The sequence below is a fragment of the Paramormyrops kingsleyae genome, chromosome 25, assembly GCF_048594095.1.
Source record: "Paramormyrops kingsleyae isolate MSU_618 chromosome 25, PKINGS_0.4, whole genome shotgun sequence".
In the NCBI taxonomy this organism is placed as follows: domain Eukaryota; kingdom Metazoa; phylum Chordata; class Actinopteri; order Osteoglossiformes; family Mormyridae; genus Paramormyrops; species Paramormyrops kingsleyae.
Genome location: NC_132821.1, coordinates 12,637,015 through 12,709,103, shown reverse-complemented (window position 1 = coordinate 12,709,103; position 72,089 = coordinate 12,637,015). Strand labels below are relative to the sequence as shown.

At 40.1% G+C, this 72,089-nt stretch overlaps 2 protein-coding genes across 2 annotated transcripts; one reads left to right on the top strand and one right to left on the bottom strand.

Moving 5' to 3' along the window:
* Nucleotides 1-12,470: 12,470 nt before the first annotated feature.
* On the top strand, nucleotides 12,471-66,266 carry LOC111857615 (BTB/POZ domain-containing protein KCTD8). Its single transcript, XM_023838678.2, has 2 exons — nucleotides 12,471-13,627; nucleotides 65,627-66,266. Exons 1-2 carry the CDS (start codon nucleotides 12,832-12,834, stop codon nucleotides 66,115-66,117), a joined length of 1,287 nt encoding a protein of 428 aa, XP_023694446.1. The 5' UTR covers nucleotides 12,471-12,831; the 3' UTR covers nucleotides 66,118-66,266.
* On the bottom strand, nucleotides 22,172-24,530 carry LOC140582948 (uncharacterized). The gene is made up of 3 exons (XM_072707473.1): nucleotides 23,931-24,530; nucleotides 23,384-23,666; nucleotides 22,172-23,155 (listed from the first exon to the last, which is right to left on the bottom strand). Exons 1-3 carry the CDS (start codon nucleotides 24,146-24,148, stop codon nucleotides 22,505-22,507), a joined length of 1,152 nt encoding a protein of 383 aa, XP_072563574.1. The 5' UTR covers nucleotides 24,149-24,530; the 3' UTR covers nucleotides 22,172-22,504.
* Nucleotides 66,267-72,089: the final 5,823 nt, after the last annotated feature.

The window sequence follows — 72,089 nt, the reverse complement described above, 5'->3', positions numbered from 1 at the left end:
TGTGAACAACCTGGATAGATCGTGCTGCTTAATGCAACCACAAGATGGCTCCCTTTTACTGTGGTACGCAGATAGAGGTCAGTGTGCCAAAGCTGGATGAAATTTAGCGGTCAGTGCATTATAATCATCAGCACGTAAAGATGAAGTTTTATTTTGTTTTATTTCCCTTATGACAAAAACACTAAGTTTGATATGTGCTTATTCACCCTGACTTTATTTTACTGTTTGCAGTAACTCACGTAAAGCATCACGCTCAGCCTTACCTGGGACTTTCGGCTCAGTTATATTTTAAACAGTGACGCATGGACCTTTAAACAATTATAATATATGTGTTTTAAGTCTGCAAAAAAGAACGTGTGCATGAGCTTGATGATAATGCGCAAAGAAATTAAAACTGCAAAAATCGCTCAAATGAGAAAGACATGCCATCGTTTAAGGTGACGGTTCACACCTGGCATTCTTTAAGCCAGCGATGCAGAACTTTTCCTGTAGTTCCAATAGGGTTTTGTTCCACCTGTTTGCATAAGGAGCATTAATAAACAGCTATGCCAACTAAGGAAGCATATTTTCATTTCAGAGATACTGGAGTTTCGTACAGTATAATCGTATTTTAATATTTGGTTTAATAGACTCATAATACATGCACAGTTAGTCCAGGTTGTGGCTGTGCAAAGTGAAACGCTTCAGAATGGTTCAGGTAAAAATTTATACAATATCAGCCTATAATAAAAAAAAATATATGTCACACTCCCCTTTTTTGCACAAATATTTATATAATTAGTTGTGAATTGTACTTTTAAAATAATTCTGTCTTTATTCATGTCTTACAATGCATTTCATTCTCATAAGTCCCATGAAGACTACAGTAAGATATGGAACTGTCATTAATGGTAACACCACACTCTCGATTTTGCATGGAGTATGCAAAAAACTTGTACTCCCAACACTGAGCCCTGACAGCATTGTGTTATATTAAATAAGCATTATGTCAACAAAACAACGGGAACATAATATGTCGATATCATCACCCTTTCATTCCAGATTTGGTTCTTCTTGGAATGCTGTCATGTAAGTCGTTGGCTGTGTGCAGTGGGCTTTTGGACAATTCCTCAAGAAGACAAGTGTCCAGGTCAAAGAGTGATGAAAGAGGCAGAAATCAACTCTGCACTCCACTGGTTTGTGTGAATTTCCAGTGATGGTGGGGTGGACATGGAAAGAATCTAAAATCGTTCATGAAACCACTCGAATTTGTTTAGCAGTGTGTATGGGGCCATTGTCATCCTGGAATATGGGAACATCATAAGGGAGCAGTGTTTCCACTATAGACTGCACCTGCTGCTGTAAAATTGTCTCATATTCCTGTTTTATGACCATTCTTGAGTGATCATCAGACTTAATGACTCCCACAAGATGGCCACATAGGCTGTGGATTAACGGCATCCTTTGGCTTTGTCCAAACATAAACCTGTCTGCATGCAGGAAAAAGGGTGAACAATGACTCTTCAGATCATATTATTTTTTGCATTGCTCAAGGGTCAGCTTTTTCCCCTTCTCACCAGGTTGTGAGTCATTGTGCATTGGCTGTGGATTTCTTAATGCCAGCTTTCTTATCAGTTCCAACTCCGAGAAGTTTACAACCTACAGTTTTTGTTGAGAATGGGTTACAGAATTGCTGATTTAGTTTTATTGTTATTTTCAAGGACATGCTTTTGTCATATTTAGCGAATATCAGGACAAGTGTCCATCTGTCTCTTCTGGTCAGCTTTGACTTGCGGCCGCTGTTTCTTTGACAGATTCCATTCCTCTGTGTTTGGAATATGCTGTCATCGTTTTTGCGACTGTTCAGTGACAGACGAAATACTTCAGCAGTTGTTTTGATTCATTGACCCGTAATTTAAGCACTGACTCTTTGGCCATTTTGGAGCTTGGTGAGTTGCCCTGTTGGTTGGAGCAGCATTGTGATATTTAATCCTGGCAACCGGTCAGTTCTGTACGAGTTTGTAGGAAGCAGAAGTGTGGGGTACTATGGGATGTTTGCCATTTCCCCAGAATTCCATCTGATCAGTGGATGACAGCCATCGTATTTAAACCAAAGCCTGAACTATATGAGTCCCAGCTTTCTCCTGGGCCAGGCATCTACCCAAAATGGGCTGATATAGGTTAGCGGAAAAGGCATGGGAACACCTGGGATACCAGGGCATCACTGGAAACACAATCACAGAACAGGTCATTCAGAAATACAAATTAGAATTAGAAGTAGAACCGAATTAGAATGCCTTTATTGACATTGTAACTTACATTATAACAAAATTTGCTGTGGGCTTCCGAAGACTGATGCTTTAGCACATAATTAAGAAATAAGAAAAATAAATGAATACTGTACATACAAGTGTGGTGACAAATATTGCATGTTTGCAGTAAGAACATAAGAACATAAGAAATTTACAAACGAGAGGAGGCCATTCGGCCCATCAAGCTCGTTTGGGGAGAACTTAGCTAATAGCTCAGAGTTGTTAAAATCTTATCTAGCTCTGATTTAAAGGAACCCATGGTTTTAGCTTCCACTACAATAGCAGGAAGACTATTCCATACTCTGACTACACGCTGTGTAAAGAAGTGCTTCCTCAAATTTGTTTTAAAATGTTCTCCCGCTAATTTCCACTTATGGCCACGAGTTCTAGTATTTAGACTAATATTGAAATAGTCATTTGGCTGAACAGCATCCAGACCCGTTAGAATCTTATAGACCTGAATCATATCCCCCCTTAGTCTCCTTTGCTGAAGGCTGAACAGATTCAGTTCCGCTAACCTCTCCTCGTAAGACATTCCTCTAAGACCAGGAATCATTCTCGTAGCTCTTCGTTGCACCTTTTCTAAGGCAGCAATGTCCTTCTTGAGGTATGGTGACCAAACCTGCACACAGTATTCTAGGTGGGGTCTTACCAAGGAATTATATAAGTGTAACATCACCTCCCTTGACTTAAACTCCACACATCTAGAGATATAACCCAACATTCTGTTCGCCTTTTTTATTGCTTCCCCACATTGGCGAGAGTGGGACATGGAAGCATCAACATACATACCGAGATCTTTCTCGTAATCAGCTACCTTTATTTCAGTGGAACCCATAAAATATCTGTACTGTATATTTCTGCTCCCTGCATGGATTACCTTACATTTATCTGTGTTAAATTTCATCTGCCAAGTATCAGCCCATTCGCTAATTAAATCCAGATCCCGTTGAAGCCTCTCTGCTGCTAGATTAGTATCTGCTACCCCGCCCACCTTAGTGTCGTCTGCAAATTTAACCAGTTTACTGTATGTATTCGTGTCAATATCATTAATGTAAATTAGGAACAATAGTGGTCCTAAAATTGAACCCTGCGGTACCCCACTATAAACGGAGGCCCACTGTGACATAGTGCCTCTAATAACTACTCGCTGCTTCCTATCAGTTAGCCAGTTTTTGATCCAAGCTGCCACAGTTCCTAAAATTCCTGCAGCTTTAAGCTTTAACAAGAGCCGTTTGTGGGGGACAACATCAAAGGCTTTCTGGAAATCTAAGTAAATCACATCATAGGCCTTTTTGTGATCAATTTCACTTGTAGCTCATAGTATATCGCACTTGTGGAATGAATATTGCACACCTGGAAATCAGCACTGTCTGTGACAGGCATTGCTGTTGGGGTGGTCGGTGGGGGGGAGCGTGCTATTGGTGTAGAGGGTAGTGCCAGAGTTCCCAGAGTTTAGTTCAATGATGGCTCTAGGGTAAAAGCTGTTTCTACCTCTATTGTGTGGGATTTTATTCACCTAGTTGCAGGTTTCTGGGGTGCACAGAACAGGGAGAACTTTGCAGAAATAGAGATGATTCGAGCCTCAGTCCTGGACAGACTGGGCATCAGTGTACACATTTCAGGTGTAGGAATCACAATACAACAATTGTGTCATGACCTGCTCGTCCGATCCTCCCTTGTGCCACACCCCCTAATTTACCTCGTGTGGAATCCCGGTGTTCAGCTGTGTCTAGTTCTTGTTAATCTAGTCTGGTATTTAGTGTTTCCAAATCTGTCTTACCCCTGTCCGGTTATTGATGTTTGTATGCTTTTGTCCTGCGGTTTTGGTGCTTCCTAAAATAAAACCCTGTTTACCCAGCTCTCCGTGTCCCTGCTCCTGCTTCCCCTTTTCGGATCATAACAAATTGAATCTGAATCTTGAATCTTAATGGTGGTCCTTTGCATGAAATGTACTGTAACATGTGATAGTGATAATAAAAAAAAATACTAATAAATGAAAATCATCCATCCATCTTACAACTACTTTTCCTGGTCATCGGCGCAAGATTAAAAGTAGAGAAAAAATGAATCCACTTTCAGTATCTTTGTCATAATACAATATACTACAGGTATACTGCTCAAGCCAATCTCAATTGTAGTGATATGTGTTATAGTAAGCCTTTTCAACACGAGCGACGTGGCCTAGAACACAGAGAGTGATAAAACTGTTATGATGTCTGGCAAAGTGTGTTAGCTCATTAAGTCATCGCAACACCTCTCCTAAAGTCACCCCAGTATTTGCAGTAACCACCCTATACACCTATATACTTTTAACCCCCACCCCAACACACCTTGTTTGGCTAACTGATATCTCATTGACTCAAAGTAATTTAGTTAATTGAAGTGAGTTGTTGGTGAAATTTACCATGTATATGGAATGGCTGGGGAGTCCCTTAAAGGACTTTCGGGAAATCAAATTGATGGTCTTCAAGCAGTTCTGCAAGATATTATGGACTTTTTGAAAAACAGAAGAAATTCTTCTTGGCTTTTACTGTGTATCTAAAACTTCATATGATGTAAGGTTAAACTGTGTTTTCTGAGGAAAAATACACATAATACCCTGCTCATTTTCTCTGACTCCTTAAGACTTTTGCGAGGCACTATATATATATATATATATATATATATATATATATATATATATATATATATATATATATATATATATATATATATATATATATATATATATATATATATATATATATATATATATACACATATACATACATACACATACATACATACACATACATACATACACATACATACATACACATACATACATACATACACATACATACATACACATACATACATACACATACATACATACACATACTGTATATGTGTGTGTGTGTTTATATATAGTGTGTGTCACGGTTGTGGGCATCTCGGGCACGGGAACGAGGCATGGCAGGCACAGAAGAAGGGTGGACGACCCACTGGCGGCTCCAGAACAAAAAGGGGTTTATTAAGGAAAACGGAAAACACAAGGAAGGGCTAACAAAACAAAAGGACCACGAGGGGTCGAAAACTAAAAAGGGATTAAGTAACAAAACTAAATAACAAAACCTAAATACACAACTAATACTGGGAATCTCTGAAACTAACCATGAAATACAAATCAACTAACACGCAATCACAAACAACCTAGACATAGACAATGAACCACTGGGGAACTGAACACAGGCAGGAACTAAAATACTAATGGGTAACGAGACTAACACAGGACAGGTGAGGCTAATTAACAAAACCAAGGAAACAGGGCACAGGTGAAACCAATGAACTCAAAAGGAACTGAAAACAGGGAAACTAATAACTAACCAAGGAAACAGAAACTAACACTGGGGAATCTAAACAGGTAAAGACACAAGCAGAGGGCACAAGGAAGAAAACCAAGAACCATATACAAAATCACCAAATACAATAACTAGACAAACTCAACTGAAACACTAGGGAGCAAAATACAAAAACAGGAGGCAGGATTCAAACATAAGACAAGAGGGAACTCAGGACCGAGGGGCAAACAGACAGCACATGCTAAATACATTGAGCCACGAGACCAGACAGGAGACAGGGGAGAACAAGGACTGACGTGAAGGACGGAATGACCAGCACCACCTGCTGGTCAAACGGGGAAGGGGCACGGAAGGACCACAGTGGGGGGCTGACCCTGACAGTGTGTGTGTATGAATACTTGCTCGATCCATTGTTCCATTTTTGCTGTGGCAGTAGCTCATCGCCCTGCTGAATGACCAACATCTTGCCCATCTTTATGGCTTATGGGAGCAGCTTTTCCTCCAGGTGTCATGCCCCGATCGTCCGCTCCTTTCGTGTGCCACGCCCCCTCATTAACCCCATGTGGATTCCCCGTGTTTACTAGCTGTTCCCGATCGTTGTCAATTAGTCCATTGTATTTAGTCCGCGTTTCCGTTTGTTTCCCCAGTCCGGTCATTGTAATGTCAATCTGCATTGTTGCGTTTATTGTCATTCTGTTATTACCTGCCTTTCCTGTGATTAAACCCCGTGTTCCCCGAATCCTGGCTTCCTGCTCGTCTGTCTGCGCTCCGGGTGCTTTACATCATGACACCAGGATCTCTCTGTGTTGTGCAACATCCATCTCCCCAACGGTTCTGACCAGATTGCCAGTCCCTGCTGCTGACTAGATTGCCAGTCCCTGCTGCAAGCATTTTACGGGGTGGGGGGGGTTGTTACCCCACTGGTGTTCAGTGTTAGATCACTATTTAGTATATCATTTTAAGTTCCATTTTAGTTTCATCAGTAGACTTTCTTTGCGAATTCCTAAATGAAAGGACATGTTTTTTTCAGCCAGATCTTCTTTCTTGCCACTCTCCCATAAAGGTAATTTTTGTAAAGTGCCTTGCAGATTTTTGAGCTGTGAACATCACCTCCAGTCGCAGTCACTGACTTCCACCAGACAGAGTGACAGTTAGGATCACAGTGGCCTTTTGGCCACGTACTCTTAATTTCAGGGACTAACTTTAGAGGGGGAGCCTGACCTGAGCTCAGAATTAAATTCAGTGCGTTTGAAATGGTCTTCTGCCCTTTGCAGATCTGTGCTTCTCTGTTATAAAATGCCCATAATACCGGTATCTCTACAATAATATTGTCTTCATTTTGCTTTCCTTTGTGTAAAATCTCCACCATATTGTTGCACATTAGTGAGGAGTGGGTATTTTTCCCAACTAGCTAGCTAGCTAACTAACTAACTACCCATTTCCCAGGTGGAAATCATTTACAAATTGAGGAAGCTGGTAAGGTAATACACTGCACATGAGCAAAGTTAGCTTTATGTTGACAAAGGGCATAAATACAATTTGCATCTCACAAATTCTTAGTACGTTTAGTACATTAGTACAGTACATAGTAAGTTTAAAATGGTATTGTTTGGTTTGCCATGATTTGCAGTTTTTTCTTGTTTCTTTTTTTCTTCAATACAAGTTTAGAATCGGATTCAATAAAATGTGAGAATAGTATTGGGGGCTGGATAATTTTTCTAGGCACTGCCTACATTTACTGCCCGCTTGTCTGTGTCAGCCTTGATTTCTGCCAGCCTTTGATGTCTTCACTATTGTACAAATATGCATCACAGAAAACATAGCAAGCAAAACAGCTCCGGAGTTTTCTATCCAAAATGGTTGCAAGTGTAGCCTGAATCAGGCCACTAATACACATCAGCTGCCAGAGCTTCCTGGAGTTAAGAAAGACATTCATCTGAGGATATACTTCAGTTTCTTCATTAACGCTTATCAAGGCTCCAGGGCCTTCTGTGCAGGCTTTCGTGCTCCAAAGTAATTCTTGTTTCCCTTCAAGTCTTCATGGATTCAATCCTCATTTTAAGACGCAAGTCCAGTTCCAGCAGAAGGATAAGTCTCGCTTGACAGAGATAACCGACTCCTGTGTGCAGGGTGATTTTGCTGGAAGAGACTTGGAGGAAGGCAGCGGAAATCTTCTATGAGGTTCATTAAGACCTTTATGTGTCTGTCAGTTTTAAACAAAGGAAACATGATGATTTGTTAATCACATCTTGCGTTGTTGCGCATGGCAAAGATATGCCCACCGTGTGCCGAAGAGCAGATAGTGATCAGCCTAAGCTTCGAAACGCTGACCTAAGGATTACAGTAAAATGTGCTAGATTCCAGAACTGTCGCTAACACAAATTTGTGACACTGTCAGCCACCTCATTACACTCCCTGAGCACAACTTGTTGCACAGATAATGAGAGAGTAAGACATTGGGGTATTATAGTAATTTTCTTGTGTTGCCAGGTCAGTGTGACAATTAGGTGGGGTGACAGTAGATTAATGGCTTCTGACATTCTAGAGGAGTGCATTCCAGTGCCATTGCTAATGAATCATCTCAAAGCCAGCCACAAAATATTTAACATAAACAAGTGCATGCATATAGACACAACAAGATGTAATCAGTGATGCTACTCATACACATTTAGAAATTAAAGAATATCTGAAGGATAGAGAACTTGGAATAATTGTGCATTTTTAATGTATCAATTCTTTTCCGTAAACTATTCTTAGTCTTAATGTCAAGTGACTGTAATGTGTATCTTTCACCTCAGAAAGCTACTAGATAAATGTTTTCCCTTCAGTTTTACCCAAAATAACCTCAGAGATGCCAAAACTGCCCAGGTGACAACATGAAAATATATCTTATTTTTCTCAAACAAAACCAAAAATCTGCTTCAGATAGTAAGTTATGGTAAAATCGGTAAGACTGCAGAATCATTTCTAGAGAGCTGAAATCCAGACTATAACTCTACTAAAAATGCATAAAATAGCAGTGAGATGTATTCACTGGAAATATGAAAAGGAATCGATTTTCTGAGGGAAAAATAAGCAAACAGCCTTTCGCTTGAGTCTCTGTTTCTCTGATTCACCTAATAAGCTTTGCGAGCTAGGCTTAATGCTCTTAAGGAGAGTAACACACAAAATATTGTGCTTCTGATGTGTCTTTCCAAGAGTTTCTGCTGAATGTTATAAGGGAAAAATATTGTTGTCCAAGGTTCTGGACCAGTCCCAGGATCAGAGCTGTCCATAGATTTGGACCAGGGCAGGCTGAGTTGTTCGCAATGTTGGACCAGTCCCAGGATCTGAGATGATGGTTCATTTTTAGGTTCGTTTTATGTAGCCTGTCCACAGGAAGTGAATCAGATTTGAAACTGTCCATTATGCTAATAGCTTACTGCTTGTAGCCCAAGTACCCAAGTAGGACTGGCCTCACAGCAGCAAAGCAGAGCAGCTTATTTTGGGAGCGTTTCATCCATAATCTCAATGCCTGAAAGTCTGGTGTATTTTCTATATGATTTTTTTGCAACATCTACCATCCAGAAAACTGAAAAGCAACCAATTTCCACTCTGGTTTACCATTCATGCTATAATTTCTGTTTTTCTGTCCTTATTTAACTACTTTTTATACTTGACTTTTTGTCGCACATAGTCTAAGAAAAAAGCCAGTCAAAGCAACACAAGGTGAAAATGATAACATGCGGCTGTTGATTGGATGCAGGTGAAGGTATAGTAGGGTGCGGGTAGAGAAAATTACCTTTAGGGCAGCTGCTTTGTACAGTACCACTGTATCATCATGCCTACAGGGCTGGGGGTTTAATGCCATCGGAGCCATTTGCATTCTCCCCCCATCAGGTGGTTGTGAATGATTTTGCTGCCTAGGTGCCTGGGATAGGTTCTTCTCCCCCACCCTGATTTGGATAAGCAGGTGGAAGACAGATGGATGGTGCTTTTAGGGTGATTGAATATTGTTCGTAGTGCTCTGGATCAGGAACAATGGTGCCCATTAAGACTGAATTGAATCCTAAAATACCATAACTATGGTATTTCTTGAGTGTAAAGATATCCACATGTATTTTGTGAAAGAAATATGACAGATACGTGAGCATAAATGCTAGGAAATGATACCATTTTATTTTGTAAATATAACACTCAAGCATCCATCCTAGAACTATTTAGTGCCTTTTTTGGTGTATTTGGCAGCTTGTCATACAGTAGCTGCAACACACTCTAGAGGACAAAAGAAAGACATCCAGCGGGTTTCATTTTTTGTTCTCCTGGCTGGTGAGAAAAATTTAATGAGAGCCCCAGACAACAGAGAAGCATTGTGCTGGATTTTGGACCCGTGCCTGTTCAAGGCTTATTTTGTCTCGCTAACACTTCCTGGTGCTGATATGGTCCCATGTGGCCCAGACGGTTTGTGTGTAGCTCTTGCTGTGCCAGCCGTAGCATTTTCCCAGTTCTCCCGTGGCCCACGCCTGTTGTGCACTTCATCTGCTCGCCTACTGGGTGGCAAACATTATGCAAGCATTAAGAGAAAAGCGCTGGGCAAAACCTAAATGGTGACCCTGTAGCCAATACCAGTGTGGAACACTGACTGTGATTTAAACCCTCCAATGAAGACGTACTATACTGTAACCCCCCCAGGACTTCAGCCAATCGGGGATTTGGGAGTGAGCATGGCCACTCATTTTAGAGTACAGTTGAATTCTCAGCATCTGATTGGATGGTTGGTCTGTTTGTGGGGTTTCTGAAACCTTTCATATGTCTACAGACAACAATGGGGCAACCTAGGAGGCCCCCTGCTGATTGCAAGTTTTTTTTTTAGTAACAAAACCCATAGATCAAATGTCCACTCCAAACCATTTATACAACAAATTTTGTTACAATTGTATAATCTATAGTAATATATCTTACACTTGGTCAATCGATCCACCGGTGCGGTACATCCTCCTCCGGATCAGTGAATTTTACAGAGAAGATTTCTGCCCCCACCCTGATTGGCAAGTGTCACTGCTGCCCCCCTGTGTCTTGATTAACATATTACTGATGTTCCACCATTTTTTAAAATTCCCCCTTGTTTCTCTTTCAGCTCCAAAAAAAGAGCTAAACTGGCCCCATTAAAGACCCCCTCCCAATGACAGCCCCTGCTGATTCCCAAGCCAGGAGGCTCCACTCAGTGTCCTGCCTCAAACCAAAGTTACAATGTTATGCTAATTTAAATATACTGCCATTGAGCCTTTGACAAATAAGTGTATTTTAAATAAGTATATGTCTTGCGAGTTGAAGCAAACTTTTTTTTGGGAGGCAGTCTATGACTTAGAAGGTCGTCAGTTCTAATCCTGTGCCGAGTAGCCACATTTCAGCAGGGTTCTTAACCCCTGAAGAATGGCTGATCCTGTACTCAGAGCCTAAGCTTCACTTTCACCTGTGCGTGTGGCTTAAATGGTTTGGGAAGCGTGCTTGTAATTGAAGGATTGCTGGTTTGAATCCCCGACCAGTAAGGCACCACTGAGGTACCCTAAGCAAGGTACTGCTCCCAATCACTGCTCCCTGGGTGCTGAATTAGCGGCCCCCTGCTATGTCATGATGTCGCATATGGGTTAAATGCAGAGGACACATTTCGTTGTTGTGCTGTGGTGTGTCACCAATGATCACTAAATTCAAAAAGAGCAAGATGGGATGTGTGAAAACCAGCACATTTAAGTGGACCTGTTCTTGTACAAATGGCAGATTGAGATTACAGAAAACTGACCTTACATTTCATTCCCAGTCATCTTTTCACGTAACACAGTTAAAACTAGAAAATACTTAGCATACGTTTTTTTACATTTGCAAGTATAATGGCCGTGTGACAAGAGGAGATTATTTTCTTAATGTAAAATAACACTGAAGAAATTAAATGACACGGCAGTGACTTTCATACCATGGGAAATGCTTTCAGCAGGTAAACGCTCATTACAAACTATGCCCATCAAACTAGATAAACGAATAAATAAACGTCAAACACTTTGCACACATGCAAATCATCCGCCCTCCAGAGGGTTAAAATAATTAATTGCATGTGGAAGAAATTAATTCTTTCAACAAACCATGAAGAAATGTAAAAGAATCTAATTTCCCTGGTACTTACATAGATGTGCAATTTAGCATGCTAATGAATTTCAGTTATGAGTAGAACAGCAGGCTGGCTTTTGCTGTTTGTAATTTACAAAATGGCTGAAATAGGTATAAGTGCTGGGCTGGAAGTCAAATATGGAGTATAATAACAACAGCAGCAGCAATAACAACAACAGCAACAATGACAATAACAGCAACAACAACAACAGCAATAACAGTAATAATAATAATAATCATAATAAAGTATATTTCATTTTATACTATGTTTTTTATCATGTTCATACCATATTTTTGCACAAACTGCCTGAAAATTACAGTATGACTGGAGTAATGTTCAAGTAATTTCCAGTGTCTGTGCATGCCTTAACAAATAACATTCACTAGGTGGTGCTCTGTATTACTGCATGTACAACTGAAATTATTTCATGAACACAAGGTAACAAACATTTGTATATCTTGTTTTGTCAATATATAATTTCATGGGATGAATTATATTCCTTTATACAACAGGACAAGTTGTATTAGTACAGATTTATTTCATCATATTTTTATTTTGACACAAACTGATAAGACTGAACTGATGACAAATTCAGCACTGCACCTTTAAAAGGAGGCCTCGGGAGGCCACACCCCCTTTCTCTTTCTCACCCTCGGGGTGACGTCACCGCGGCTTCCCCAGCCGTTAGACTAATGATGCTGGGAGCTGAGCAGTACTGATTTTTTTCTCTCTTCCCAACGTGGATGTCAGTCTATCTCACTCTGCACTGTCTCTCTCACTGGTGCTCTGGCTGAGAATCGGGGAATCTGGGAATCAGATTCTCCTCTCTTTTCCTCTTCTCTCTCTTTTTCTTTCATTTTTTTCTCTTTTTTAGCAGGGATGTAGTACTCTTCATTCCAGATTAACTTCAGCAACTCTTTGGCTGTCTGACTTGCTTTTGCTGGCTGTCCAGGTTTTTTTTTCTCTGTCTTTGGTCTTTTATCCTTTTGCTGCATTGGTTCTGCATTGGTTCTACATTGGTTTTGCTTGGTTTTCTGACTGGTTTCCAGGGACCATGGCCCTGAGGGAGAGCATCCTGCCCATCAGTGAGGTGTCAGGTCCCTTCCCTGAGGTGGTGGAGCTCAACGTCGGGGGCCAGGTGTATGTCACCAAGCACTCGACGCTGGTCAGCGTGCCAGACACCACGCTGCATGCCATGTTCTCTCGCCGGCCACTCCGCGACCTGCCACGCGACAGCCGCGGCCGCTTCTTCATTGACCGCGACGGTTTCCTCTTCCGCTACGTGTTGGACTTCCTGCGTGACCGGCAGCTGGTTCTTCCCGAGCATTTCCCCGAGAAGGAGCGGCTCCAGCGGGAGGCTGAGCACTTTCAATTGGCGGAACTCCTCCGGCTGCTGGGACCACGTGTGGCTAAGCAGAGCTCCGGCAACGACGAGGGCTGCCAGAGCGACATCGAGGAGAACTCGCAGGGCAGCGACCTGGCTCGTACCACCTCGGACAAGCGCTCAGGCTTCATCACCCTTGGCTACCGCGGTTCCTACACCACGGTGCGTGACAACCAGGCCGACGCCAAATTCCGCCGAGTGGCACGGATCATGGTCTGCGGCCGCATTGCCCTGGCCAAGGAAGTCTTTGGCGAAACGCTCAACGAGAGTCGGGACCCGGACCGTCCCCCGGAAAAGTACACCTCCCGCTTCTACTTGAAGTTCACGTACCTGGAGCAGGCCTTTGACCGCCTCTCAGAGGCTGGGTTCCACATGGTGGCTTGCAACTCCACTGGGACGGCTGCCTTCATCAACCAGTACAGGGATGATAAAATCTGGAGCAGCTACACAGAGTACATCTTCTTCAGTAAGTGAAGAACGGTCCTCCAGTCTCTGACAGCTACATGCATAAATCGCACTTTTATTTACTCACTGCGCGTGGGCTGCTGGACATTGCAATGGGTGATTTCAGTAAGCAAAGCATGGCATTTTAATAAGCAGAAAATAGCGGTGGTTGTTGGTCTTTAGGTAATAGGACTGGTCATGGAGGCCTATTAACAGGGTGGATTATGCGGAGGTAGGAACGGGGCTGAACTGGGATTAAAAATGGACCCTGGACTTTGGGGTTCCCATGATAAATTTTGCTGCTCCACATACCACGAAAATGCCCGGCGTGCCCAATGGCCAGTACAGTCCTGCGTAGAAACATTACGGGACGATTATACAGCATTTGTCAGTTATGAGAAATCCTGTTTTCTGCAGCTTGTGGGAAAGGTTGGTGAGATATACAGCAGAGAGCACTTGGCATTGGCCCAGTGATACCTCTGCAGGCATTCAGCAGACACCTTTGCTGCACTCCATTGCTTTGTGCCATGAAAGCTTCGGCTAGAGAGAGGAAGCTCGGTCACTGCTGAGGACGCCCCACTGAGTACCGTCAGTGGAATGTGTCACTCTGGCACTCTTACTGAATCACTGGGCATATTGCAGCCTTGCAGACTCAAGGAGACACAGAGAAGCAGGAAGAGAGAGGGAGAGACAGGAAGAGACAGAATCCACACAAAGTATCAAGATTATTGCCCTATAAAGTATCAACGAAGGGAAATCTCAGCACTGGAAGTGAATTATAGCAGAAGAATCAGAAGTCTGAGGTTGTAGCATTTAAACAGAAAATTCAGCGAAGCTTTCCGTAGGTGGCCTTTGATCATGGCAGGCAGTAAATGAGACGCAGGCTCAGGCAGGACACCTGCTGCTGCTGTTTTTCACCTGAGCAGGATTTCGAGTGGGGCTGTTAATTAAGCAGCACGGTTCAGAGAAATTAAATAATGCCTGGTCATGATCTGAAATCTCCCCTTTGAAACCTGACTGTGGATATTGTGGGAAGTAGAGTTGATATGCAGCTTTGCATTTGATATGATATAAAATATATCTAATACTGCCTCTCAGTGCTGGATCTCTGAAGTTCATTGTAGGTCTATAACTCCTGCAATTAGTCACACTGACGTGTTAATGCAGTGGTGAATTCTTATCCGATCTAAAGTATTTGCTGTATAAAATCTCTTTAGAGTTATGTAGCATTTAGTAGCACGTGTAACATACACAAAATTATCACGGACTGTAGATCTGAAATAACTGAATAATGAATGAATTAGCCTTTCAGAATAGAACAAATAAAATTGCTTTATTAACAGGATCTTTTAGGGAATTGTTTACAATGAATGCACAGCTTGAGGTTATTGGTGTTAGCAGGGAATCTACTGGAGTCCAATATATACAAATGAATAACAATAGGTCCTGTAAATGACTAGCATTTGGTAATTGCTGCTCAGGTCCCTAAGATGAACATGCTTGCCAGGGGGGGGGGGGGGGGTTTCCATGGCTTCCGGGCACTGTATTCTGCCGATGTCTGTGCTCCTCACAGACAGGAAGCACCTGGGAGGGCATCCTCCTTTCCTCTCTTCTCTCTCCCCCTCTATAGCTAATCTTCCCCTCACTCTTTTTCTCCCACCACTTTCACTCTCGCTTCCCTTCTTATCGTCACCCTTTCATATAATTTCATGGGATGAATTATATTCCTTTCTACAACAGGACAAGTTGTATTAGTACAGATTTATTTCATTATATTTTTCTTCCCCCACCTCCATCCTTTATTTCTCTCCGTTTTCTGCTGCTTTTAATGTATTCCAGTTTTTTTTTCCTGCTTTGAAAAAGCCTTTCCCCCTCCATTCCTTATCATTTTCACATCCCGTCCTGAATCTGCTCCGCAGCAAAGTCCCTGAGATTCTCATTTTGCCTCTTCCTCTTTTCCTGCTGCCTTCATCCTTCTTTCCGATGGTCTCTCATGCCATCCTGGCTGTGGCGTGTGTTTTGGGGGAGTGTCTCCCTGTCATGCCAGGATCCCGTTTTTTGCACCACTGACCATCGAGTCACGTGAACAAATGTTTCATTTGTGAAAAGACAGTCTTAACATTGCCTGGAGCACAATGATAAACTACCATATCAAGCAGGGGAAACGTGTAACCAAATTCTATATCCTTTCCTTCAATACTGTGGTTAGACGGTGCAAAACTTGCTGAAACCTTAGCTGTACAATAAACCTGTTCAGGCAAATTTGTAATTATTACATTGTAGCGACCCAAGTTCCATATAATGTGATAAAAGCCTGTAACGTTTTACCTTATGGGCACATTTTACAAAAATCTGTGAATTCAATCAGAAAAAAAACAAGAATTCCCAAAGTCTTGTATTTTGTTTGATTATTTATGGTTAAGGTTAGGGCTGGGTGGGGGTTAAGGTTGTCATAAATAGGATTATGGTTAAGCCTACAGAAATGAATGGAGAGTCCCCATACAGATATGAATAGGTGGACTGTGCTATGTGAAGAATTTGACTAAGATCTACTTCAGTTTTCAGGCAAATCCATTCCAGAAAAGCTCCTTTAACATGCAAAGTGGAAACGCAGATCCTGTCTAAGCATTAACATCAGCCTGCCTCCAGTAATGAACTTCTCAGAAAGCATGCTGCACAGTTGCCCTTTACACAGAATCGATCCGTGATCAATATGTAAGCATCCTACAGCGGCCATGTATCATAGTGCACTCATTAGCTGTGGGGTGTCTCGTGTGAGGTGTTAATGAATTCCAGTGATGGATATCTTTGCATTTTTTTCTGGTCAAAATGCTCAGTCTATAGAGCAATGCAGACCTCAATGCTCAGTGAAGGTTAGTTCCTTGGCTAATGAGTGTTTGTGGGGGGTGTAGGGTGGGGTCATATATATATATATATATATATATTACTTTGTGGGAACCAAATGTCCCCACAATGTGATTAAAGACCTGTTAGTTTGAGGTTGTGGGACCACCTATTCGGTTCCCACAAGGGGAAACTCAATTTTATAAAAATCTGTCAGTGCAATCAACTAAAAATGCCAGAAGACTTGTATTTTGTTTGGTTACTTATAGTTGAGGTTTGGGCTGGGTAGGAGCTGTCATGCTTTAGATTAGAATTTTTTCCTGTATAAATGAATAGCGAGTCCCCATAATGATATGAAAACAATGTTGGTGTGTGTGTGTCTGTGTGTGTGTGTGTGTGTGTGCACGTATGGGAGGGCAGGGAAGTCCAATGATCTAACAGGGCATGAAGTGATCCCAGTCTTTGCCTTCTCCTGTTAAAGGGAGGGGGGGGGGGCAGTGATTCAAGACATCATGATGTCATTACTCTTAGAGTTTTTCTGACTGACATGGTAAACTGTCTGCTGACAGTCTAACAGAATAGGTAATGTGCCAATAAATAAATAATGTATTTAAATATAAAAAATAACATCAAAAGGCTTTTTCAAATTACCATTATGCATGCAACTTTAATTTGACATGAATGGAGGCATAGGTGATTTCTATACATAATACATATCACTTATTGGCCAGTTCTCTCCCCTGCACCATCCAAGTCTCTGTAATTCATGCAATATTCATCAGCCACGTTCACACACTGTGTTTATATACTATTTAATCATTTAGCTTCTGCCTATATCTACAGTAGCTAAAGATTGTAACTGATGTTACTTTATAATTTGCAATGAAAAATAAGAAACATTTAGTTTTAATCCTTTTAGGATTTAGGACGGAAAATAAGTGAATTTTAATCAGACATGACCAGCTCCTGAGCATACAGTGAGACATCTTTCTGTTTTTACACAGATAATTTTGGGGGAATAGAGGCAGCTAGGATTTTGAAATGTTTTTTTTATTTTTTTTATTCATGAAGGAGGCTGACTGGCAGTAGGTCTGACTTTGCCACGCACATTATATAAGCAAATGCGCAGTAACGGTATTTTTAACCTAACCGACCGATGTCTACCCACCATTGCACTTCTAATTGCAGGGACCAATGTTGCCTCATAATCTGTCCTCAGCTCTGTATGCTTGAGTACATTTCCTCCAGCGTGTGGGTTTTTTTCTGGGTATTCTTGGTTCGTCCTACAGTCGAATCGTGCATTTCAGGTAAATCGGCAATACGTGCGCATACCCTGCCTTGCGCACCACTGCGCCCTCTACTGGCTGAGTGACTCTTGTAAATTGATGAATTCCATGAGAAACAGTTAGATGTAAAGCAGTATACAGTATAACGCAGTATATAACAGTACATAACACAGAGCCTGATGTATTTGAGACATTTAAAAGATGGAGCTGTTACTCACCATCTGAGTCAGTCACAGCAAACTACTTCTGACCTTTGACCTTGATCATAAAATACAGATGTCTACCTGAAAAAGGCATCATGATAAATTAGAAATCATGACTTTTATAACCCCTCATTCAAAGTATACAGAAGGGAAAGTGTTTTACCTTTGTGAAGTGAATCAATCTCAATGAGCAATACGAACAAGGTAACATGCACAGCCGGCAGTCATTTAACCATCATGTCAGTACAGTGAGACAAAAACAACAGTTTGACAGCTGTCACACAATAAGTGATTTCAAACATGATCTATTGTTTTTATTGACAAAATCGTTAAGAAGGAATATCATTTGAAAGGTATTATTGATTTATCTGCATAAAATTACTTATTTAAGCAACAAAGCAACTGCAGGCAATGTGAAAATTTGAGTGAGATCATTTTCACAGGAACACAGGTTATTGCATTGATCTGTTGAACAAGTTTTGTTGGCTACCTGGAAACACACAGAAAAATGGTCTGTGTTTGGGTTCTGTAGCTTTTGTGTTTTTTGTTTATTCTTGGCTTGCTTTTGACATCACGGTGAAAGTTCCCTGCATTTGCTCTCGCTTCTCATCCAAATTTCTTCATCGAATTATGGTCTGCTAAGTAAGGATCGTAATCCAAAAATCCAAGCTTATTTTTATAGTGGTGTCCTCTTTTCATCACAATTTTCATCACTTAATAAAAAAAAACTGTTACATACAGTTCCTCATTTCACAACAGAAGTCCGCAGTTTTCAGTCTATTATATATTCCTCTCTGTCTCCATCTCACTGTTGTTTTCCATTTGCTGTAAAGCACATGATAGCACAGTAACTTCTGTTCTTTTGGGGCTGTCATTTCGAATATGACATCAGCTCTTTAGTTAAATTTTTTTTCTCTGCAGTCTAAAGAAACACATTCGGTGATTAAACTGGTTCCCCATTCTATACATATTTTTTGTGTGTAACTTCCCTGGGATACACACTTGTCCCATCTGTACTGTCCCATCTACACCATTCAATGCACACTGACCCTAACTAGATGATCAAAAAAGGTGGACTTCCATTATTGCACCATCTGACCATTGAGCCCCTTACATTTTGGATATTTTGACTCCCTCACCCCGACACTACTGGCTCTAAAACCCTCATCTCCTGCAGGACTCACAGCCCTGGGTAAGGACCTCTGCTCTCTTATGTTCTTTCAGAATCTGTTTGCATGGAAAAGCCTCCGGACTTGGCAGACAGAACCCTGTGACACTGGAATAAATGAGAGGTCTGATTTTTATTTTATGGTTCTCTTCTGGTAGAGTGACTCACCCCGCAAAGTCGCCAGTCTCTGCTTATTTGGATTGAAGCTGAACAGAAAACAACCTATAGCACCAAATCTCCTAGACTCCCTGCAACTTTGCCTTTTTTTACTAAATAAAAATTATGATAAAACTACCGTATACATTATACATATTTCATTACATTTATACCCAGCCCACTAAAACTTTAGTAAAATATGCTATGAAAATAAGTAGATAAAAAATGTAATTAAAAAAATAGATTATTACCGCCCTGTACTTTTACGCAAATCAAGATTCACATCAACCACAAAAAAAAAACCCTGCCTTAAATTAATGGCTCTCCATAAGGTACAAATGATACCATGTGCTGGATCTGAAGATAAATTACTATCCTACCCTTGTGTATTGGTACCTTTCTCTTGGGTCTTTACAGGACCGTAGTTTAGCTTTTACCCGCAGACCTGTTTGCCAAGGAAGACCCTAGCAGGAGCTCTACAGGAAAGTTATTTCAATTTGAAAAAGGATCACGATTATTAATCTCTACAAACTGCAGAATTTTCACTGCAATGTGGATAATGGACACTGACTATGCAGTAAAGACATGAAACAATGATAACCTGCTTGAGCTACTGAAAATCAAGCATGGAGCGGTTATAGTGTTGTGCCGGTATAACAGACGGTCTTTCTTTAATTGGTGCTCAGAACCGTGTCTGTAAGAGCCCAGTGACGATCCTTCTAAACCCCCATCAGACAGGAAGACAGAAGAACTTATAGCTCAAAGCTAGCACTGATCGCGTTACTGATTTTCCAAGCAACCTCGAATATTCCCCTGTCATTTCATAAAACCTTGCACTCGATATGGACGGCAGAGTATACACATGGCCATAGAGTCTGTGAGTGGAACAAACAGATTTTTAAGCATTGCAATCATACATCTGTAAATAAATCACCACTGACTTCATTCACTGACTTGATGTGCACTGCCTGCACAGGCGTTGCCTGCTGCGGACCATGCAGGAATGTTACAGGAGCATCCAATTAGAAGACGGGACTCTGGGGCCACGTTCACTTGCTAACATGTGCGTGTCTGAGCGACACGGCTGGATGAGCACAGGTCCCGATAACGCAGAGTGCTCTGTCATTCACAACAATGTCAAAGCATACAATAGACCACAGGTCAGATTAGCTGAAAAGAAGCTATTTGTAATTATAAAGCATACTCACTGGCCTTAAAGAGCTATTCAACAGTTCCTCTACTGGCTGAGCAGCCCTTCTGCAGTATGGAACAGTATGAAAAGCCATGAAGAGGTACAGGTATTGTTACCCAGCTCAAATCAGAATGCTCTGAAATCAAAGCCCACTTCTGGAAGCTCAATGGGATGTGGGCTACTGTTGGTCTCTGAGCTCTGAGTCCTCCACTTGGTCACCAGTATAAATAATGTTGATGGAAAGACCCTTTCAGAAGAATTTTCCCTCCCTGTGCCATGTCCTTGTCTAACCCAACATCCTCCTCCTTAGCTGCTATGACTTTGTGCTAATATTACTGCTTAGTTCAACATGTTAGAGCAGTGTTTCTCAACCCGGTCCTTGGGGATCTGCAGACAGAACACATTTTTGCTCCCCCCCATCCCCAGCTGGCAGCAAAAATATCAACGTTCTGGCAGGGAGCTGGGAGGGAGCAAAAATATGGACTGGAGGCCCCTGAGGACTAGGTTCCTGAGTCTTACTGTAATGTCTGCATTTCATACCCTGTGCACAGATTGTTTCTCTGTTGTTATTTCCCCAACTGTTGTGTATTATCCAGTGTCATATTTTTCTATGTTACAGTTTTTTCCAGTCATTTTCACACTTGTCTCAATACCATGTCCACTTTTTCAAAACACTTAACACAGTGGGCTGGACCAATACACAACTGAGCACACCACTTAACCTTTGGTGCAAAATGCCCTACAATCACCAAAACGTTTCACAATTCACCCAAAAGTGACTCAAGCTGCCATAACCACGACAAATGCTGTCAGCCAACAACACTACTGGGGCATTGGGCTAAAAAACACTAACAACTTTCAGCATTGCAAATTACATATATAAAGTGTGGCTGTATCCTCCAGTTTGGCGCAAATTACTGTCATGTTGCATTGTAAAAATAAAATAAACAAGAACTACTTTTGCATGTGAAAATTGTAATACCAACCAATTCTGAAATGCTGCAATATATTTCATTAGAAATCATGTAAGTCTTGCTGTTTCTTTTTTGCAGTATGTAAATATTTCATTCCTAGCAGAAAATGCCAATCCAAAGATGGCCCCTTTTGTACATATGGCAAATTGGCACTAACCAAACAAATTCCTAGATAGGTTCTTAGCTGAAATTTCAGGCTGGTGTGTGTTTTCATTCAGCTTTCCAGCTTCAAGCATTGTAAAATGCTTGGGGTGATCTAGGGCAGGGGTCTCCAACTCCAGTCCTGGAGAGCTACTGTCCAGTAGGTTTTTCTATCCTACCTGGCTTCTGATGAGTCACACCTATACTCAAGTAAATACCAGGAACAGGTGTGGCTCATCAGAAGCCAGGTAGGATAGAAAACCTACTGGACAGTAGCTCTCCAGGACCGGACTTGGAGATCTCTGATCTAGGGGGATGGTGGTTGTCTAGTAGTTAGGGATCTGGCTGGGCTCCCATTAGGAACCCCAGAAGATTGTGAGTTCACTCCCAGGAGGTGCCATCATTGTGCCCCTGAGCAAGGCCCTTGACCCCAACTTGCTCCAGGGGGACAGTCCCTGTAGTTACCGTACTTTACTATAAGATGCTTTTGATAAAAGTGTCTGCTAAATTACAGTTTTTGTCCATTGCTTGAACACATTTTGCAAAACTTGGCTCATGGTGCCAAAACTCTACACACAAGGAAGTAAGGAAAAACACTGGGAAATAAACCATTCACATCTATGCCAAATACAAACTCTGCCATCAAAACTGAACAATCCTTTGTCAAAACCTCACTTTGATGACTAAATGATGCCCACTTCCACATGTCAATACACTCTCATATCAGCGGCAACACACTAGTCTACTTTATATAAAACACTGCAGTCTTTCACTTTTACTGTTTTTATTCAGTTACAATTCCAAATGTTTCACATAATTCCAAAAATAAAATACTGAAATCAAAATACTGCAATTACATTACAGTAGTGAAATTTATATGACAGGAAATTCAGTTAAAGCAAAAATAAAACAAACTGAACTTCACACAAAAGAAGTTACATGTATGGATCCTGCCGTCTGTCGGGGTCGGGCCACAGGACCTCGTCCACATCGCAAGCAATATTTTCTCTGGCTAAACATCGGGGAAAAAATCCCCTTGTGTGTCTAATCCATCCCTGAATTGACCTGATTTCAATATCTCCGCAGGCCTGTTCCATTGCTTGTAAAAGTGGCATTCGGGCGTGGGGTTGGCGGTCATATACGCGCCATCTCCATGCTGAAAAAAACTCCTCTATAGGATTCAAAAATGGGGAGTAAGGGGGCAAGTACACCACTTCAAATCCTTCATGATTAGTAAACCAGTCTTGGACCAGAGCAGCCCGGTGGAAACTAACATTATCCCACACAACAACAAACCTGGGCTGCTCTGGTCTATTCTGTATGACTATGTCATGAAGACCATCAAGAAATGTGAGTATTTCCTGTGTATTATAGGGCCCCAATTTGGCATGATGGTGCAGTAGCCCTTGAAGGCTAATGGCAGCGCACAATGTAATATTTCCTCCACGTTGCCCAGGGACGTGCACAATTGCCCTTTGGCCAATAAGATTACGCCCCCGTCGTCTGTTTTTCGTCAGATTGAATCCAGCCTCATCGATGTAAATACACTCATGAGGCTGAGCAGCTCCATCCATGGCGAGCATTCTCTGCAAGAAAAAGTACATATTACTGTACTGTACAGTACTGTATGGATGGCATTACTCAAAGTACACAACTACACTGATACACATACAGAATTGAACCACCTCATCACACAGGGGCCTGTTTAGCTTTCTGAATATACAGTGTCAATGTGGTACTGATCCAATGGTACAGACTCAGCTATTTGACTGCTCCTCTTTTGTATTGTAAATGTAGAGGACTGAAACACTTACCTGTACGTATTCACGTCGAAGTTCCTTCACTCTGGCATTGTTCCTTTGAAATGGAACCCTGTACAGTTGTTTCATTGTAATATGGTGCTTTGTCAAGATGCGTCTAATGGTGGTAATGCTTACTGTATTTATATTGCCAAAAACCTGTCTATCTGCAATTATGTGACTCTGTAGCTGGTGGAGACGGATCGCATTATTTGCCCTGACCATGTCCACTAATACAAGTTCTTGTTGTTCAGTAAATAGGCGTTGACGTCCACCGCCAGTAGGTCTTCTAATCATTCTGTAGAAAAAATGCAACCAGAATTTGTAATTGTTTTCTTCTATTTTTCAGTACTGTACAAACTGTATTTTACTGTATTTACTGTACTTGTATTACAGTACTGTAAAACATCTCAAGACATGATTATATGTTTCACAAAACAAGGAGCCACCCTTCAGTACAGTACTGGTGTAACAGTACATGTACGTAACATATACATGTAAGATGAGACAGTACTGTAAATACTCAAGCTACATTACTGTAGTAGAGGAATTGAAGACATACCTGTTTTCCTGTCGGAATGTCCTTATGATGGATGCGACCGTGAAACGGCTAAGATTGGGGTGGACTCTCTGTCCAGCTTCCCTCATAGTCAGACCATGGTTTATGACATGGTCCACCAAAGTTGCCCTAATGTCATCAGAAATGATGGTCCTTGCACGGCCTCTTCGTCCACGTCCTCCTCTTCCTCTGCCTCTGCCTCTAGCTCTCCCTCCCTCCATGCTGGCAAGTTCTCCAAAATGGCTTAGCTAAGGCCTTTTTGTAGCTGACTGATTGGTGTTCAGTTTTGTTAGTAAATGTTTTCAGGTGTGTGTCTAATTGTTTTCAATGACAGACTGTGTTTTGTATTTTGAATAGATGTGTTTTCCCAATGGTACTGCGAGATTTCATTTTTGAACAAAGTGTCTTATGTAGGGCTGCAACTAACGATTATTTTGGTAATCGATTAATCTGTCGATTACTTTTTCGATTAATCGATTAATCGGATGGGGGGGCAAAAAACAATTTGATTTCCAGCAATTTTTAATAACCCAGTCTGTCTTTGTACAAAAGTTGTTTCCAGCAACTCACATAAAAAACAAATGTATGCTACATTAAGAGTAAACAAAAAAAATTAATAATTTGTAGCAGCTGAATCAACGTAATGAAATACACAAAATCTTGTTTTATAAAGTGCAAACAGCATGGTGCTTTAGATAATGTATTCAGTACTCCAGTTTTTTAATGTAAAAACACAGACTACCACTGCTGCTACTAAGAATATTATTAAATAATTGTCTAATGTTATTTAATGTTGATACACATATATGACAGGGGGAGAGAGCACGCCAGCGAGTCTGTCTGGATTTATTACGGACAAATAAAGTAAACATTTATTGCGAAGAAAATGCCTTTTCCGCATCTTACGCTAAAAATTACTGAGCAACGCAAATAAGACGATTGGTGACGAAAAACCCGTGAACGGCAGGCGGCAAATTTTGTTTTAAAACGTGTCCGGTTGTTTCAGCATACTACAGTGATGAACTGTAAATAAGATAAATAACATAAGGCTATTTAGTTTGTTTAATAAAAGGACAAGATATAAACCTGTTCTATCGGAAAGGTAGCATTAAATGACTTCTGTTGCGATCTGGAGCTATATAGAAAATGAAATTAAATAAAATTAACTTAGGGCGCCCACCTAATAGAATGGTAGGGTAAACACGTTGTGGTATATGTAGCCGCATTTCTAGCCCCATAATAGCTGATTGTGTTGACAACCACAACTTCCCCTGCGTTCATTTAAACACATGTGCGTGTGTGAAGGGACGGGGCGGGTAACGCGGCCGGCAGTAACGCCATTGGTTGCAGTTATTAGTTATTCAATTCGACAGTAAACGGCTCATTAATAAGAATATTCTCAGAGTTATGGTCTCGAAATAAAATCCCGAGTCCATGACAAGAACGAGTACAAATACGGCTGATTGAAAGACAAGATCGAGACCTTCAAAAACTGGTCTTGAGTACTACAACATTTGATATTACTATAAACTTCTATCGTGAAGAAATGAAGCAGTGGTGTAGTGGTAACAAGAAATTTAAGGTGGGTAAACTATATATATGCACAGCAGTAAAAACGGTGGGTAACTATATCATTAACATTAGTGATCTTAAAAAAGGTGAGTAAAAGCTGTTTTGTAAATTTAAAAGGTGCGTAAATGGCGTTTATGTGCATTTGCTTTTTTCTTTTATGGCGGTCGGCATCCAGCTTAATGGTACTTTACTGCCACCGCGGCTTTGGTTATAGCTTACTGCTCCCAAATTAGGAGGTCGCCACTGTACTTATGTGTATAACAACGTAGACCCAACTAATCGATTATTAAATTAGTTGGCAACTATTTTAATAATCGATTTTAATCGATTAAATCGATTAGTTGTTGCAGCCCTAGTCTTATGTATGAAATAGTGTGTTGTGTGCAGGAGCAAGTGTGTTGTAGAAAGGAGCTAGTGTTTTGCAGAATTGCAACCAAAGTGCAAAGCAGCACTTTTGTTTAAGGTATGGTTACACTTTGTTTAAGGAACAGCCACAACAACTTCAAGTTGGGTTCCTTTGGGTTTAGCATCTGTCAATAGTGTTTAAGCAATTGGTAAAAACTGTAATAAATGTAAATGTTGTACTGTAATATATGTGTTGCCATACCCACTGTTTTTGCACAGATTACATTGTGTTGCCTTGCAAAAAGGAAAGGGACACTCCATGGCCTCATTCGTATAGATGATGTAGATGGTAACGAAGCAGCAAACAAAAACAAAATTAGGAAATTTCTGCTAAAAGCACAATTATTTGTGTTAGTGCAAGTGCATAGTGTCCTTTGTCTGTCAAAATGCAGCATATTTCAATTGACAGTGCTCTAAATTTTATTAGGTTTTGACCTGAAAGTTAACTGTTTTGAACAGATTATCTAAACGTCTGAAAAATCGGCTGTAGTTGTACAAAGTTTTGCTGGTGGCGAACACTGACTGAGAGAAGTATTCATGAAATTTGGGGGAAGTGGTGATTGAATGCATATTGTGTCAAAGCAATGCAAACGTATACATAGTTTAGGTCACATGGTCCAATGGTATGGTGCATGTGTTAAGTGTTTTGAAAAAGTGGACATGGTATTGAGACACGCATTAAAATGATTGGAAAAAACTGTAATATTGGGAGATCAAAATCTTTTCATGTGTTAAAACTCTTTTACCAAAATGAAATTTCACCAATGTGCCTCTTAGACACTTTCTTGTAACCTTGACCACTTAAATTGATAGCAACGGGGGAAACTTTGTGAAAATTTGCAGGGGTGTGGACAGTATGGAGGATAGGCTAGTGCCATTGCTGCCTCGTGCCTGCAGGGTTTGGCTTTTGAGTTTGCACATTTTGGGGGGGGGGGGGGGGGGGTTGGGTTGGAACCCCAAATAATCAAAACCCGTCAATACAACCCCTAGTTTGGATACTCATATGGTGTTGTTTTGGTATGTCTCTTCCCCTTCATGCTAAATGGCCATTTAGCAGCAAAAAAAATACCTTGTATTCAGTTTGGTTACTTATGGTTAAGGTTAGGGCTGGGTAGTGCTTAAGGTCGTTATGTTGGGATTAGAGTTTTCTCCATAGAAATGAATGGAGAGTCCCCACAAACATATAATTACAAACCTGTGTGTGTCTGTTTGTCTGTGTGTATGCCTGTGTGAGTCTGTTTGTGTATGTGTGTGTGTGTGTGTGTGTGTGTATGCCTGTATATGTGCCGTGTGATGGGGGGAACGAAGCCTTGCTCCCTGGGCTAACCAAGACCAACAAGTCATTTTATTGTCATTGTACATGTATGAAACGAAATTGCAATTCTTCAGTGCAGCAGACAGCTGGAGCAAAGACCTGCTGGACACTGAACTATAAATGTTGTTAGAGGGATAAATAATAAAAGAGAAACAGAACACAACACAATGACAACAATGACTCAGTGCAAATAGTACAAGTAAGCAGTGGTGCAGGACAGTGCATATAGAGAGCAGACTGTGCAAATAACACTGGCCCCTCTAGTCACTGCATTTATTCACGGTGTAAAAACCATGCAAGGCACTGGGTAACTTAAGATCATAAGATTTTAACATGAAAAATCTTACAATAAAATACACTAAGTGTAACGTGAATTTATTACAACTTTATTGTTTACTGGGTAATTTTGCTTTAAATTTGAGTTGGATTGTGGCATTGATAGATGCATACATTTCAGAACCACATGGAGTGGATTTCCAGTTCAGATCACATTTTCATTGCACCTATAAAATTAAGCATTTCCAAAATAAATCAAATGGTATAACTGAACTGAATGTCAAGTGCTTTCCTTTAAGGAGCAACATGTTCAAAGTTGGTACATAACTAAAAGCTATACAGACATCTTCCCAGATTTACCTATCACATATTAGAGGAACTAATTCAACAACATTAGCAGCAGTGAAAATTCAGGGCAAGGCTGTACTGGGTACCGATTAGGAACAATTAACTCTTAATTTCTGAAAATGGATTCATAATGACATTTCAAATCATGTTCCAGAACAGATAATAAAAATAGAGGTTTATGTTCCAATTATTACAGTGCAGAAGGAAATGTTCTAGCCCGTTTTGGAGGGATTATAATTGTAAATGGCCTCCCTGTTGAATTCATGGAAGCAGCCGACTGTAGTGTGTCTAATTTGGCAGTCATGACACTTGTTTAATTGATGTACAATTTATGAGTCTGGAATCCTGTAAATAACTGTTCTGATTTAAAGACAGCTGACAAGGGAGGCGGGATTTTCATTAATCAGGCCAGGAGTCACAGATAGTAACATGTCCTGATTATTATTAAGCCATCCATCCATCCATCCATCCAGCTGCTTATCCATGACAACATTATAGGGTATGGCGTGTCATACAGCAAATCTTACCTATGTAAAATGAAATAATATTCCACACACAATTATACTTTAGACTTTAAATGACTTCTTGTACAAACAGGCCTGTAATATACTGGAAAGACAGGAGGCTGAGGTGTTCAGAACTCTTTTACTGGCTAGGTGTCGAACAGAACAAGACATACATCATCGGCCAGCATCACCAATCGCACGACAACTTCCCCTTTTCCTAGTGGGTCACTTCCCATGCCCCTCCCCATCTTTGCTCTCTTAAAGGGGCTTCATTTATCACAACTTATATATAGTCAAAACACTACACCCCTTTTCCCCAGTCCACAAAGTCTGAAAACCTCTTTGGGGCGTGATGCTCTCTTACAGGGTATCTCCTAGAATGAGGGAACTCTGATGTGCTCTCAGCCACGGCAATCTCCTCCGCAGGATTTGCCATCTCCATTGCTGCCATCACCGGTTCTGACCCTGTATGACAAGGGGCCTGTGACATCCGTAATGACCCCCGGCGTCCACTTATTAGAATCCTTAGTATAACTTCTCATGTACACCAAGTCATGTGGCCTAAACTCTCTAACAGTGCCATGGCCCTTCGCAGCCTTCAGCTCCAGTTTGCGAAGCATACCTTCTCCATGGTCAGGATGCAAGCGATCCAGGGTAGTGGTCAGTCGCCGATTCATGAGCAACTCAGCAGGACTTTTTCCAGTTGATGAATTCGGCGTGATATGTTGTGACAGCAAGAAACGAGCCAGCCGGGTCTGCCACTCGCCCCTGGTGATGCGGGACAGGGCCTCTTTTGTTGTTTGCACCATACGTTCAGCTTGGCCATTCGAACTTGGGTGATAAGGTGCTGTAGTGACGTGAAGAATGCCGTTGCGGTCCGCAAACTCTTGGAACTCTGAGGATGTGAAGGCAGTGCCATTATCTGAAACTATGACATCAGGCAATCCATGTGTTGCAAAAAGCAACCTCAGTGTGTTAATAACTGCTGATGATGACATAGAACTCATCAGGGATACCTCCAGCCATTTGCTGTGTGCATCCACCACTATAAGGAATACCTTGCCTTGGAAAGGGCCCGCAAAGTCAATATGCAGCCGGGACCATCTTTTAGTTGTCCACTCCCAATGATGTACTTTTGCCTTATTGGGTGCATGACGTGACATCTGACAGGTTCTGCATGCCTTGACAGTTTCCTCTATTTCTCCATCCATGCCCGGCCACCACACATAACTCCTCGCGAGTCCCTTCATGTGTACGATGCCTGGGTGTGCATCATGTAGCATACCCAGTACCTCCCTCCGCGCCGAGCTAGGAACAACCACACGACTTCCCCAAAGCACACAGTTCTTATGCACGGAGAGCTCATGGCAGCGCGAGAAGAATGGTCTAAACCGGCCATCAGGTGCCTCAGCCGGCCACCCATGCAGTACCCAATGTAGCACCCGTGACATGACAGGGTCCTTAAGTGTGCAGCTGGCAATTTTTTCAGCATGCATGGGTGCATCTGGGACCATCTCCAATAATAAAACTTCCAGTGGAGGTGTAGCAGCGTCAGGTGCAGGTAGAGGTAAGCGACTCAGGGCATCAGCATTTCCCATTTGCTTTCCGGGCCTATAGCATAACTCATAATCGTAAGCTCCCATGATCAAACTCCAACGCAGCATGCGTGGTGATAGGATAACCGGCATGGGCTTGGAATGGTGCAAGAGTCCAAGTAGGGGCTTGTGGTCTGTAAAAATCACGAAATGGCGGCCTGCCAGATACTGGTGGAACTTCCTGATAGCAAAAACTACCGCCAATGCTTCCTTATCGACTTGGGCATAATTTCGCTCCGTGGTGGTCATTGTTCTGGAGGCAAAACAGATGGGCTTTTCCTGGCCATCACGCTCCAAGTGAAACAATGAAGCCCCGAGGACATAGGGCGAAGCATCGCAAACCACTGCCAGGGGTTTCTTTTCATCATAATGTGCCAACACCTTATCCGTCTGCAGCAACTGTTTCGCCTGGGCATATGCCATCTCATGCTTTGCGTCCCACCGCCAAGGGACGGACTGGTCAAGAAGACGATGCAGAGGCTCCAGAACGGTCGCCTTGTTAGGGAGAAAACAGCTGTAAAAGTTAAGAAGCCCCAAGAACGCCTGAAGCTCCGTCTTGTTCCGTGGGGATGGAGCCTTCTGGATAGCGTCCACTTTTTCACAAGTCGGTTTAATGCCATCCTTATCCACATGAAAACCCAGAAATTCCACTTGGGTCGCTGCAAAGATACTTTTCTCCTTTTTTAGTCATAACCCCGCTTCTGCAAAACACTTCAAGACGGCCCTTAACCGCGCATTGTGTTCCTCCATGGTCTTGCCTGAAATTAGGATGTCGTCCAGGTACCGTTGGACACCTGGGATGCCTGCGAGCAAGGTATCCATAAATCTTTGAAATATTGAAACAGCTGTTGACACCCCAAACTGTAAACGTCGAGCCCGGAAAAGTCCACGGTGAGTGTTAATAGTCAGTAAGTCGGCTGCTTCGTTATCCAATGGGAGCTGCTGATAAGCTTGTTTCAAATCAAGTTTCGTGAAAACTACTCCTCCTGCCAGTTTTGAGAACAACTCAGATGCTATGGGAATGGGGTACACATCAGGCTTAACAGCTGTGTTGACGGTACAGCGATAATCACCACAAATCCTCAGACCCCCATCCTTTTTTGCTACCGCCACTATGGGTGTGGCCCACCGTGCATGCCGCACTGGTTCAAAAATCCCTTGAGCCACTAATTTATCCAGCTCTTCATCAAGCTGTGGCCGTAAAGCAAAAGGAACTGGACGGGCTTTGAAGAAACGTGGCGTCACCATGGAATCAATGTCAATTGAGATTGGGGGCATTCTGCAAACCCCAATGTCCTGAAATACCTCCGCATATTCAGTCAGTATGTTCTCCATGGTCTGAAACTGCACTCTGTGCACGCCTTCAACCGATATCCCAAGGGCCTCAAACCAGTCTTGTCCCAGCAGACAAGTGCCTTGGCCCCCGATAATGAACAGAGGCAGTGTGTTTCGTGTCCCTTTGAACAGCACTTCTACAAATATCCTCCCTTTCACGTCCAAAGTTGCTTTCGACCACTGCTTTAACACTCCGCTGTCTGCATGCATTTCAGGGGGTTTAGAGGGCCACAGTGAGCGATAAGTATGCTCACTAATCAAGGAGCTTGCTGCTCCCGAATCCACTTCCATTGTGTGTGCTTGTTTGTTCAGTATCACATTGGCCAAATATGGCTTATACCCCCCTTTTTCCGATTTGGCAGTTGCGCTGAAAACAGGGTACTCATTTTTCTGGTCGAGAGTTACAGTTTTTGTAGGTCGTTCGGCTGTGACCCCGGCTGCCTCCTTGTTGTTACTATGTCTGGTCTTGGATAAACACACTTGAGCAATGTGTCCTCTTTTTTTACAATAATGGCATACAGCAGTGGAAAATTTACAGGCTTGTGGAAAATGCCGGCCGCCACACCTGTAGCATGGTTTGTCATGGTTTTAACATGAGTTGTCACTTCGCGTGCTGATGCGTGTGTATGGGCTGCATAATGAACTTCATCTTTGATGCAGTAATTCATGTAGGTGCTGCCGAAGTAAGCGAGCATTTAACAATGCTGTTTCTGAAGCCAATGCCCTTTCCTCCGCCTCTTTAAAAGTGAGCGTAGGCTCCACCAGTAGGCGACGTTGCAGCGCTTCATCCAAAACCCCGCATACGATCCTATCACGCAGCATTGCATCTAACTGATCCCCAAAAGAGCAGTGGACTGAGAGACGTCGAAGTTCAGCGATGTAGTTAGAAACGCTTTGATTAGGCTTCTGCTTACAGTTATGAAAGTGAAATCGCTGAACGACCTCTGACGGCGCTGGGCTGTAATGACGTTTTAATGTAGCCACAATGTTAGCATAAGTCACTGTAGAGGGCTGCGTCGGGGCGATAACAGAACGTAACATGGAATATGTCTTTGCGCCACACACACTAAGCAGCACAGAGCGTTTCTTCGCGTCGTCCACAATATCATTTGCGTGGAAAAAACATTCCAATCTTTCTATATATTCTTCAAAAGAACCACTTGAGCATTCATCAAACTCCTCGATACCGCCGAGCATCGACATGGCTGCAGCTTCACTTATCTGCACACAATCGGTCCGAATCCGCTCGTCGCCAGTGTAATATACTGGAAAGACAGGAGGCTGAGGTGTTCAGAACTCATTTACTGGCTAGGTGTCGAACAGAACAAGACATACATCATCGGCCAGCGTCACCAATCGCACGACAGCTTCCCCTTCTCCTAGTGGGTCACTTCCCATGCCCCTCCCCATCTTTGCTATCTTAAAGGGGCTTCATTTATCACAACTTATATATAGTCAAAACACTACAAGGCCTTTCTTGGAAAATGCCACTTTTGATATTTTTATCACTTCAGGTTAGTACTGTATACAGCATAAGACCAGCACAAACATGTTCTGTCATGGATGGCTCACTGGCTAGTGCTTTGGACCTGGGCTTTGATTTTTGCAGATGGCTCTGTTTGTGGAGTGTAAATGTTCACTGCGGGTTTCCTATGTCTCCTCTGACTTAGAGGAAAAACAGTGATTAGACTATTTGCTTGAAAGTAAGTAGTATGAAAGATTGATGGATAGATATCATAGTTTGATTATTTGCATTTGTGTTCTGGTGTACTTGAGTTTGATTTCAGCTAAACACAGCCCTTACAACTGAGATTGTTAGCTTTTGAAGTAAGATGAAATAATTGTGCATGTTGGCATTGCAGTAAGACTAGGCAAACCAAGCTGAACCAAGATGGAGAACAATGAGAATGGCAATAGCTCTAACAGGAGCATCATCTTGTTATGTGATGTGGCAGCCCTTAATTTACATCCCTTTTGACGACTTTACAACTGTGGGAAGATAAAATTATTCTTGAGTAATCTAACCTAATGTCTAATCTTATTTTTAAGGGAATGTTTCTCTGTGTGTGTGTGTGTGTGTGTGTGTGTGTGTGATATATATATATATATATGTAGAATGCAAGATGCTTCATAATTATAGCAACAAATTTTCATTTTACTACATATAAATAGACTACTCTTTGTTGTTTTTAATGACATATAATCTAGCTGGTAGGTAACTCATAATTACAATTTTGGTAAAAGTATCTATGATTAAGTATAATCCCTTCACTTTTAAATTTTATGCATGAATATTCTTCCTAAGCATGAGTTTTCTTATCTAGTATCTTATGCTTTCGCAGTACAGTAGTTAAAGAGACATGTCGAACTCCATCCTTCCTCGATGGCTACGTTGTTAATTGACAATATCAAACAAGTACTTCAGTGCTGATCCAGGGATTATAGAATTACTAGTGGAAGTAGGAAAGATGATCAATCATATTGGTGACACAGGTAGTTGCTTAGGGTGCCAAATTCTGAGGGGGCACCGACTTGCCGGCCAATTTCACTTTGCCTCGGATGGGGGGCCCCAGCAGTGATATTTGCCTAGGTCCAGTGTTGGTAGGCTTAAGGGCAATTCATAGTTCACTTTTCCGTGTGTGATCTTGGTCCATGCGTAGGATGGGTGATGTAGATTTCGTCATCAGGGGTTTGTGCTGGATGGTGACCAAGCAACCCAGATTATTATGTTCAGTGGAACTCATGTGCGTTGGTGCATGTAAACTGCTCATGTGCAAGGAAATTGACTAGCTGCAAGGGTCCACAATGGGCGACTGTCGCGATTTTCATCATCAGCGACGACTGCGTGGTCAACCGAACCCTATAAGTGCGGCACCAGATTTTTTGTCTGCACTGACCTGTGTTTATCAAGCATGTACAGCAGAGACGACGGAGTCTTGCGATGAAAAGTAATGTGGATAGATCCGTGACTACCTAGATTTACGCTGTCTGTCTCTGAGAGAGCAGAAGGACACCCAAATGTGTATAAATGTATGGTATGAAATTGCCCAAACTCTAGGAAAAGAAAAAACCTTCTGCAAATAGAAATGGAAATCCCTGGTAGCACACATAAAAATTGTAACCGTTCTCTGGATGCATGTCTGTTGTCCTTGACCACATCAGCAATCCATTTAATGTTGAATTACAGTATAAACTAATGTAAACTAATATAAATGAACCTTAAGTGTATGAACCACAGCAACGGGTTATCTGGGCATTGTTTTTCATACTTTCATGATTTTCTTTAGGTATGTGCATATGTTCTTGTTGTGTGTGTGTGTGTGTGTGTTCAATGACTCATTATTATCCTTTATCCTGATATTTTAAAATGTAAATTAATCATATTATTTTTTTAGATATCACCCAGCCCTAATTTGCAGTTTTCTGCTCTTTACTTCATTAGATCCATTATTTAGTTTTTAGTGATTCTTAGTAATCTGTAAATTTCACCTAAATCATTATACCAAAATAATTCTGTGATACCAGATCTATTTAAAGAGTGAGAGAAAAAAAGTTAATTCTGGGCTCATTTCACACCACCCCAATCATCAGATTCTTGTCATTAACCACCATTCAGGATGATTGTGTACACCCGTGAAGTACTGCAAAGGAAATACTTAAACTCTTGAGACTCTCACCATAGTGCAAAGTTTTGTTTCTATTCCTCCACGTATTAGCTGAGTGTCTGATATGCTTTTAAATTGCCTGACTTTTGGCTTTATTTCCCATCTTACAACTCACTTGGAGCAAGTGATGTGACCTTCTGTTTAGCTGTGCTGCTTCAGTGGGTTTCATAATATTCCTCAAGAAAGTGGGCTAGGTAGCTATGCATGGTATTGACTAGGGTGTTTTGAGACGTTGGCACTGAGGGTTATTATTTGCGGAGATGTTCTCTTGGGAGTGCAGCTTCCCATTGAGGGAAATGGTCCTGGATCCTGGAAGGGATTCTGCAAAAATTCCTTATTGGTGGAAACAGTGATAACTTTCCCTGGCAGACAAGATTTTGAATAGACAGCTATTTCCAACCTTCTCAGATCGTTGAATCAGAAATCAATTTAGTCTCTTCCTCACCTTTTAAATATTCAGTATTTATAACTTTGATGTCTCTCCTGGTTGCCTTAGTTCATTGTGGCCTGAAGGGCAATGGGAACAACAGTCGGATGACTTGGAAATTCAGCTCATTAAGTAAGTTACTTTTTTGAAGAAAAGGGGAAATCTATAACTGTCAAGATTTATAACTGATCGGATCATGCTCCATGTGGATATTTCACAATATAGTCATCATTGATTCAGAGTGTAATCTTTAAAACATTTCAGATGTAGCTCAAGCACTTGACAAACAGGCAACAACTCCCGCACGGCTGACAGTCTGATGAATGTTGTGATGGCTCCAGGATTCTGAGAAGTTTACCTCTCCCCACAGTCAATAAAACTTCAGAGCCTCTGCCAGCTCATTGGCATTCAGGGTCTGTGAGAGGCACCGTCCCACCTGATTCCACCTCCTCCTGAAGATAACAAATGACAGGCTTACTCTCGTTACCGTGCTGACCAGGTTGCTTGTCAATTACCCATGGCTCATTGTAATTACATTCCATTAAGATGTGCCGAAGGGTTAGGCTTCATAGACAGCTAGCAAATTATTTGTCCATATAAAAATAGCTAGCAAAGAAAGTTTTAGTGTAAATCAGCTTTTCTAACCCCTGCTTTTTGTTTGGTCAGGTAATAGTCATTTCACATGTAAAACATTTAAGAAACTGAATGTGGCCAAAGCACAAGTCTTTTTACACAGTGTCTGAATACGAATCCATGGTCAGTCTATTTAGTCTTTACATGCAATCTGCTCTAGGTGTTTCTTACTGCAAACACTGCCCTGCGTTTGAAGAATGTCAAATTTGTTGATATGTGATTAAACAGTCAATAAAGATTTTGGTTAATTGAAAGTGAGCTATTGAAATATACATATGTGCTGTTACCATTATTCATTTATATAGTTAATTGTCTAATGCTGCATTTTGTAAACAATAAATGACAAAAATATATATATGGTTATTTGAAGGCTTTCACACTGGAATCAGATGACAGCTTTCTACACACAAATAACAATGGAGATTAATATAATAGTAAATGTAAAAATGAATGGGACAACAGAAGAACTCAATATTTCCACATATTTTATGCTAAAATTCAGAAAAATAATTGTTTGGGGTATGAATCAAAGTGTCAGCTCAGGAAGGTGATAAATAATGTAAGAATGTACTATAGGCTTAGGGGACCCTGAATCGAGTGAGTGTCCCTTCTTTCTGCATAGAAATGGCTTCAGACGTCTGGGGGCATAGCAGTGCAGGGAAAGGCCTGACTGGGCCTGGAAACAAGCCTCATTCTCAAGTCACTGAAACTTCCTAATAAGTGCCCCAATGCAGGGCTGTGTGTGAGAAATTAAAGCCTAACTCTCAAAAGGTCATTTCCTATTTAAATCATTTTCCAAATTCCTCTATAGCAGCATATGTAGAACATGATGAATTTAAGTGTTCTACCCAAAATCGATCTTTATTTAAGCTGCTGCTGTCAATCTGGACATTACCAGGATTTTGTGACAAGTCTCTCTTCCTCACAACACTCTAAGGATTATTATTGAAGTTTCATTCTGTTATTCAAAAGAGAGATTTTCAGGGTCTGACTAAAAGTAAAGCAAAGGCTGTTTTATTTCTGAAAACACAACATGAATCACCCCTTGTCTCCAATGATAAGAAGTTGGCTTCCGTGGCAGGTGTCCATTAGGTCTTTGACCTTTCCTTCTGAGGGCATACTGTACTGTGGTCTTCACAATTCAGTGTTCTTCACTTCCAATCTCTGTCCCCACAGTACAAATTGAAAATATATCATTGTGTTGTGTTCTTTTCCCACAAAAAAACTAAGGATTGAGAACAAAATTCGTTTAAAATGCAGTGATTGCTATATGCAGTTTAAAATGTGGATCCTCTAACTCTGTAAATCTGGCTCAGTGACACTCATTGAAGCAGAAACTCTGTTCTTTTGTTGGCTTTTCATCTACAGTGTAATTTACTCCTTTTGTGAATCAGAAGCTCTGTTCTTCCTATTCTTCACTGATGATTTCATAGTGACAAGCAGTCGCATTTGTGAATTTGTATCCGGAAGGTTGCCAGATTGTGTGCCAAAAGGAACATCGTACTCTGCTGCTGGAACTTTCTGTCCTTGTCAAGTAAACTCCATGAATCCTTGCTATATTGTCTTCTAAAGAAGAAAAATCTGGAAAAAAATTCATTTCTTTATTTTCTTAGAAAAATGAATCCTTTTCACTGCCAGTTAAAAACATTTGTCACACTTCGGGGAGGCACGGAACAGGGGAAACAGGAGCAGGAGTCATAGTATCGGGAATGAGGGATTTATTAGGGAAGTAACACTGAACACGAAGAAAAAGCAGGCAGTAATGTCAATGACAGGACTAGGGAAACATACTTGAGCGCGGACTTAAATACACAGGACAACGAGAAACAGTTGGCAATACAGGGATTCCACACGAGGTAGTGAGGGGGTGTGGCACATGGGAGGATCCCATGAGCAGGGCATGACACATTATATCTATATTCTATCTAGTGTCATAGGTATGGTTGTTTTTAATTGTCAGAGGCTCCTTGAGTACTTTTGCAAAACGTATTTGAATTGCAAAAGCATTTGTATTCTTTCTGTGAGCCACATTATGTTAAACTACAAATTAATACACCTGTATTTGAAGAGTTTATTTCCAAAGTGCATCACACTCCATTTTACTAATTTCAGTTAAAATATGCCTATGAAGTAGCTGTGACATCCAGTATCAGTCCTGAAATCTCCCTATATCCCCTACTAAACACACTGCAAAGTACTCTTTATTAGCCAATAAGCACCCATTAAAGATGCATTTTAAATCACATCTTGCCCTGTTTTTGGTTCTAAAATATAATGATCCAGAGCCCATGCAGTTCCAAAAATAATGTTTGTTAATATGTTGTGTGCACAAGGTATGTATGTTGCGTATTGTCTCTGTCTCTTGCTGTTTGAGAGTTATTATATCAGTTATTGTGCTATGAATGGACACTCTGGGCACCTGACTGCAAGTTAATGTGAAGTGTGCATGCCTACATTCAAAAATGAATTAAAATTTGTCAGTAAAGAAATCTGGAAACACAAGGGATGTGCAAGAGTCATCATTATCTCTAACTATTGAACCAATATCTCATTAGAGCGGAAATAGGCTGTTTTCATAGCAATTAATAACATTAAACACAAATAATGAAAGGGCTTGAATCACAAAAAATATTGGTGTACATCAGTGTCTCCATACTGGACATCAACAATCTGTGATTAAAAACCACTTGGCCTGCTTTTATTAAGACATGTTACAACCGGAAAAAACAATACTGAATATGAGGCAAACTATATCAGATATTTCAAGACTGAAGTAAAATTTTATGAGGTGTGTTCACTGCTCCATGTTCACATATGTGTTCAATACCCTGATTATCTTTTGTGCACAAGATTATTCATTATTATATATTAATATATATTATTGCTGCATTTGAATATGTTGCACTTTGTGAAAAAAGGCAGCAGTGGATAAGATATTTTGGGGAAAAATGTTATAATTATAGTCAATTTAATAAATAGTTCAAATAAAAGTGTCTATGTTGTATGTTTTTCATTTTGATAGTTTTAATAATTATGTGAAGTTGATACCTTTCAGTTAATTCGCTAATTTGCATCAAAAAATGGATCGTTTTTCAATTTGACAAAATGGATATGATTCACTTTGGAAATGCACTCATTTGTAATACTTAAAACACACACACATACACAGGTTTGTAATTATATCTTTGTGGGGACTCTTCATTCATTTCTAGACGGAAAACTTCCCAATATCACGACTTTAAACCTTACCCAGCCCTAACCTTAACCATAAGCAACTTAACTAAATATAAGACTTTTGGTATTTTTAGATTTTAAAATTTTTTTTGTTTTTTGATTGTATTCACAGATCTTTGTGTGTACCTAAAAAAATAGTCCCCACAACATCAAGAAACAGGTTTTTTAATCACATTGTGGGGTACATTTGGTCCCCACAATGTAGTATAAACATAATCCACACACAAAAACACACACATACTGTACGCACGCACACACACAAACACACACATAAATATATAATGATAAAGTGAATATACTGAGATTTCCTGAATTCTCAAACTGAAGGCTTCTAAGAGTGACAAAAGATTTCATTATGTCAGAAAGTAAAATATAGTGAGAGAAATGTGTGTATCTGTCTCATTAGTATTCAGAATGCCAAACTCAGTATTTGGTGGTAGCACATTTACTAGTAATTAGAGGTAATGAGAAAACTGAGGCTTCAAACCCTAGGTAGGATTAAGGTGTGCTGTCAGTCAACGTCTTGATTAACTCCATGGAAATTGTAGTGCATCAATATGCGAATGACAGTGTGCAGCAATCCCACCCACTATGAGCACTGAAGGCATATTGCTTGAATTACTAATGGAGCTCTTCTTGAGGAAGTCATAAGCTTCTGGCAACTGGCAACAGGTTTTGTGGTTTCTGCTTCTCAGATTTGCTCTGGGTCGCTCAGGTAGCTTTGCAATCGCTACACAGAGCATATTTCAATTCTTACCCCAGATCCTGCAAAACAAGACCATAACTGGGCCTCTAAATTAACTGGAAACTATATTTACTTGTATTATTAAAGTCCTTTCAGTTCATATTTTTATCTGTTCTTAAAATCCGTGTTATAATATTGAATTTGCGCTCCACTTTGAATGATGGGATGCCGTTGCCCAAGCAATGCTGCATGCTGCGTTTATGGAAAACATTTCAATGTTTAGACTTGGCCTTTTTAAAAATAAACATACACACTTCTGCAATGAAAATGCTTAAAGGAAATTAGGTTCTCATAGATACATGCTGGAAACGAACCTGTGCAGAATAACACAATTCTTATAAAATTTACTCTTTAGAAAATCTTTCCCACTTTTACATTGCATAAAATTATGTTTCTATTGCTTCTAGGCCAGCTTTTTCATTTGTTCCTTGTGTCTGGTCTCATCTGACATCTGTGGCACATTTTGAGAGAATTGCTGAGGACATTTATTCATTCTCTAATAACTGCATCTTTATTAGCCAGACACACATTTTGCTACAGCAGTGTCCTGATTCTCACTAATGCCCATTCTCCTATCTCAGCCGCTGAGATATCCACAGGCTTCCATGTCAGTTTTCCAGGTCTAGCTCTCCTTTTGGAGGAACAGCAGAGTGATTTAATAGACTATGAAGTGTCTTCAGAAACCAGCGAATCTTCTGCACTTTGCACATTCTGTGGTTTTTGGTGGCTTGACAACAAATGAAATTCAGCATGACTCCTGATGGATTCACTAAGAACTAAAGCAAACAACTGGGTTGGTTGCAATATTAATAACCTTTTTTTTTTAGCTTTTTGCATTTTTGATTTTAATGTGCTCTCATTACCACATCTTTGCATTATCTGTGTAACAGCAGCCCCATGAAACTTTCCCTTTTTATCAGTCTTTAGACAGACCTGCCGGTGTGGTGAGTGTCCCTCAGGTCGAACCTTTAATCAGCTCGGACAATAAAAATAAAACATGACAGTCATTTCCAGCAGCTACAATAATTTCAAGAACATATTTCATATACATATATGAAATAGTATATATATATATATATATACACACACACACACACACACCCACACACACACAGACACATGTTTGTAATTATATCTTTGTGGGGACTCTCCACTCATTTTTATGGGGAAAACTCTAATCCCAACATGACAACCTCAATCCCTACCCAGCCCTAACCTTAACCTTAAGTAACCAAACAAAATACGAGACACAAACACACATTATGTTCTTATACACTCACCTAAAGGATTATTAGGAACACCTGTTCAATTTCTCATTAATGCAATTATCTAATCAACCAATCACATGGCAGTTGCTTCAATGCATTTAGGGGTGTGGTCCTGGTCAAGACAATCTCCTGAACTCCAAACTGAATGTCAGAATGGGAAAGAAAGGTGATTTAAGCAATTTTGAGCGTGGCATGGTTGTTGGTGTCAGACGGGCCGGTCTGAGTATTTCACAATCTGCTCAGTTACTGGGAATTTCACGCACAACCATTTCTAGGGTTTACAAAGAATGGTGTGCAAAGGGAAAAACATCCAGTATGCGGCAGTCCTGTGGGCGAAAATGCCTTGTTGATGCTAGAGGTCAGAGGAGATTGGGCCGACTGATTCAAGCTCATAGAAGAGCAACTTTGACTGAAATAACCACTCGTTACAACCAAGGTATGCAGCAAAGCATTTGTGAAGCCACAACACGCACAACCTTGAGACGGATGGGCTACAACAGCAGAAGACCCCACCGGGTACCACTCATCTCCACTACAAATAGGAAAAAGAGGCTACAATTTACACGAGCTCACCAAAATTGGACAGTTGAAGACTGGATAAATGCTGCCTGGTCTGATGAGTCTCGATTTCTGTTGAGACATTCAAATGGTAGTCAGAATTTGGCGTAAACAGAATGAGAACATGGATCCATCATGCCTTGTTACCACTGTGCAGGCTGGTGGTGGTGCTGTAATGGTGTGGGGGATGTTTTCTTGGCACACTTTAGGTCCCTTAGTGCCAATTGGGCATCGTTTAAATGCCACGGCCTACCTGAGCATTGTTTCTGACCATGTCCATCCCTTTATGACCACCATGTACCCATCCTCTGATGGCTACTTCCAGCAGGATAATGCACCATGTCACAAAGCTCGAATCATTTCAAATTGGTTTCTTGAACATGACAATGAGTTCACTGTACTAAAATGGCCCCCACAGTCACCAGATCTCAACCCAATAGAGCATCTTTGGGATGTGGTGGAACGGGAGCTTCGTGCCCTGGATGTGCATCCATCAACTGCAAGATGCTATCCTATCAATATGGGCCAACATTTCTAAAGAATGCTTTCAGCACCTTGTTGAATCAATGCCACGTAGAATTAAGGCAGTTCTGAAGGCGAAAGGGGGTCAAACACCGTATTAGTATGGTGTTCCTAATAATCCTTTAGGTGTACATGTGAGAGATATGACTTTTACCTTGACAAGCCCATAATTTCTTAGAAGAACATGAGATTTTGGTCAGATGCTAATTATTGTTATTATTATTTTTTGTTTAGGCGGGGGGGCCGAATCTACAAAACTGACACTGGAATATTGTTTGTCACAAGATCTTCAGGTATTAATTTGTGAGCCTTTGTACTTAGGACAATATCCATTCATTTGCTCTTTTCTGTTGCAGAACAGGCTACAGCAATATAGCCATCTTCAAAACATGATGTTCACATTCCCCTACAGAGACAGAAGACCCATTTCTTTTTTTTTGTTTTTCTTTACAAAAAGGATACATTGTGAGCACAAACTCCTGGCTTACAGCCTTCTGACGGTCTTAAAACAAACATGCGGGGTAAAGCAGATTCCCCTCATTCAGGCATACCTGCCTTGCTCACATGCCTTACAGCCAACAGAAGTGTAGAAAGACACCATGAAACACAACGAGAGCCCTCTCAGTGCATTTCCTCAGCACACATTTTACTCCTTACCACACATTTCATACAGCTAAAGTTATTTTGCTGACGTAATTGAAGGGGAACTGACACTAGTAGGGATGCTTCGATCGATCGGCCGAAGATCGGTATCGGCCGATAATCACATTTTATGACTCGATCGGTACTCGTTAAACTTGGCCGATCTTTGGATCCGATCACAATTGATGATGTCAATGCATGAAGGCATACACGATGAGTGGGGACATAAATGTTTTGGCGCCGCAGTCATGTCATCGCCGGTGTGGAATTACTATTACTACTTCTTTGTGATTATTTAGTATTCTGTTAAAACAATACTTACATTAGATATATTACTGTAAAAATATAACAAAACTATAACAAAGGCAACATTTATAGTATTACTTTATCTGAAAAAAGGTTAATGGTGATCAGAGAGCTTACATATCAGTTATATAAACTTGAAGCATCAGAATCGGCATTGGTATCGGCCGATCACCATGACAAAAAATCGGTACTTGGTATCGGTGGCAAAAATCCTGATCGGAGCATCCCTAGACACTAGATAGGAACCCAATTCTACCTGATGTCCGACTGAAAATTTTATTTCGAATCCTGATCCTTATGGTGCCCCAAGACCTGTGTTTTACAGCCAGTATTTCTGTAGGGTTGTCTTTTGCAGACTTACTTTTCAATTATAGATCAGTATCATACTTTTTTTTTTTTTTACTAAGTCCCTCTCCTTGAGCAGAGGGCAAAACTCTTTAATCTCACTGCAGCCTAAAGTAAAAACATTCAAATTTGCCAAGGTTTTATGTGGTTCTTGGATCCCTGAGGATGGATGTTTCGCCACATCATATAATAAGTTGTCGTTTCTATCTTCTATACCTACCATTGGACAATGAAGACAAAAAAAAATTAAGAATGTCAAAATGTCTCCATTCTAGCGAGTGTCTAGGTGAGGGTTATCTCTTAAATGTCACCCCAGGCAGAATAACTTTCTGCTGGCCTTGTGAATTTTGTTGTGCATGAAATGATTTCATTAGAGATGTGACTCTCTGTCGAATACCCAACTTCTTAACATTCCTATTATACTCTCCACTAGTTCCATCATTTCAGCTCAGCCTTTGCTGGGACTTTTTTGATTCTTCCAATAGCCCAGAGGGATATTACGCTAAAATACAAAACACCTTAAGAACATAAGAACATAAGAACTATACAAACGAGAGGAAGCCATTCGGCCCATCGAGCTCGCTTGGGGAGAAGCTAACTAATAGCTCAGGGTTGTTAAAATCTTATCTAGGTCTGATTTAAAGGAATGCAGTTAAAACATTTAAAGCCTTGCTTTATTACTAATACAGTAATCATTTATATGATTATTTTACTGTTTCAAACATTAGTACATGTAGAAACAGCCATTGTTTCATTTGTAAGGGGAAACTTTGAATATCTGGTGATTCAAAAAATAAATTAAAAAAACAGCTGCATTGGCCATACACTTGGTTCACCTTGTGTTTTTGAGTGGAAAAAATGTAATTACTTTAAAATGTGCTTAATAACTAAATTGTGTATAAGAACAATTGACAATAACTGTATTAATAATTAAAGCACAAATTTGTTGAAAATCCCAAGGTATAACTTATATTTAGGATAATGAGCCATTCGGACATCAGACTAAACTAAACCTTGAAATGAACATTTTCTCCACTATAATTGTTCATATATTTTCGTTTCTTTTCGTTCTCTTGTATGTCTGCCTTTAATGCAACTGTAGATTTCAGAACTGGGATAGCCATAAACAGTAATACTATCTTTATCCCTGTCTAGTAGCCTGCTAAATGGATTACACACGTGGCTTTATATCAGCTTAGGACTGCTATAATACCATTTTCTTCTGTTCACATATATACGTACATACGCAAAGTATTTACATCTTTATGGCAGGATACAGAAAGACAGCAAATGTGAGGGATGAATGCTGACCGACCCCTGACAACACATAAAAATGTCCCCCAAGGATGAATCCTGTAGGTGTTTTCATTTCCGCAGAGCTAAACTTATTATGAGACAACCAGAAGTAGAACAGGCAGCCAAATGTAAGAACACCATTCAGTTCATGAGCAACTGCAGCAAATAGGTCTGTTAGCAGAGTTATTCTCATAGTCATTATCACACGCTGTCGTGACTTTTAATTTGAAAGACAAAGTACCCAGACAGAAGCCAGATTAACTAATTATTTTAGTACGGTTTGATGTACTGAGACTGTTTGAGGGGCAGGTGGTAAAAGGCACCAATAGGGGGGTAGTGGGATTGGTGACGGCAGGGGGGCTGGCTATTTGTTAAATAAATAAGATAAAAAAGAATAGCGGGGGGCACTCAGTACCTTCAAAGGGAGGCATTTTTAATAGTCCCCCACCCCCTTTGCATGTTCCTGGTGATGGCAGGGTGGCTCAGTGTGCACTGTGACCTCCAGGGTTGAGGGTTCGATTCCTAGCTTTAGTGCTGTTTGTGGAATTGGTCCCTCTAAGTTACTGTGCGTGCTTTTAGTGTGTGTGTCCCATGACATGGACTGATGTGCCATCCAGAATCAGTCATCCCCTGTTCTTCATTGCAGCCTTGCCTTGGATGTGATTATGGAGGCCAGATGGACATATCGACTCAATTATCCTTATGGATTATTGCATCACAAAGTGTCAGTGAGACCTTGCAGCTTGTCGGAACTTATTTCTGAACAGCTGTGATTATGGGATTCTGTGTAATATATGAGTCCTTTATTCTGCAAGCACATTGCAAAACAGTCTGCAATGATTAGCTACCTGGGATTATTGTTATGATGAAATACCTAACAAAGGAATTAACAACTGAACCTACTGATTTTTTTTTCTCAAAGTGACTGGTAATTAGCAGAATTTCAGATATTTATGTCAAGAGTCTCTTGTGTGGCAGGTAATACTCAGGAGTTGCAGATTTGATTATGTGATGTACCCTTTGCTAGGCATGAATGGGAATATGCCAGGTTTAGTAATGATGCAAGGCTTGGGATATTGGATGAAACCTTGTAATGAACATCTATATACAAGAAATAAAATAGTCAGCTTTTTGGGTCACAAATGCCATACCAAAATAGTCCCCACCCTTCGGTGATATGGATTCCCTGTTATAAACTAGGCCACAGAGGGGTTTTAAATGTCTCTTGGCACTTGTCCACCTCTAAGTGTGGCTGGCCTGATAAGCACACGTTTCAGCAGCTGGGAGACGACGGGAGAGAGGGACTTAGTGTGCCGACTCCTGCATGCTCACTCCATACAATGCTAACTCTGTTCCAACTCACTCGGAGTTAGGAATGTCAGTCAAACTTCTCCAAATGGTGGAGCTCGTGGTGTGGAGCATTAAGGTCCATAAAAAGCCCCCTGGAAATATGCCTGCTGTGGCGGCAGGTCACATGCATGCAGCGCGGCACCATCTCCAGTCAATCTGAAACATTCAGCCCTTATTTAGCTAGTCTTTCTCTGGGTCACCTCCAGGGCCCCCAAGAAGATTCTGCTCCCCCTTTTCAGGTTTCTAAGCAGTACTTAGAAGCTCCATTTAAAACCTTTCACCCTCTTCCACTGTGAAGCAAATTAGCTGCCATTTCACAGGGCTGCACTCTGAAGTGTGTTTGGGTGCCCTTTCACGGCAATTCGACTGATTGGATGATCGCGCTGTTCTACACACTGCACCCAGAGCAAACCTTTTCATGTTTAAAAATTTTTAAATTCAGAAAGTTTTACATTTCGCTGCAGTGATAATCCATTACCTTTTCCTTTCTGAACTACTAATTGAAGTTTCCTCTGCAGAACCTTTCTGAATTTTTAAGATACTGATTTAATGTTTTGAACCAAAATCAGTGGTATTTTGTTGCTGTATGTGCTGGCACAGTGTACAGAAACCTTTTTAGTTGATCTTTTCAATTTTTCGTGTAATACTTTTAAAATAAATAAGTCAATTAGGGCCCTTTTAATAGTACAGAGGTCTCAGCTAAATGCACATATTATGCCAAGTTTCCGAACAGCTTAATCTTTAGCATCCTGGCGCTTTTTATTTCCCAAAAAAAGCACTGATTGAATAAAGCTACAGTTTTGGAGATGTGCCAGACAATAAAAAGCGACCCTTCAGTTAGGGCTGGTCAATGCTAAAGGCGACACCAGCGGCCACCTTGGGCACTACATTGTAAGGGGTGCCATCTTGCCAGCCAGTTTAATTTTGTCTTGAATGGGGGGTGTTGCCGGTGGTACTGCCCTTGACCGCCACATAGGCCGGGAATGGAACTAAAAAAGAACAGTTTAAATGAAAATGCAGGGTAACATTTCCAGTGCAAAACAGCTAATAGAGGTATTATATAGAAGTACACAACGCAAAGATTGGCATTGACGTACACTGCAGTACGTTAACAGTGTACAATATGTAATTGCAGCATGGCAGCAGTGTATTACACGAGTGCAGAAAATGCCAGCCCATTGCACTGAGCATGCACAGAGGTAATTCAGAGATACCTGTTTGCTGCATGTCTTTGTATTGTGGAAGGAAAGTAAAAACCCATGTAAGAGGGGAACATGCAAACACACACACACAATACAGGACTCACAGCCAAGCAGTCCTTCTCATATTTATATCATATACGTGCCTTTATACCTTTATTTCAATCTTTCAATCCAGGCTGACAGTATATAACACATTCTATAAACTGTAGGATTTGCAATATGTACAAACATTTATACATATCTACATATGTGCTTGTATCTTTTAAATCACATAATAGATTTCTAGGGATTGTGGTAACTCTAAAAAACAATATTGTTTTGAGAAAAAAAAGGAAGACAAAATAGCACATGTTATCTAGTCAGGTTTTATCCAGCCATAAATTTGGCCAGATAAAAAAAGGGGTGGGTGTTAAAAGGATGGGTGCAGTGAGTTTAGTGATGGATCCCGTAGCTCACAGGAAATATCCTCTCCCCCTTTGTCACTTTTATTACTAACATAATTTTTCCTACAGCAAAGAAACCTTTATTTCAATCTTTCAATCCAGGCTGACAGTATATAAGACATTCTATAAACTACTGTAGGATTGTCCCCAAATATGCAATCAGCACTGCATATATCAATTAATTAAAGTTTCAGTTTTGCGTAACACTTGCATAGTATAATGAGAAGACTATAGGAATCAGTCTCACCCCAGAGCCCCCGTCATCAGAAATGCAGATTGAAAGGAAACCTTATAACTAATTATTTGTCAGTTGTCCACTGGGCCTTTCAGTCATCTATGCTTTTATGCTTTAGACTTTTCATTTTTCTTTTTTTCTTAGTTGCTTTAAACATCATTATTTAGACTCACCAAAACTCATCTGTTTTGCATTAACAACAGTGCAAGATGATTCCAGTTGTTTAATTATTGCCCCAACAGCAGAAATGGGCATTTTCAGGTGAGTAGCTATTTTTAATACCCATTCCCTTACTTATGAAGGTCAACACTCAACAAACCCCTCCCTCATTTGGTTTGTATGTTCTCTTATCATTCCCATGTGGATGGATGTCTAAGGGAATTTGGGCTCTGGGTCACCTCATGTTTCTACCCTAGGTAATCTGGAAGTCATAGATTACAGCTTGAAGGTTCATATTCACTCCAATCAACTCAAAGATGTACAATTTACAGGGGAAACATGCTTCAGTTATGTTGTGTTCACTATAATTTCCAGTGGTGCCAATAATGTTACATGTAATAATGTCTTGATGAAGCATTTGCTTTTCTATGAAAAATATATTTCAATGGAAGGTTGGATTTTTCTCATTTTTTTCAGTGTGAGATGAAGCTAATTCACTACACATTTTTTCTAACCCTTTTTATAAATCTTTACAAGGGGTGCCAATAATTGTGGAAGGCAGTGTAAACAAATTTCCTTTGACTGCCTTTGACTGCCTTAGTGTATATACATGGTTAAGCGACTCAGGAGTGGGATTTCTATAAATACTAAATAACATTAAACATTAGTAACAATACTATGCAAAACCCCCCGTGGAACACACCTTTTCAGCAGGCCCTTTAGGCTATAACCAGTTAGCATGTTGGTGGTTTGCTAAATCTGTGGGAAGACTTGGCAAACAAATGTTTAGCATCCTGATTTGCCTGAATGTTTTTTTCTGACTCCTTGTCCTCTTGGCTGGGTCTCTGACTATTTGGAATCAATATGTTTCTGAGAAGCGCCTACAAATGTTTATACCGTGTATCTATAGTTTGGTTTTAAAATGATTTTGTGAATGAACATTAAGGCCTTGTCCTCTGCTTCCTGTGTGTTTAGTGCCCTTCATTTTTGGTTTGTTTGCGGTTGGATCCCCTATTCCCTGGTCCCAGCTCAGTATCTATAAAAATCAACAATGGTTCATAATGCACATTTTTTACCCTTCAGGATCACCACAGAACCCGGTGCTGCTGGTAATTACTATCGAAAATCTCAGATATGTGACACTGACTGGCAGACCTTTTGTGGAAGGCCAGGGGTACGGCAAGCCCCCAGTGAATTTGTGTTGCTTGTTGGCCCCTCCTCTGCGTGACTGATGGTGATTGGCAATGACAGGCGCAGAGAAGTGATTTTCTCAGGTTTTTCTCCATTTTTTTTTTCTTGCCAAGATCAGGCTTGTCTGTAGCTCCCCCTCGCCACGGCTTCCCCCTGATGAGGAGGACGGTGCCCCCACAGTGCCAAATCACTGAGTAAAAACCACGCCTTCAGGAGCCTGCACTGTTGTGTAACCTTGAGTCAAAATGGTGGGGGGGAGGGGGCAGGGGGTAACTTTGTTTGTTTAAGCTTTTGGGGGGTTTGTTGGTTTTTCCATTTAGGCAAGCTACCTTAGAAACTAAGAAGTGTGTTTTGAAATATACAATGTTTTGGTAAAGGAAGGTGCTAAACATTCAGAACTTCAGAACTTTTTAAAAATAGGACAGCATTGCTACAAATTGTTATCTTTCACATTTTTTAGGATAATGCATTAATGCTCAAAATGTCTAATGTATGTTGGATATTATTTCCCACAACTCTATCCAGGTGGATGAATGGATGGATGGATCTTCAGTTTTATTTGTTACATATTTCATAGATATTGTTGTGGACACGGAAATGCTTTGATTTACATGACTTTTCACTGAATGTGATGAATGTGTAATTAAAATACTTGTTAAACATTAAAACCACACTTTTTCTGTGGGTCTTTAAATGTACGAGTAGCACGTTACACACAAGGACTCAGAAAACTCTACTCAATCCAACAATCTCTGTTGCAGCAGACACACAGTTTGCATGTTGAGTTTACATTTGATCTTCTGCTCTTTGCAGATTGCCTCTGAAATGTATTTCTGCATCTTACTAAGAAAGTGTAAATCAATGCTTTGGCATATTGAAACCTGACAGGGAGCAGAAGTAACTGTTGTCTGTTTCTTTGGTTGTTTTTCATCAGCAAAGGACCAGAGCAGATTTACCATGTAGCACACATTGAATTCATTCCTGCTAAGGATGCCATCTTGAAAAATAAACACATAGGTTAGCGCACTGTATTCTTTTTCTTGCGATGCAAACTTTTTTCTTGTCTAGAAACAATTCATTCACCATGGGCCTACCAGATTAAAGCGTACTTTATACACTGGATGCTGGGTGCAAAGCACTAGCAGGAAGGGAGACTCTACTTTCAATGAGAAACAAAAGGTCAGAGAAGGCAAGATAACATGATTATCTCAGGCCACTGCCTCAGCCAATGGAATCCATCACTTGACTGCATCCTGTCCATCAGCTTTGAGGCGACACAGGACACTGACTTCCTGAAGGAAACTGGCATGATAAATGGGGAGTCACAGTGACAGCTAATTGATTACTTAAATGTATCCAAGGTAAACTGAGATTTAATAGCAGGATGTTATCAGTGTTATCAAAGTCTCAAAATGAATAATGACGTTTTCTGTTTTGGGGACATTTGTTGCTGGCATGGATCTGCATTTGTAAGATAAACATTTTCTGAAAATCAATTATAATAAATTTTTTATGAGGTTTGAAAACTAAATAACCTGAAGACATATCAGTTGAAAATAAGCGCTAATTGTATTTTTGGGGTCACTCGCACTTCACTGATAACTAAAATACTCCAATCAGCCAGACCTACTTCATATAAACTGGATAGCTAACCACAACAAATGAAACTGTAGTTAAATACTACTTCAGAATTAAACTTTTTTTTTTTTTTTTTTTACATATTTCATCACCTAAACAAGAAAATTACTTTCTAATAACATAAAAGAATCAAAGAGCAAAGGTCATGGATAATGATGATGAAGATGATTAAATGCAGCCCTGGTTGAATTATAAAAAATCTTGCTAGATGTTGCCTTTATGAATAATCTGACAACCTAAGAGGCAAATGTCTGTTCCACACATTCATTCCACATGTCATTCCAAAAGGAAATGATGTTTTTGCTGATTTTATTAGGCTAACATGAAAATAAAATTCAATTAACTGTTTTGATTCGAAGGCTGTATGAGACCTCAGGTTACTGGAGACCTCTTACTGTACATGCTATAAAGTCTGAGTATTTGCGTGATAGAGATAAAGTCTGTGAGCTCTTTTATTGATTTAGTTTTACTTAGTTTCATCTATAATATGCATAGTGTGTTGGATCTAATATTATTGTTTCTTGTAAAAGGTCCAAATTTTTAAGTTTAATGCAATAATGAGCTATACTCCTTAGAATCTGTGTTTTACTGTTCTTTTTTGAGAACTACTTCCAACAGCACTGGAAGTATCACAAACTGTACACATCTCTAAACCCTTTTCTGCTAGCGTATCATAGCTTGATAAAATGGCAATGTGAATGGTAGTGAGTTATCAATTCAGTAACAGTCTGGCTTCAGGCTTTGCCTTCGGTATTTAAACCTAGCAAACCTTAACTAGATTCATCACATGGTTAAGGTTATAGAAAATGGGCCAGCTAGGTGCATTTGCGAGATAAGGCACTATTGCATTGTTTTTTCATTTGTTTAATGTTTCAGGGGGCTTTGTCCCATTTTTGCATTTTAATTTGAACTTCAGTAATAGATCCACAACATGTATTTTTTTTCATTTTTCCAAATAAATTTGTGTCTTTCTTTGAGCAAGCCAACCTGTGACACTGACAGAGCCTTGCAATAGACCTCAAGCTCACAGCGTGCTGCATCAACTCATCAGCTGCAAGCATTAGGGTCAAAACCTGCAATTGTGAAGCATCATTTTCCTACATCACAGTTCTCCAGTCCTCATAACTCCCTTATAACTGATAAAAGCTCACCACTCGAAAGACATAATGAGGAATTTTTTCTTAGGGTGCAAGTGTTGCAAAATGAACAAAAAAGGACCAAAAACCCTATAGATATACATATATAAACACCCCCATCGCTTCCCAGCCAATTGTATAAGGCACAAGACTGTAATGCCTCTTGTTCAGCACATACTACTGTTCATGTAGAAGTATATTATAACAGGACTGTAAATAATGTGGCTTTGTCTGAGTGTGTTTTTAATTGAGTGCATCCCCCTGGGAACACAATCCTGAAATTGCTCCTGAGCTAATATCACAGGAGTAGAAAATTAATGCCTCTATTAATTGAGTTAATTATCTGTAGCTGTTACCCCATCTCCCTTTTCACTCAAACTAAGCATGGTTAGATGAATGAACAGAAATCACCCTCTGCTGCCTTAAGCACTTTCCTACATCTCTTAGGAACACTGATTCCATCATGGTGACAGTCTCTGCGTAATGTAATCTCTCAGCAGCTTGGCTGTTTCTCCTATAAGACCTTAAGTGCTGTTTCACTTATCAGACAGACTCATAGTCCTTGCTGCTTGGTAGCCTTAGGCAGCATAACTGTGGTCTGTGTTTACAGTAGACCTTGCACATCTTTACCATGGAACCGGCTGGTGAGGACATTTAATAACAAATATTTGTCCTATCTTTGTAACTCCAGGATGATCAGTTAGTGTACAGATGCCTTATACAGTCCATTCTTGACTTAGTAAGTCCAGAATGTAAATCTAAACTTAGGCAAAAAGATATATGAGGTACAGTTTAAAGAAGCTCCTTTGCAAAAAGGCCTGTAAGTAAATTTATACTTTATTTGGTAACGCTTTACATTAACTCCACCTTTATAGAGCATTTGTGGAGATTAATTTGTTCAGGGAACTATACAGTTTTATTGTGTATTATGCAAATTCTCCATGACCCAAAATAGGATAAACAGTTAAAAGATAGATTAATGGATTGATTATGCAAATTGATTTAATAGTATTTGAGTCAATAACAAAGAGTACAGACAGAAGTAATTAGCTGTTATATTTTGTGGTTCATATGTAGTAAACACACATATTGCTTCTAGAGGTCACACAAAAAATACAGAGAGGGACATTATTTCAGAAAAATGTATGGCCAGTGTCCATTTTCTCAGTGACACCCCGATTTAGTGCTACGTTTTCCGCGTTGACGGATTATGGCACATTTAATCGGGTGAAGAGACTTCCCAGTTTTCTGTGAGAAACACATAAATTGCTCAGAGGACTTTACACGCTCATTCGTGCAGTAGCAGGTGCTGGATCGCATGCTGCTTAATTGAGGCGGGTTTATTCAGCTGATACGTGGTGAGTAAAGTGACTTTTAATGTCCTTCTCCTTATTAAAAGTCTACTTTTAAAGCCAGCTGGCAAATTAATTCCATCGCTGGGTGGTAATTTTCTGTAGAAATAAAACAGAAGAATGGGTTCTGTTGTATGTGAGTAAGGCTGGCGTGATGGTGCAGTGGATAAAACCGTCACCTTTCACCTCTGTGACCCGGGTTCAAGTTCCTGCTGTGGCTACATGTGTGTGGAGTTTGCATGTTCTCCCCATGGGGTGTCCTCTTGGTTCCCCCCCCTCCCAGTCCAAAAACATGCTGAGACTAGTTGGAGTTACCAAATTGTGAATGCTGTTTGCCTGTGCTCTGTGATAGGTTGGTGACCGGTCCTGGGCTGTTCCCTGCCTTGTGCCCATAGGCTCCAGACCCCCATGACCCTGAATGGGCCGGGCAGTTTCAGAAAATGAATGGATGCATTTGATTGGTGTATTAATGTATAAGTATTTAATTGGACAGGAGCTAGTCAGTAATTTATACCTTTATTGCTATATTACTTCAGGCACAGATCTTAATAAAATGACTCAGCTCTGCTTATGATGACCTAACAGTTTGTAAGCCCGGCCCCACTGTTAATCAGGTCTGACTTGTCGTGGAACGCCACTCCCATGATGCAGAGACTTTTTACTATTCACGTTAGATGCTTGTTATAGAAAAATAAAATAGAAAGCAGATCCTTATATTGAGAAATATTGATGACACGACGTAAATGGCCTGCATGGAGTGGACACTTTTCCTTCTGACAAATGTAAAGTACCTCCAGGGAAAAGACATACAGTAGAGAACATCTGTAGCCCAAACCTTCTCTCGTGTTATGTACGAGTCTAATGACCCAATTTCGTACCTGTGTGGTCATCAACTTGCCTCGTAGGATTGCTTCTGCAAAAGGTTTCTTATCCTCAGCAAATGGGCCGTGCTGAGAGGCCCTGAGACGACGCGGAGTAGTTTGCCTCCCTCCTCCTGCAAAGCAACCCGCAAGTTCAGTAATTACGCCATACAGGCAATGGCCTGCAGCCTGACTTTTTGATGTTTACATGTCACCAGGACTCACAAACTTGTACAGTTTATTATTGGGGAAAGATACGAGAAGCAGAAGTTCACCTTATAGTAAAAGGCCTCAAGGCAATGAAGTAAAACATATGAAATATTGGAACGATCAAGAGAAGTGTTCAAAATCTCAGAGTTTTCTTAAATTTTAGACTCTTCAAAATAGCCTCTTTTTGCTTCAATGACAGCGCTGCAGACTCTTGGCGTTCTTTCAACCAGCTTACATTTGTAGCCACCTGGAACGCTTCTCCAACAGTCCTGAAGGAATTTTCACAAGTTTTGGGCACAACTGAGCTACATTGCTCTTACTCTTTAATCCTAATCATCCCAAACCGGCTCTATAGGGTTTTGGTTGGGGTATTGTGGGGGCCAGGTCATCTGTCACAGCACTCCATCTCTTTCATTGATCCCAAAATAATTGTGTAATATTTAAGGCTGTATATAGATTTTATAATCCTACAGTACACTGATTAGAACTCAATGCTCATGTAACCTTTCAGGTTTCTTCTAATATAAATTTATCTACTTTGATCTATAGTTATTGTGGTGATTTATGAAACTCAGGTGTTACATCCACAACTATCACGCTGCTAATCTATAATAGTCAAGCTCCTCAAATGTCATATTGTAATATATAACACAAGCCCTAAATCACACACACACATGACAGGTAAACATATCTATATGGGGACCACTCATTCATTTCTATGGGAAAAATGCTAACGCTAACTATGACAACCTTAACCCCTACCCTGCCCTAACCATAACCATAACCAAGCAAAATACAAGAGTTTTTGCATTTGTAGTTTTTTCATTGGAGTCACAGATTTTTATTAAATTGAGTTTTCATCACGTTGTGGGAATATTGTGTCCCCATAAGGTAAGGTATACCCGCTCACACACAAACACACATACACACACACAGCTCCTCTACTGTATATACAGCATACTAGGTTCTACACAGATACTCTTTAGTAATCTCTAATATTCAGGTACTGTCTTATATCACTTACTCTATGATGAGGTCATGTCATACAACATTAAGTCTTATTTTTATTAGTGTATTTGTTTCTATACTGGAAATGTCAGGACCTCAGTCACAGAAGATGCTTTTGATGGGATTGATGGCAATTCATAGAAGCCCTGGTGCTTTTCAGTCATTTGTTTATGATGAATGTTTCCATGTGCTCAGATTTCCATAGTTTCCAGAACCCCTTCTGACCTCTGTCAAAACGATCGTTCATCCTGTGTGAGTTTCTCAAATTTCCATTCATTATGTTATGGTCATCCATCCAGCCATGCATTAATTTTCCGTACCATTTATCCAATACAAGGTCACAGTGTCACAGTGGTCCTGGGTCCTACTCCAGTAAGCCCTGGGCACAAGTCAGGGGACACCCTGAATACATGGCTAGTTATATCATTGCAGGGCACACACTACAGGCAAATCTGAAACGTCAAATCCCCTTAACTGCATATTTTTAGATTGTGGGATTAAGCCAGAGTTCCTGTAGGAAATTCAGGGTATAACACAAAAACCCTATGTGAAAGCCAAGAAAAATGCTCTTATTTATTATTTATTTTTCATACAGTGATATTATGTTGCCTACAATTCCAACCTTTTCAACAAATATATTTTCAGTATACTGAAGGGTTCAAAAGTCAATCACCCCCTTAGATGGGGTGGACCAGTGATTTACTGACTTCACCTCCCTGATCTGCGATCAGTTGGCTTGGTATCGTGTGAGCTTGAGCCACAGCATGATGTTACAGAGACTCATGCATAATGACCCTCCCTCCCACCCCCCACACAGTCTAGGAAATGGCATCAGGAGAGTAGCATTGTTTACTGGAGAAAAGGGAGAGAATGAAACAGTATGTGTGTGAGAGAGACAAAGAGAGAAAGAGTGAGAGAAAAAAAGAGATTGTTCATGGGTGAGAGAGTGCAAGGAAAAGACAGAATAGGAAAAAAAGAGCAGCGTGAAGTCACATTTAATTTCCACAATCAGGACACCATAGTTACATAATAGCAGACTGAATACTCAATATCAGTATAGGAATGCTGTTTGTCTTATGTGGAATGCTTTACTACCATATGCTGTCACAACCCTCATACAAATAACAGTCTCTTGCCAAAACGAAAACCTCTTTGTTACATTACATTTACTTTATTTAGTGGAGGTTTTTCCCCAAAGCGATGTACAAGTGAGGCAAATAATACATCACAAGCAATCAACTGTCAAGGAATAAACAAGGAATAAATGCAGCCAGAGTGGCCTTCCATGTGAAAGCCCAGAAACAAGTGTAAGTAGTATCAGAGCAAGAGCTATACAGAGCATTTCAGACATAGCAAGAAGCTAATGGAACTATTCAATCAAAAGACAAAGTGCAACACTAAGAGCATTCAGAGAACATAAGAGACTTGCAAGTGAGCATAGAGTGGCGTTGGCTGGTAGAGGTGTTCCCGGAACAGACAGGTCTAGGGGCGTATATTGAAGCTTCACAGGAAATCTGTTGACTGTATGTGAGTTGGCAGTTTGTTCCTCCATTGGGGAACTACACATGAGAAACGTCAAAAGTGAGACTCCTCACATGGTGAAGCTTCTCCAAAAATCGAACTAGGCCAAAATAACAATTCAATTGTATTTTCCATTTGAGTTAAATAATACAATTATAATGAGTGTAGTATTATGTTTCATAAGAACACAAGAATTTTACAAACAAGAGGAGGCCATTCGGCCCATCAAGCTTGTTTGGGGAGAACTTAACTAATAGCTCAGAGTTGTTAAAATCTTATCTAGCTCTGATTTAAAGGAACCCAGGGTTTTAGCTTGCAGTACACTAGCAGGAAGACTATTCCATAATCCAATCTACACGCTGTGTAAAGAAGTGCTTCCTCAAATTCATTTCAAAATGTTCTCCTGCTAATTTTCACTTATGGCCACGAGTTCTAGTATTTAAACTAATATTGAAATAGCCATTTGAGTGAACAGCATCCACACCCATTAGAATCTTATAGACCTGGATATATCTTAGTCTCCTTTGCTCGAGGCTACACAGATTCAGCTCAGCTAACCTTTCCTCGTAAGACATTCCTCTAAGACCAGGAATTATTCTCATAGCCCTCCGTTGCACCTTTTCTAAGGCAGCAATGTCCTTCTTAAGGTATGGTGAACAAACCTGCACACAATATTCTAGGTGGGGTCTTACCAAGGAATTATATAATCGTAGCATCACCTTAACCTAAACTCCACACATCTAGAGATGTGACCCAACATCCTATTGGCCTTTTTTATTGCTTCCCCGCACTGGTGAGAATGAGACATGGAAGCATCAACATACACACCAAGGTCTTTCTCATAATCAGCTACCTTTATTTCAGTGGAACCCATAAAGTATCTGTACTTTATATTTCTGCTCTCTGCATGGATTACCTTACATGTATCTATGTTAAGTTTCATCTGCCAGGTATCAGCCCAGTCGCTAATTAAATCAAGATCACGTTGTAGTATCTCTGCTGCTAGATCAGTATCTGCTACACCACCCACCTTGGTGTTGTCTGAAAATTTTACCAGATAAGTGTATATATTGGTCTCAATATCATTAATGAAAATTAGGAACAATAGTGGTCCTAAAATGACATTTTTAAATTAACATTACAGTTCAATAAGTCAAATTCTACGCCAGTGTTTATATATGGCCTGTGTTTTTAAGGTACAACTAAGGCACACTAATTTCAGTCCCGGTGACAGGATAATGAATCGTAGTCATCAAAGAAAACAAAAGCTTTAACTAATGTTGTGGAACCCATGTGAATGGCAACTGTTTGTAACGCTGGAGTTGTTCCTTTAATTACTGTTGTTTTACCTTATAACTGGGTTATTTTCCACACAGTCAGTATTGGAAGTAAATAAAAATAGATGCTACTATGTTTCTTACTAGAATTCTCTTCCAGTTGTGTAGATGCCAGAAGGATCAGAAATCAATGCAAATTATTTATAAGTAGGATCAACTAAAACAATTCCTTTTACAAAAAGACTGAAAAAAATGATAGAAATTTCATATACAGTATATGAAATGGTCTTGAGGGGTGTTGTAGTTATAGACTGAATAAATAGTAGTTGAATGCACAAATATAGCAACATGACATTTCAACATTAATAGGCAGTAAGAATGAATAATAAAGACCAATAAATAGTAGCAGTTCAAGGAATGTCAGGGAAAGTAAAGCATGGAATTCTGTAATGTAACATAATGGCTCTGAAATAGTACCACATAGTGGGAATTGCACAGTGAACAAGTGATGTTCTGTGAATGTTCTGTGCCTAAGTGGTTTTGGTCCATTTGGACAGTTGGCTGTCCCATCTTGCCATAGTCTAATGGCCAAAGGTAGGAACACCTTCCTTGGAGCAGCGTTGCTGTCACTTTGGCCAAGACACAGCCTGCAGAGAGTACAGTATACTGGTCATTGTCCAGAATAGGCAGCAGTTTCCTGAGTGTCCTCTGTACCACCACAGTCCCCAGTTAATCCACAGTATACATTTTGCATGTAATCATGTACCACAGATCTGATTTAATTTATTAATTTTCTTCAAGATTTTGTATTTTCTGCATTTTGGTTCAGCATATTGAAAATATGATTAAAGTAAAAGTATTTTGACAGTTAGTCACTGGAATACTGGGGATGGGAGTATCTAAGGGAAGAGGGATTATTTCGATCTACTGTACATTAAATATGGAATTAGTTTGGCATTAAAATATGGAAATAGTTACTGATGATGTTGGATCATATATGTTAAATAAATTTAGAAATGTAAGATTAATAATAAATATGTTTAATGCAGCTGTAAAGAATTGTCAGGGCATCAAAGTTGATATTTGAGGTGTGTCAGTTTGTAGTGTGCTGGGTTTAGTTCACAAGCCAAGTTGTCAGTGAATTCCCCTCCCTGCAGGGTAACTGTTCTGTGTGATAACACTGTGCTCTCACTTTTGTTCTGACTCTGTGGGCAGGGAATGTTTCCATTCTCCGTCAGACATTCTTTCAAGAATTTTCCCTCAGAGAAAGGCACGCTTTGTTGAACAATTTCAGAATCCAGCGGGTAACTTACTGGGATAGAAATGTGCCAGCGGGTAACTTACTGGGATAGATATGTGCCAGCGGGTAACTTACTGGGATAGAAATGTGCCAGCGGGTAACTTACTGGGATAGATATGTGCCAGCGGGTAACTTACTGGGATAGAAATGTGCCAGCGGGTAACTTACTGGGATAGATATGTGCCAGCGGGTAACTTACTGGGATAGAAATGTGCCAGCGGGTAACCTACTGGGATAGATATGTGCCAGCGGGTAACTTACTGGGATAGAAATGTGCCAGCGGGTAACTTACTGGGATAGAAATGTGCCAGCGGGTAACTTACTGGGATAGATATGTGCCAGCGGGTAACTTACTGGGATAGATATGTGCCAGCGGGTAACTTACTGGGATAGAAATGTGCCAGCGGGTAACTTACTGGGATAGATATGTACCAGTGGATAACTTACTGGGATAGAACTGTGCCAGCGGGTAACTTACTGGGATAGATATGTGCCAGCGGGTAACTTACTGGGATAGATATGTGCCAGCGGGTAACTTACTGGGATAGAAATGTGCCAGCGGGTAACTTACTGGGATAGATATGTACCAGTGGATAACTTACTGGGATAGAACTGTGCCAGCGGGTAACTTACTGGGATAGATATGTGCCAGCGGGTAACTTACTGGGATAGAAATGTGCCAGCGGGTAACTTACTGGGATAGATATGTGCCAGCAGGTAATTTTGTACCTTTGTTTGTCATTGCCTGGTAAAAACAAAATACCAGCATATCTAGCCTGGCCAGTGTAATACTGCTGAAAGAATGCATGTCCACAGGCAATGCTCTAACACAGGGAGCTACACTGAGAACCACAAATAACTGGCCTGACTTTTACACCCCATCTATTGTAAGACTCATAAAGTGCAAGAAAAACTTAATCCAACCCCAATAAAACAAGGCTGAGTGTGGAAATACTTTGATTTTATTTTTAAACTGGTTCTGATCTAGAGACTAGCAGGACATTTCCAAAAGTTACGTGACTTGCTTGTGAGCAAGTCTGAAATTTTACCTAATTTATGTGAAGACATCAGTTCATCCACCTCATCTGGCTCCAGATGAGGTGCCTTGGGCATCTGCTTAGGATGCCTCCTGGACACCTCCCTGGTGAGGTGTTCCGGGCATGTCCCACTGGGAGGAGGCCCCAGGGAAGACCCAGGACACGCTGGAGGGACTATGTCTCTCGGCTAGCCTGGGAACGCCTCGGGATTCCCCCAGAGGAGCTGGACGAATTGCCCGGGGAGAGGGAAGTCTGGGTGTCCCTGCTTATACTGCTGCCCCCGCGACCCGACTTCAGATAAGCAGTAGATAATGGATGGATGGATGGATGGATGGATGGGTGGACATCAGTTCACAGCAGAGGGATAACCCAAAATGCACCCCTTTAGCTTTGCCAGGGGTGCAAATGCAAGGCTATTTGCACCTGATACAGGGGGTTTTCCTGATGAATGAAAAAACCGTTTGTATCTTTGGGTGTGAATGTGTGAGGTTGTGATGAGAGCCTGTGCACAATATTATCAGTACAGAAGAAACCTGTACTTGTCAATTATAATCTATAGCCACAGATGGACAGCTCAAGTCCGGAAAGTAATAATCCAGACCAAGATTTTGTTTCAACCCACCATTTGAACTGTGACTTTTTATGTTTGATTGGTTGGTTGAAACAAAATCTTTAAAATTATATATATATATATATATATATACAGGTATATATAGCTATTTTCTGGACCAGGTCTACCCACCTCTGCAAGTTTAATCCCTTTCAATGTCTCTAGAGTGCAGGATGCCAGTCACCTTTATATAAGGACTACGGATCTAAATTTGCCACCTTTCACTGCCACATTACACAGTGAAAGGAAAGCTTTGGCCCCTGAACAAATAATTAATCACATTGTGGAAAGAGAGTCACAGCCAAAAAGTGCTGATGAGCAAAGTGCCAAGAAAACAAATGGAAACCTTACATAATACAGGGAAAAAGTCAATTTATTTTGTATGCTGTCAGAGCTGCTATGTGCAGAATAATATGCACAGTTTGTTTTGTATGATATAGGAATAAAAACTCAGAATTAAGATAAAACATAGCAGCCCCATCTAATTGGCACCCAATGACGGCTCTGATAATTATAAGTGATTTATGTCTATTTTGTTTTCAACACCTCTGCCCCAATAATTTGCTTCTGACAGATTAAACTGATAAACTGTGGTTATGAAGTGTTGTTGAAAAAGCAAGAATGGGTTTTAAAATTGTTTAACAATTGTGAAATGTAAAACAGATGTTTTTATTTGTTGAGTTCAGTACGTCAACAATCATAAACGAGAAACCTTTGGCATGGTTTTTAAAGTTTAAAATGAAATTCAAATACACCAGAAAGGGGTTAGCATTTTCCCCTGTAAGCTGTGAAACTCACGTCACATGTGTCCTTCAGTAAAAAACAAAAACATACACTTTTATTTAGGAAAGCTCTTCAGTTCCACCAAGAGCATGTTATTATTTGGTAGATAATCCCTGAACAAATGTTATTCTGTTTCACAAGTGTGATTGAGTTTGTTTTGGGAAAAGATGATTATATATTCATTTTTAGAATAACAGTTATATCAGTGTCTGCACATATATATCTATGGCCAATAATAATAATGACAATGATATTATTATTATTATTATTATTATTATTATTAGTAGTAGTAGTAGTAGTAGTAGTAGTAGTAGTAATAATAATAATAATGCTACTACTACTGTTACTACTACTACTACTAATAATAATAATAATAATAATAAGAAGAAGAAGAAGAAGAAGAAGAAGCAGAATAAAATATACATACAAACATTATGTCACTCTCACTTAAATGTATTATTCACATTTACTCAAGCATGGTATAAGCATCATTTACTGAGTTTGACCTTAAGCTAAACCAATGCCTTATCATGCCTCCTTACAAAAATAACCAGACATGTACTGTTTTGAATAAGGCAGAACATGTCTCAGCAATATTTCAACTGCAGGGCCCGCCACTCCGAGGAGTATGGCTCAGATCGAGTGTGGGCAATTCACTACCACTCATTCACGACCACAGATTGCAATCTTTAAACTATAAAAATTATATGTACAATTGAAAAGGCACTGAAAAGTTCTTACTGCCTTTTGTGAGTGTTTTGGAGGAAGTAGGTTTTGCAACAGACTGTGTTTTTGTGTCTGTGGGTGGGTGTGTACGGACAAGTTTGTCCATTGTGTGTCTGCTCATTGTGGATTATATAAGAAGTATAGTTCTATGACATGTTTTAGCCTAACATTGTTAGCTGGGTAGTTAGTATAGTAACACTTTACAATATGGTTCCTTAGTAACTTAGTAGTAAACTTTGTAGTAAATCAATTACTACTCAAGTACAAATCATGAACAAATATAGCAGCTACTTCAGATACTCATAAAAGATGTGTCACGATTCTTTTATGCTGAACAAACATGAGATCAGTATTTCACTTTTTGTGTTATTCATCATTTGTTCCTTCAGTAGTTCACAATTGTCAGAATTAATAGATATAGTATCAAATATGGTAACTGCTTGAAATAAATGATGTTACAATTCATTATGATGAATGCACATAGGATAAATACATAAGTAGATTAATTAACAGGACTAATAGATAGATTAAGTTCCCACACCTTGTTTTTTTACCTCAGCTAACCTACGTACTGGTTCATAAGAATGATAATTACCAATATCTAATAGGTAGATAATAATTATGTGCACTATAAAATGCTTAACTAAATTCTGTGTTAACACTGAGCTAAATGACTTGATGCTAAGTACATAATTGGTAATTTGCTTGCAACAAAGACATAGTCTGTGGTTAATTAAAAACATAATAGTGCATTATTTTCCCCCCCTCAAATAAAGTGATACCATTAGTTTTTGCCTGAAGTCATTTATACAGGAATGAAGGTGATGCCGAATGGCATCTGTACATCTACACATATTTTGTTTTCTTAATTCCTAAGCATTTTTTTATTTACTCATCCTTAGAGAAAGCAAAGAGAACAATGTAATGTGGCTTGACAAGCACCCCATGATCCTCCATATGCTATGCTAGTGGGCGCTGTTCTTTAAATAGCATTTCAAATAAAAATGTAATCCAGGGCTGCTTGAGGATTTACAGGAAACACATGAAATGTTTATGTTTGAACTTCCATTGCTTATATTTGAGAGATTTATTTGGTTAAAAGACGGGGGGTCATGCAACTTGGAATTTAAAGCTCTGTGATTCTAAAGTGATATTGAGAAATATTCTGACATATGTGCATTACGTGAGAGTACGGCCCATTCAAAGCTGCTCATTATTGTTCAGTGACTGCAATAAAATGCAAAATCAGCTGGATGCATTTTTATATATGATATGTTGCCTTGTAACATATACATTTTTAATGTAATGTATTCTAAGTTTCTAAAGAAATACAGTTTTTACTCGGTCAGTTTGCAATTCTGAGACAAAGAAATGGAGTCAAGAAGAAAACCTGCCTTCAGCGAAGAGCAGACAGAGAGACAGATGGACAGGCTGCTATTAATAAGATGGATTTGTGTTATATTGCTTGGCTCAAAACCATGCTCAGCCTGAGCTCCCTGTGCTTCTCCCACAAAATGGCTAATCGGAAGTGTAATTACACAGCTCAGGAAGATATATGGACTAACACATACAAAACATAAAGCAGGAAACCATACACAGCACACAGCATCATGCTCAGAAAGTGCTTGCTGCGAATTGTGTATGAACTAAAACTTAAAAACTGTTCAAGGAACATCTAAGCACTCACACATACATCAAAATCCAATGAAATGCATAAACATTTCACCAGATCTGTGTTTGATTAACTGCTTACATCGTTTGCCAAAATTTAGGGGTAAAATCAGTTAGTCATTTGACAGCCATCGCAAGGTTGCAAACAAAATGAACTGCAGTTTGCTTAGAGAACAGAGATTAATAGATATTACAGCAATGCCAGGGAGACAGAAGGTAGACTGATGTCAGCAGTATCTGACTATAGTGTAGATAACTGAGATGTAGCTTGGGAGTGCAAATCTATCACTGTAATTTCAGGAATGTTTCAAGTGGAAGGAACCTGGAAGCAGAGGAAAAGAACAGATGGCAGGTAGTGACTCATTTTTCCACCAAGGAGCCAAACGTGGAAGTGAACTGCCCTTGGTCTTGTGACAGGGCAGCCATGCAGGAATGTTATGGTACACAGTGGCAGAAATACTTCCCTTCTTTTATACTTGTGGTAGGACTATTAGTACTATGGGAAACTGAAAAGTAATGTGGAAACAGGGAGTGCATGAGCCAATTGAACACCTCGCATTTATTGATAACCCTTCATTGATTAAATTACTTAGGAGACGATCACATCTAAGGTGCATTGTCTCAATTATTTATGTTACTGACTCTCAACTACACATCATACAGTAGTTCTGTGGTTCTTGGGGATTTCCTCCTGTTTCTAGATCATGTTTGAGTGCATCCCAGGGTGTCCCCTACCTTGTGTCCTGTGTTTCCAGGGATCAACTTCAAGTTGTATTGGATGAGCAGTTATAATGGATGTATTTTCATGTATGCATTTTTGTATATGTACTCGCTCAGTTGCACGGATGTTTATCAAATCTTTTTACTTAAGCTGACACCTTATTTATTTATTTATTTTTGTTTCTTTTCCCTGTTGAGTACTTTGATCACTGTGCCCCCTACTGGTAATAAAAAGAGGACCGACTTTCACATCCAGTGTTGTGACTTCTTTTGGCAGGACCAGCCACCAGGACAACGTCTCCAAAGCAGGACTGCGAGGACCACAGGCATGAGAAGCATCCAGACAAAGGGAGCGAGAGCGGCGCCTCCCTAAATGAGCTGTCCACCTCCAGCTCTGAGACACACTCTGAAGCCACCTCGCCTCAGGATGGCTTGGTGTGTGGGGCCTCCGCTGCCCCTTGCGGGGCCCTGCAGTCTGTCTCCCGGCAGCCCAGCACGCTCACCCTGGGCCGACCCTCTAAGAAAGGGTCCGTACAGTGGATGCAGCTGCCAGACAAGAGGCGCAACAGTGAGCTCTTCCAGTCACTGGTGGGCAACAATAGCCCCCGAGAGGGAGGCCTCAACCGAAGGAAGCTGACCGAGAAGCTGAGCGTCGAGGAGGAGATGAAGCAGTGCATCCAGGACTTCCGCAAGATCAAAATTCCCTGCGAATTTCCCGAGCGCAAACGCCAGTGGCAGTCTGAACTGCTCCAAAAGTATGACCTCTAGGGTACCTTTCCAGCCACTGCCGTTCTCAATTTCCTCTTTTTATTTATCTTCCCTGTTCTGGTTTCTTCTCAGCCACAGCGGAATATAATATGTACTGTTTCTTTTTTTTTTTTTTTAATGCCTCTTTAAGGGCTGGTCAGATGTAGCTCGCAAGGTGCAGAAATGAAGGGGGGGGGGGGGGGGGGGATTGTGTAAATGGTAATCATGGAGTGCAGCAGCCCTCTGCTATCTGGTAAATGTTGTCAGTCATTTTTCCTGCCTATATACAGAACAAACAGTACGCTGCTGAACTCGGCCTGGTTAAAGTCAGTCTGCACTTGTTTTGTACCACAAGCGACTTTTTGGAAGACTGACATTAAAGAACGCTTATCGAGTACCGCATTACGTGGACCCCATGGTGTTTCCCAGGCTTGGTTCTACTACCTTTACCCAAACAATATTACACAGGGCAGGGTAATTTGGCTCATTGGCTTCGAGCTCAACCCTCAAACACCAGTGTATTCAACCTGGGCCGTTGCTGAGGATCCAGCGGTCATTAAAAAGCGAAATCCTCCCGTCACAGTCATCTTTCATTTCTCAGTGAATAAAACTCATTAGGGCCCAGACAAAAATGGCTTTGGACTCTATTGAAAACATTGAAAAGAAAGAAAAAAAAACATTGACTGCTAGAATCAATTTTAGCAAAACCTCCCCACTCCTTCTGCATGAACATCAAATGAAATGAGACAAATAAAAAAATAACACAATACAAATAAATACAGGAGAAAAACCAGTAATTGCCAATAATTATTTAATTTAGGTACTATATGTTCCTATATAGCCTCTAGTGGAGTATATGCTTTGTGAATGAGCATTAAAAGGAGGTTGATTTTGATTGCATCTAGACTGTGCTGTACACTGGTTATCAGTTACCTCCCATTAAAGAATTTCTGCCAACAAAATAATTATTAGTTAACTTGTGATGTAATCTATGTGTGAATGAATGTGTTAAGGCTATGTTACAAGTATATTTTAGAGGTGTTTTGACAATGTTTTTCTTGTCAGAATTGTCAGTTTATATTAAACCACCCAAGGGACTGGTGCGGTCTGAGAGGTAAACCTTAGGATTATTTTAATAGCCATAGACTAACAGTGTCTAGCAGTCTTTATTACAATAGACTTATGCAGAGTTTGCATCTGAATTTCCACAGCCTGTACACTTCATGCACAGTATGAACATTCACTCTGCTGGGCCCTCATTTCCTCATTGCTGCATCCAGTTTAGCTCGGGATTTATTTTGATACCATCTGTACTAAATTGATTTTCTATAAAGCTCATCAAGTTAACACCAAGAACACATATAATCGACTGGAACTGCACCACCAGGGGGAGCACTTTATTTGTGTATGTTTATTTTATTTAGTTCTGTAATGAAATTCCTGGCAGGTGTGTGAGCCACAATTCTCCCATAATTACATAAAATACATAATGTAGTTGTTATAAAAAACATATGTTTCAAGAGAACTATTTAGCTGCGTACTTAAGGAATACTAAGTTCATGGCTGTATGGTGGAATTAAAATTCGTAAGATGTCAGGAACCTGTATTTTTGTGATGTTTTTTTACATCTAATCGTCACATTTGTTTAAAATGTATTCCCAAATCATTTTACTATGTTAATGTGCAAATATGTATATATGTGCATGGTAAAATAAAATTATCAGTGAGTCATATGTGTTGTTGTTGTTGTACAACATAGGGCATATTTCAGGGAGTGTTTAGTTTATTTTCCTAATATTTGTCCCAGATTAGATTAGAATTGTCCTCTGGGTTTTATAAGTCTAGTGTCTGTAGGGTCACATCACAATACTGTTACATAGTTATCTAGCTGTGTAAAACAGGAAAACATGGTTTTATTTCACAGAGTGCTAGAATGTAAGTTCTATTTCAGTCTGCTGTCATGCATGACTTCACCTTAGATCTAGTACCCTATACTTTTACTAGATTACTTCCTTAACCATGGTTTCCTGATAATTTGTACTGTACATTATCAATCATATATTTGGGATAAGGCTGTATTGTTTTTAAGAATTCCTATTCACAGTTTATTCTATAATAAAAATTATTTGTTGGTAATGTTATCACAGTACAACATATAAGCCATTATGATTGCTTTGTCAGTCCCATTAAATAACTTATACCTTTCTTAGAAGACAAGTTTTAAGTCTACAAACAAACAACTTCTAAATTTATTTTTTAGATGTCCAATTATTGTCATTATTGACATTTTATAATGCAACTGAACACATTATTAATGAATGATTTAGCATTCAGAGCACTGATTTGGTGCACTCGGACTGACGTGAGTGAGCATACCTTTGGCATAAAACTAATATTTTATATTAAATGTGTGTGTGTGTGTGTGTGTGGGGGGGGGGGTCAGATTTAATGGCGGCGACGCCCATGTTTGACACATAACTAATATCTCTATGATCCCTGAGAGTCGTTCTGTTTCAAATTTTGTGACTTCAAAGATGCCGTATTGCTCAAAGTCAGATTATTTGCAGTTTAAAGGCTAAGTGTCACGTTATATCCATAGGCAATACATCAAACTGCTGCATAGCTTTTTATTGTAGGGTAGCACAAATCTGAGCTCAAGTTCAAGTCCAAGACCAGAAAAGTTCACTTGTAGATATATATATATTATTTGACAAAAAGTGTGTAAAGTGAGCTGTGAATAATTGGATGGGTGTAGGGCCAAATAAGTTTATACTTCAGCCTACTCCTTTTCACACACAAAAGACTTTAAATATGTTATGTAAATACAGTGAATGTGAATATGTTTGAAATAAACAATAAACAAACAAACAAACAAATATATGCGTTCACCTCTGCACACACATCTGCTGCATCACGTTGTGATTATTAATTTCACTGAAACATGACTGTATCCTGCTACGCAGAATTAAAATTCATTGCGGAACCAAAGATTATGCATAAAACAATACCAACAAGCTAAAACATCCATTCTGCTACAGTTGCAACAGATACAGCACACACACAACTATGTAAGACTATGCATGGTATATCTTATGATTGGGACTCTCTATACTACAAGAACGAGATATTGCTTTTCAGAAATACAAGTATGCAGGCTTGCATGAGTCTCGTTATGATGGAGTCACATCATTTTCATAACTGCCTAGCTAGTAGCTACCATCAACGCATAACATCATTAATTTGGAACCATACCCCAATAATTTAAGTACATAGATAGCAATATGTAGCTACCTAAAATTTTATGTGTTTAGTCAGATGTGGTGTGTTACTAAACAAGTTAAAACTCCAGTATCTGGAAAATTGCTGGTTTGATTCTGCTCCCATCCATCACACCCCTCAGGGAACAGCTGAGAGCCATTGTTGAACACGTTCAACTGTTGAGCTTTTAGCGCACTAAAAAAAACATCAAATCAAAGACGTGAATTTCACACATACACAGTCAATCCCTGTCACATTTAAAGGTGCTATTTTCTTTGCATTAAAATGTGTTAACAGTAGATACCATCCAAGCATAAACCGACGCTGTTCATCAATTGTCTCCAGTTTCCCTTAAAGCCTTTAAACATAACTATTCCATGGAAGCTGAACACCGACTGACTCTGTCACTCAGGAGACCAAGGTTTCTGATGCGTAAGAATGAGAATTTCAGACACAGGGATTAATAAAGTATAATAATAATTATTATTTTAAGACATTGGCTAGCTAGCTGGATAGCTATCTCTAAATGACTCAGTAAAACATATTTTTCCTGGACACTTGGCTTGACCACGAACCTATGATATATGATATTTCTTTTCCAAATGTCGACAGAGTATTAGTCCTGCCTGCCACCTCAGTTATCGATGCTTTGCGACATTTACAGTTTGCTCCTTTTTGCTGGATGTTTTGCAAACCGGAAAATTGCTGACAAGTCAAGATTGAGAAAAAAATTCACCTGATTGTGTTCATATGTGGACTCTTGACCGGACTTGTGTTCAACTCGAACTGATTGAGAAATGGCATCTAGTGCAATGCAAATAGGTGGCTTCAGTTCTGCAGCCCTGATATTTACGTACTTAAAACGCAAGTTCACATCAGAAGTTGGGTTTCTTTCACAAGCATCTTTTTTTGTCAGACGACTCCACGTTCACATGTTTATCTCAAAAGGGCTTGATAAATGGTGTCAGTTCTTCTCCTGACAAGGACTGTAGCTGGGGAAATTTAGAGCATTAAAGGAACCGTGAGAATCCCCATAGTGCAAATACAATCACATCGCTCTCTGTATATAAATAAGATGTTAAGCTGGCTGGTAACAGCGTCATAATCCATCGGGTATTCTGCAAAATAATGTTTGAATGCAGATGCCCCACAGGGAGGATGCAGTCACTCAGTTCAGATGCCCGTTTCAGTCCAAAGAAAATATTTAAAAGGAAAAGATAAACCATTTCACATAATAAAGGCCTGACTCAAATTATATAATTTTGCTGGCATTCAAAAGGCCTCATTTAAATGTGTCAGATTAATTATCAGTTATGTGACTTTATTGATACCACACCGTTGTACATGTTAATTTTTTTTAGTGTTTAAATTAGTACTATTTAGTCACATCAAAGCAGAAATATGTTCACACTATGTATCACACCGTGCAATAACTTTAAAGTTTTTCTTCATTTGTATCAATTTACTGTAACATGTATCCTAAAAGGTTAAATTGAGTCATAAGAACATAAGAAATTTACAAACGAGAGGGGGCCATTCGGCCCATAAAGCTCGTTTGGGGAGAACTTAACTAATAGCTCAGAGTTGTTAAAATCTTATCTAGCTCTGATTTAAAGGAACCTAGGGTTTTAGCTTTCGCTACACTAGCAGGAAGACTATTCCATACTCTAACTACACGCTGTTTAAAGAAGTGCTTCCTCAAATTTGTTTTAAAATGTTCTCCCTCTAATTTCCACTTATGGTCACGAGTTCTAGTATCTAAACTAATATTGAAATAGCCATTTGGCTGAACAGCATCCAGACCCGTTAGAATCTTATAGACCTGGATCATGTCCCCCATTTGTCTCCTTTGCTCAAGGCTAAACAGATTCAGCTCAGCTAACCTCTCCTCATATGACATTCCTCTAAGACCAAGAATCATTCTCGTAGCCCTCTGTTGCACCTTTTCTAAGGCAGCAATGTCCTTCTTAAGGTATGGTGACCAAACCTGCACACAATATTCTAGGTGGGGTCTTACCAAGGAATTATATAAATGTAACATCACCTCCCTTGACTTGAACTCCACACACCTAGAGACATAACCCAACATTCTATTGGCCTTTTTTATTGCTTCCCCACACTGGCGAGAGTGGGACATGGAAGCATCAACATACACACCGAGATCTTTCTCGTAATCAGCTACCTTTATTTCAGTGGAACCCATAAAATATCTGTACTTCGTATTTCTGCTCCCTGCATGGATTACCTTACATTTATCTGTGTTAAATTTCATCTGCCAAGTATCAGCCCAGTCGCTAATTAAATCCAGATCACGTTGTAGCCTCTCTGCTGCTAGATCAGTATCTGCTACACCACCCACCTTGGTCATAACCTATTTGAGCACTTTTACTATTAGGGGCATAAATTACACGATTCGATTTTTCAGAAGCCGAAATTTACCTGGAAATTTCATCATAGGACTGAATCATATTTAGCTCTAATTTGAAGAGGTGCATATACTCAGCATTTATCATGGAGGCTCACATCAGGAAAGTGAAATGTATTAAGTAGCACTGTGACTAGCATCTCCATCCCTATAAAAGGGAGAAACTCCTTGTAGTATTGTATTAGCCAATGAGGTTTTGGGCTCCTGATTTGACAAAGCAATCATCCTTTAAATTGCTTCTTTATTATGGACAAATTATTGTTGTCATTGGCATTACTACTCATTTGAATGAATTATTAGTGAATACTAA

Bases quoted from the DNA above. Each gene is read 5' to 3' on its own strand.
- LOC111857615 (XM_023838678.2), top strand. From the start codon at position 12,832: ATGGCCCTGAGGGAGAGCATCCTGCCCATCAGTGAGGTGTCAGGTCCC. The intron at 13,628-65,626 runs GTAAGTGAAGAA...TTCTTTTGGCAG, and splicing joins CACAGAGTACATCTTCTTCA to GACCAGCCACCAGGACAACG.
- LOC140582948 (XM_072707473.1), bottom strand. From the start codon at position 24,148: ATGGAGGGAGGGAGAGCTAGAGGCAGAGGCAGAGGAAGAGGAGGACGT. The intron at 23,667-23,930 runs GTATGTCTTCAA...TTTTTTCTACAG, and splicing joins ACATTCCGACAGGAAAACAG to AATGATTAGAAGACCTACTG. The intron at 23,156-23,383 runs GTAAGTGTTTCA...TTTTTCTTGCAG, and splicing joins TTCGACGTGAATACGTACAG to AGAATGCTCGCCATGGATGG.